This window comes from Oreochromis niloticus, linkage group LG3, assembly GCF_001858045.2.
Source record: "Oreochromis niloticus isolate F11D_XX linkage group LG3, O_niloticus_UMD_NMBU, whole genome shotgun sequence".
Classification (NCBI taxonomy): domain Eukaryota; kingdom Metazoa; phylum Chordata; class Actinopteri; order Cichliformes; family Cichlidae; genus Oreochromis; species Oreochromis niloticus.
The window spans coordinates 45,277,404-45,346,015 of NC_031967.2; the positions used below are offsets into that span (position 1 = coordinate 45,277,404).

General features: G+C 39.6%; 4 long non-coding RNA genes across 4 annotated transcripts in view; 2 read left to right on the forward strand and 2 right to left on the reverse strand.

The window, feature by feature from the left end:
• Nucleotides 1–6,508: 6,508 nt before the first annotated feature.
• LOC109199694 (uncharacterized) lies at nucleotides 6,509–11,285 on the reverse strand. Its single transcript, XR_002060006.1, has 2 exons — nucleotides 11,255–11,285; nucleotides 6,509–7,129 (listed from the first exon to the last, which is right to left on the reverse strand). It is a non-coding gene; the product is annotated as an uncharacterized LOC109199694 (long non-coding RNA).
• A 36,968-nt stretch (nucleotides 11,286–48,253) lies between these two features.
• On the reverse strand, nucleotides 48,254–58,022 carry LOC102076530 (uncharacterized). The gene is made up of 4 exons (XR_003215619.1): nucleotides 57,942–58,022; nucleotides 57,782–57,830; nucleotides 49,560–49,832; nucleotides 48,254–48,417 (listed from the first exon to the last, which is right to left on the reverse strand). It is a non-coding gene; the product is annotated as an uncharacterized LOC102076530 (long non-coding RNA).
• Nucleotides 58,023–66,706: 8,684 nt separating this feature from the next.
• LOC112843353 (uncharacterized) lies at nucleotides 66,707–67,409 on the forward strand. Its single transcript, XR_003215660.1, has 3 exons — nucleotides 66,707–66,823; nucleotides 66,912–66,965; nucleotides 67,170–67,409. It is a non-coding gene; the product is annotated as an uncharacterized LOC112843353 (long non-coding RNA).
• A 563-nt stretch (nucleotides 67,410–67,972) lies between these two features.
• Nucleotides 67,973–68,612, forward strand: part of LOC112843339 (uncharacterized) — a 2,813-nt gene continuing 2,173 nt past the window's right edge. Inside the window, exons 1-2 of the long non-coding RNA XR_003215639.1 lie at nucleotides 67,973–68,213; nucleotides 68,310–68,438. This is a non-coding gene — a long non-coding RNA (uncharacterized LOC112843339). The remainder of the gene's footprint in view (nucleotides 68,214–68,309; nucleotides 68,439–68,612) is intronic.

The following is a 68,612-nucleotide window of genomic DNA, read 5'->3' on the forward strand; positions in this document are numbered from 1 at the left end:
AGGAGGAAGGAGGACGGTGAGGCAGGGAGAGTTGTGGTCCTCACTGAGGCCCGTTTACGTGAACACTGCCGAAAAGGAGACGATGATGACGAAGATGATGATGATGATGATGATGTGAAGTTGAGAGTTGTTTCCTACAGCCGTTCGGGGTCCCTCCAGACCCCAGTGTTTGCCATCGTAACTTACGAATGTGCATTGGGGATGCGAAATACCCTATCGTGGGTACACTTTGACCCCTTAGTAATCGCGGAGTAGAGAGCACCCCCAGTCCTCACTTAGGTCCGTTTATGCGAACACTGCCGAGAGGGAGACGATGATGATGATGATGATGATGTGAAGTTGAGAGTTGTTTTCTCCGACGTTTCGGGGTCCCTCCAGACCCCACTGTTTGCCATCGTAACTTACGAATATGCATTGGGGTTGAGAAATACCCCATCGCGATTACTAAGGGGTCACAGTGTACCCACGTAGTAGAGAGCACCCCCAGTCCTCGCGTAGGCCGGTTTACGCGTAACCCGGGGCCCAGCAGCTAAGCGCTTGCCTGCGAGGAGAAGGAGAACGGAACAGAAGGAGGTAGGAGGACTAGGAGGCAGGGAGAATTTGAGTTCCCCGCTTTGGCCGGTTTACGCGTAACTCGGGGCCCATCCAGCTAAGTGCTCGCAGGAGCAGGAGAACAGAGCAGAAGGAGGTAGGAGGACAAGGATGCAGGGGGAGTCCGAGGTCCTTGCTTTGGCAGGTTTACTCGAACACTGCTAAGAAGGAGAAGATGATGATGATGATGATGATGATGATGATGATGATAATGATGTGAAGTTTAGGGTTCTTTCCTCCGGCGCTTGGGGGTCCCTAACTTGGGGCCCATCCACCTAAGTGCTCACCTGCGAGAAGCAGGAGAACGGAGCAGAAGGAGGTAGCAGGACAAGGAGGCAGAGATAGTCCGAGGTCCTCACGGAAGCCGGTTTACGTGAACACTGCCATCTGACAGCGAGGCGAAGGTGAACAGAGGAGAAGGAGGAAAGAGGACAGGGAGTCAGAGACAGTCCAAGGTCCTCACTTAGGCCGGTTTATGTGTAACCCGGGGCCGATCCGGCAAGGTGCTCGCCTTCGAGGAGCAGGGGAACGGAGCAGAAGGAGGAAGGAGGACTAGGAGGCAGGGAGAGTCCGATGTCCTCACTTAGGCCGGTTTACGTGTAACCTGGGCCCGTCCGGCTAAGCCCTCGCCTGCGAGGAGCAGGAGAACTGAGGAGCAGGAGGTAGGAGGACTAGGATGCAGGGGGCATCCGAGGTCCTCATAGAGGCCGGTTTACGCGAACACTGCCCTCTGCAAAGCTAAGCGTCTGACAGCGAGGCGCAGGAGAATCGAGGAGAAGGAGGAAGGAGGATTAGGAGGCAGGGGGAGTCCAAGGTCCTTACTTAGGCCGGTTTACGCGAACACTGCCAAGAAGGAGACGACGATGATGATGATGATGATGATGATCTGAAGTTGAGAGTTGTTTCCTCCGACGTTTAGGGGTCCCTCCAGACCCCAGTGTTTGTCATCGTTACTTACGAATGTGCATTGGGGTTGCGAAATACCCCATCGCCATTACTAAGTTGTCACAGAGTACCCACAGAACACAGAGCGCCCGAGGTCCCGACTTAGGCCTGTTTACGCATAACTCGGGGCCCATCTGCCTAAGCGCTCACCTGCGAGGAGCAAGAGAACGGAGCAGAACGAGGTAGCAGGACAAGGAGGCAGAGATAGTCGGAGGTCCTCACGGAATCCAGTTTACGCGAACACTGCCCTCTGCAAAGCTAAGCGTCCGACAGCGAGGCGCAGGAGAATCGAGGAGAAGGCGGAAAGAGGACAGGGAGGCAGAGAGAGTCTGAGGTCCTCGCCAAGGCCGGTTTATGCGTAACCCGAGGCCCATCCGGCAAGGTGCTCGCCTTCGAAGAGCAGGAGAACGGAGCAGAAGGAAGAAGGAGGACTAGGAGGCAGGGAGAGTCTGAGGTCCTTACTTTGGCCGGTTTACACGAACACTGCCCTCTGTAAAGTTGAGCGTTCGCAAGGGCAGGGCAGAAGGATAAAAGAGAAGGAGACGATGATGATGATGATGATGATGATGTGAAGTTGAGAGTTTGTTCGGGGTCCCTCCAGACCCCAGTGTTTGCCATCGTAACTTACGAATGTGGATCGGGGTGGCAAAATACCCCATCGCGATTCCTAAGGGGTCACAGACTACCCACGGAACACAGAGGACCTGTGGTCCTCACTTAGGCCAGTTTACACGTAATCCAGGGCCCATTCAGCTAAGCACTCGCCTGCGAGAAGCAGGAGAATGGAGCAGAAGGAGGTAGGAGGACAAGGATGCAGGGGGAGTCCAAGGTCCCCGCGTAGGCCGATTTACGCGTAACCCGGTGCCCATCCAGCTAAGTGCTCGCCTTCGAGGAGCAGGAGAACAGAGCAGAAGGAGGTAGAAGGACAAAGATGCAGGGGCAGTCTGAGGTCCTCATGGAGGGCGGTTTATGCGAACACTGCCCTCTGCAAAGCAAAGCGTCTGACAGCGAGGCTCAGGAGAACCGAGGAGAAGGAGAAAGGAGGATGCTGAGGCAGGGAAAGTCCGAGGTCCTCACTTACACCGGTTTACGCGTAACCTGGGGCCCATACGGCTGAGCGTTCTCCTGCGAGGAGCAGGAGAATGGCGCAGAAAGAGGAAGGAGGACGAGGAGGCAGGGAGGTCCTCGCTTAGGCCCATTATCGCGAACACTGCCGAGAAGGAGACGATAATGATGATGATGATGATGATGATGTGAAGTTGAGAGCTGTTTCCTCCGGCTGTTTGGGGTCCCTCCAGTCCCCAGTGTTTGCTATCGTAACTTACGAATGTGCATTGGGGTTGCGAAATACCCCATCGTGGGTACACTTTGACGCTTTAGTAATCGCAGAGTAGAGAGCACCGCCGGTCCTCAAGAAGGCCAGTTTACGCGTAACCCGAGGCCCATAAGGCTAAGCACTCACCTGCGAGGAGCAGGAGAATGGAGCAGAAGGAGGAAGGAGGACTAGGAGGTAGGCAGAGTCCGAGGTCCTCACTTAGGCCCGTTTACGCGAACACTGCCGAGAAGGACACGATGATGATGTTGATGTGAAGTTGAGATTTGTTTCCTCCGGCCTTTCGGGGTCCCTCCAGACCCAAGTGTTTGCCATTGTAACTTAGGAATGTGCATTGGGGTTGCTAAATACCCCATCGCAATTACTAAGGGGTCACACAGTACCCACGGAACACAGAGCGCCCGAGGTCCCCACTTAGGCCTGTTTACGAGTAACTTAGCCCATCTGGCTAAGCACTCACCTGCAAGGCGCATGAGAACGTAACAGAAGGAGGAAGGAGGACTAGCAGGCAGGGAGAGTCCCAGGTCCTCACTTAGGCCGGTTTACGCGTAACCCCGGGCCCATCCGGCAAAGTGCTTGCCTTCGAGGAGCAGGAGAACGGAACAGAAGGAGGTAGGAGGACTAGGAGGCAGGGAGAGTCTGAGGTCCTCACTTTGGCCAGTTTACGTGAACACTGCCCTCTGTAAAGTTGAGCGTTCGCAAGGGCCGGGCAGAAAGACCAAGGACAAGGAGACGATGATGATGATGACGATGATGATGTTGATGATGATTATGTGAAGTTGAGAGTTGGTTGGGGGTCCCTCCAGACCCCAGTGTTTGCCATCGTAACTTACGAATGTGGATTGGGGTGGCGAAATACCCCATCGCGATTCCTAAGGGGTCACAGACTACCCACGGAACACAGAGGACCCGTGGTCCTCACTTAGGCCGGTTTACGCGTAATCTGGGGCCCATTCAGCTAAGCGCTTGCCTGCGAGGAGCAGGAGAACAGAGCAGAAGGAGGTAGGAGGACTAGGAGGCAGGGAGAGTCCGAGGTCCTCACTTTGGCTGGTTTAAGCGAACACTGCCAAGAAGGAGATGATGATGATGATGATGGTGTGAAGTTGAGAGTTGTTTCCTCCGGCAGTTCACACAGAGTACCCACGGAGCACCCGAGGTCCCCACTTAGGCCGGTTTACGCGTAACCCGGGGCGGATCCGGCTAAGCGCTCGCCTGCGGGGAGCAGGAGAATGGGGGAGAAGGAGGAAGGAGGTCGAGGAGGAACGGAGAGTCCGAGGTCCTCACTGAGGCCGGTTTACGCGAACGCTCTCGAGAAGGAGACGATGATGATGATGATGATGATGATGATGTGAAGTTGAGAGTTGTTGCCGAGGCGCTTGGGGGTCCCTCCAGACCCCAAGGTTTGCCATCGTAACTTACCCGATCGATGGAGGGTTACAGCCGATTAGGTACCTTTGTCCGACGCTGTGACGAGACCCGCTATAGCTGGGGGTCCGCCTGACCCCATCCGCCCCACCCCGAGCCTCAGCCCTGTTTCGCGACGAGATCTGGATCCACGCTGCCGGGGTCTGCGTGACCCCCCCCCTTTTGTTTTTTTTTTTGGTCCAGGCCGCACAAGGGTTAAAGCTTTCATCAAAAGTGTACGTCTGTCTGTCTTTCTTTTTCTGATTTTCTGATTTTCTCTGTGGTAGTTTTTCTTGGACCAATAATCGTCTCCTAATCTTTCTCCTTTCCTCTTTATTATGCTTCAACAGTTTATGTGAGAGTTCCTCTGTTGTCTTAGTTAAACAGGAGGCAGTGTTTAAATCATTCTGAGGAACAGATTCTTTTGTTACCTGAGTGTTTCTTACAGAAGATGCAGAGGTTTCTATTTCTAAATAATCAGAAGGACGATTGTTCAGCTCAGCAGCTGGCTCATTTGAATAATCCACTCTGGATGACATCACTTCAGTGGCTAAAGTGTCGGTCACAGTTTTCTGTGTCTGCTCAGTGGATTTTGGGGTTTCAAATTCAGGTTCATTTAAAGCTGGTGCTGGAACAGTTGTAGCTGTTTGTCTGTTTTCATCAGCATCTCTTTGGTCAGCTGCGTTTTCACTGTGAAACTCGACAGGCTGTAGCTCATAAGTGCAGGATGGCACGATGCTAAACATTCGGTACAAGCGTTTGATCCTGTCAATCATGTCGTTAAGACGTGTGAATTTTAACATAACTGCAGTTCCACCACTTACAGCTAGCGACAATGGCATTCCTGTAGACTTACGTGGGTGAGGGTCAAAATATGCGTATTCACCTGAAGTCAGCCTGCAAACTGCAATGACCGTTCCTCCCATGACTAGCAAAGCGTAGTGAACCTCTGAAGCCAAACACTGTAGTCCCTGTTCAAGGCTCGGAAGATGATCTGTACCATCAAATGTGCCATAACGAGCAAACTGAGACATATCCACCTGATACTCGTGTCTGCGGCTGGTGACCACTGTGGGAAGCTCATCACAGGCTAGAAACACGCTGTTCACAAACCTCTTTCTGGCATCTGAATACACGGCATGGCCTTTATCCAACACACGGTTTAGATCTGCTCTGGTAATGAATTCATCCTCGTGTAAGAATGACAGGAAAACCAAACTGTTAGCCATGCATTGCTGATTCCTGTACTTTCCATACTTAGCAGAGGCCTGGCTTCGGGATGCACAGATGCTACTCACTCGTGGACGACTTTCACTGTTTGTAATCTGTACATGAGATGGTCCTGGAGCTTCTCCATCATGCTGCGTTTGCAGAGTTACCTGGGGTTCAGTCTGGATTACCTGCTGTACTTTAGCATTTGACACAGATGATGAGCAAACACCTCTCTTTACCACATCTGCATAAGACACTGCAGCTGTCTGAGCACTGTTCTGCACTTCTGGACTGGGAATAGTTGTAACAGACACCTTTACCTGCTCACTGCTCTGAGAAACATTTACCTGTTCTTTCTCCTTTTGCCATCTAAGCTTCTGGGACTGCGACCTTTGACCTTTTCTTGGCATTTTGTTGAAGTATAAACTGGACCTTATATGTATTTATACACAAATGTAAACAAAAGTCAACCTGTAAACACTGAAAAACTAATGACTTTAATGACTATTAAATCAGAAATTTATCAGAATTGATGTAAAAGGCTGACTTAAATACAAACTCAATATAAAAGTTATTTAAAGTTCTTTGAAAACACTTTGGTCTGTTTTATTGTAACTTTTTCAAAAACTGTATATTATTACTTATATTTTTTTAACCAGACTGGATAACAAATAGGTCTATACTTCTGTAATGTAATATGCAGAATAAATCTCAACAATCAATCAACAGGCTATAATAAAACTCTTAGCTTTTAAGTAGACTTTGTGTAAATCTTTCAGATATCTAAAATTTAAAGCAAATATGAGCTGTGATGGTGTGGTGATCAGATGACAGGCGATGGGGATTCTTCAGCTGGATGTTCTGCAGCAGTCAGGAAACAGGAAGTCTGGGTTCTCAGGGCAGCCTCTAGATGACAATTGTAACTGAACACTTACACTGAGTGACAAAAAAGGGTTTGTCCTTAAATAATAATAGTATAAACTTGTAGTCAAATGTTATAGCCAATGAAACAGACTTGAAAAATGTATTTGAATCAAATTTAATATTTATGTGAATATAGCACTCTGAATATATTACAGAATAGTCAGATTATCTTATTACAAATAAACCTTATAAAAGGTGTATATTTTATACAATGTATCAAAGTAATTGCACCAGTAAGCCAAACTATCAGTGTTTATTCCAAAGTGTAATGCCAAGTTAAAACTACAAATGTAGGGCTGTATAAGTAGTTTCTACTATAAGTTCTACTGTACTGCAATTCTACTACTGTATATTCAACTTTCTAATTGTTATTTTCCAGCAAAATGAATGGAGAGAGTTTAATGACAGGAAAGAAGGAGCAGTGAGAGCAGAGATCTCTCAGAATTCTGAATACAGATTGACAAAGTTCTGGTAACTTCAATTGCCAAAAACAGGGATCAGGTAAAACTTGGATTTCTCAAAACTTGGATTTCTCAAAACGAGATAGAGTGCTTGGGATAGACTGATACAAGATAGAATGGCTGTCAAATTAGATAGAGCAGTTGGGATAGAGTGATACAAGATAGAATGGCTGTCAAATTAGATAGAGTTGGGAGAGTGATAGGATAGACAGAATTGCTTGATAATGATAGAGGGAGAGGGTTTTCTGCAGCAGGTCACCTGTAAGACACAAAAGGACTGGAATTAGTCATATTTGCAATATGCTTGGATTTACCATATTCTTCAGACTATATGGCGCACCTAAAATCCTGTCATTTTCTCAAAAATATACAATGTGCCTAGTGTATCGATTCTGGTTATGCTTACTGACCTCAAACTGGATTTCTGTGGTACACAGCGCTCAAAATTCTGTCAAATATTTTAGTAAGACTTTGGTAAGCTACAAAGCTGCGCTGCTTGATGTATTGTCAGAGCATTATGGCTACCATAGTCAGGACCCTCGCAGAGTAATTTGTACGGTGCTTCAACATAACATTATGGTGTGTGTACAAGGACCTGGCACATGTTAAGAGACATGCTTATGAAGCAGATTTCAAATTGATCAACCCATGAAGAGTTTGATGGATTTGTGGATGAGGAATGAACTGAAAAAGTGAGTGTATTGTTCTGTATTTTATGTGTTACAACTGAACAGTGTTGAGAGTTGTTGTGAATGACTTGAATAAAGTTTGACTTATCTGACTGTTTGTTTGGCTTAATGTGCCTTAAAAACAGACTTGTTTATTGACATTATGCCTTATAATCTCAAAAATACAGTAAATGTAGGGCTTTAAATACTAAAGAGTTCTACAGTAAATTATTGGACTGAACAGAATGACAATGTTTAACAAATGATGGTGGAATTGTTATAGGACATTTTTGCGTTCTATTAAAACAATAAACTAAGTCTATAAAGTCAAACCAAGACGTGCTGCTACAGTAACTTACTGTAAATATTATATGGTCCAAATAAACCCGCACACTGAGGTTACAGCAGACAGTTTCAGGCCTCCTGCTTTAAACACTTTATATCCATTAAACTCAAAATTATTTATTGACTGGCCAAAAAGAACACAAAACCTTTCTCACATTTCCTAAAAACATCTTGATGATCAGCAAGAGCTGTGCGGACTCACTGTACTAAACTGAATCTTCTAAAGTGAGAGAAATATCTCAGAAAAACACCAGCATTAAAGTCAAATATGGTGCTGTTACTGTGATGGTCCAGAGTTCCTTTAATACTTCAGGACCTACATCAACTCATCAGGTCCTGAGCTTAATCACACTTGGGATTTGCAACAGGAAATTGATCTGAAGCACACAAGCAAGTCCAACTGACTAATCAGAATCTCGACTTTAATGAAATTGAGATCCTTGAAATGATTTCAAAACACTATTTTTGACCTTAATTAAGGCAACTCAGAAATTAAAGTGGACCAAAATCCCCCAGTGATGTAAGTCAGTCATTACTATTTACTATAAATGCTTGATGGTAGTTGTTGCTATCAGGGCTTTCACAGCTGGGTATTAGAGAACAGATAGCTCTGGTTTGGTTTTCTCTGCTTCATACATGAAATCATCACTTTAAAACTGCTTGTATTTGTATTTATCCAGGTCATCCTTGTTAGAAGATTTGAAACATGTGACAAAAAAGCATAAACAAAATAAATCTGCAAGGAAGAAAGACTTTTCCCAGCACTGTACCTCAGACAAAACCTTTACTTACCAGACTTGAGACAGTCTAGACAAAGGAACCAAAACATCAGATCACTGTTTAACGATTCAGACTGTTGAGCCTCTTCACACACAATCCAATTTACTGTGACATTAAATAACTAGTCAAATCCTCAATTTCTTCAAGCCTTTATGAACCCACTGTAGTCTAAAGAGGGCACAATTTAATTGCAGAGTCTCAGATGGCTTTAACATGTTTAATAAAAACATTTGTACTACACAATTGCAAAGAATAGGCACCAATATTTGTTGGCACAAATGCAGGATATACCAAATATTTCGTACACAGAAGCTTTGTGGCTCCAACATTTTCTATCACAAGTCAGTTCTAATAATATGTGAAGAACGACAACTTTTAATCTCATTTCAGATTAAAAATGTTGAATACAAATTAATTATTTAAATCAGAAGCAACAGAAAACCACAACAACAACAGTGGCACACCATTTTTTTTTAATGAAAATTTCTTAAAAATATTACAATAAAAAGTCATTCCATTGTACTTGTTGCTAACAATATTTATGTGTTATGCAGTTTATCCCTTTTTGGCAACATTTATATTTAATTTTAAAACCTTGGCTTTAATATACCTACTCACAACTGTACTTCTCTTACATTTTATTATTGCTTAAGTGTTTAAGCTATCACTTACAGTCACTCAGGCAAAATACTTCTAGTGTTTCGACTTCATGCTAATTCATAAGTGGAATGAAAGAGACAATAAAAATCGATAGCTGTGGTGCTCTTATGTGTTTAAGGTACCACCTATACTCACCTAAAGCACTTTCATAGTTTTGCTTGATACTTAAATCCACAAACATGAGGAGAAATCGAACAACTGCATAAAGATATCTCTGACATTTAACTATGTTTGGACTTGATAAGCCATCAAAAATTAAAATCAGAGAAAAATGGGCTATTAAACTTCATTGACATTTTCAGGGGCAGTCAGTGGTCCTGTGTGGGGGCTTTGCTGCTACAGATTCTAAATCCTAACTATCTGTTTTTGCTCATGAGTGAATGGCAAGATGACACAAATAGCCAAACTACTATAAGTAAATTACTAAACATTACCATTACTGTCTACTTACCAGCAAAGGCAAAACCAAAGATCTGTTCACTCTGTGTAACAAAAGACAAAGAACAAAAATAAAGGATCAGACAACTCCAATCAGCATTAGAGTCAATACTGCATCACTCTGTGTAGTCCAAAAGATTCCGGAAACTTCTTTGTTAAACACAGCTGGAATACAAACAACAACTCTCCTCTGTTTTCTTTTTCCCGCACCCTAATAAAGATTATCATCTTCATAAAGGTAATATGTAGTTTTATCCATTTGCAATAAGCCACACAAGTTTCTTAGTCATGTAATGCTCCAAAATTTAGGTTCGATTACTTAAGAGAGTAGATATCGTAACCAATGATTTGCAACACCTAGCACTGCACACTTTATCAAATGGTGATGTCACAATTTAAAAGTAGGCAACAATAACAAATGATAGCTTGTATGGAATGTTTGTAGGGGTTAACATTTGAGGTGGCCTGAATTCAAATTCTATTAACACAATAAAAACAAACAGAGTCTATAAACTTACACCAAGATGTGCTGCTACAATAACCTACTGTAAATACCATATAGTCCAACAAAACCAACACACTGGGGTTAGAGCAGACAGTTTCAGGCCACCTACTTAAAATTCATGCCACATCACATGTTCCTTAATCCCCAAAGTTCTCAAATCCTTGTTTCTGTGTGTACTTACCTGGGACAACAGTACATCATAATATCTGGGTACACAGAAACAGGGATTTGAGATCCGTTAACATAAAAGTAAACAATACTTTACTCAGTATGACTTTTGGCAAAATGAGAAATTTGGAGATGGATGGTTCCTACAAAACAGTTTCTACATATTTCAGTCACATTTGGGGTATGTTTAATACACAGCCATAAGCACTCCACTAAATCTAGGATGTACTTTTAATGGCCGATTTAAAGGCCTAATTAAAAATGTAGTATGATGATAATTTCTTTGTAGATCATTTAATCATAAAATACAGAAATGAGTGCTGTATCTGTGCTTTAGATTTTTTCCAGTCATCAACAAAATCTTTAATTAAAAGACTAATTAATGTAATTAATGTAATACATCAGCAAAATTTGACAGACAATATAAATCAATACCTGTGCAGCTCTTAAGTGTTTGAGCAACCACTTATACTGACTCTCCTAAAACACTTTCATTGTTTTGTCTGCTACTTAAATCCACAAACATAAGGAGAAAATGAACAACTGTCTAAAGACATCTAACATTTAACTATGTTTGGATTCAATAAGCCATAAGAAATTTAAATCATACATAAATGGGCTATTAAACTTCAGGGACATTTTCAGGGACAGTCAGAGGTCCTGTGTGGGGGCTTTGCTGCTACAGGTCACAAATCCTGTGTTTTTGCCAATCAGTAAATGGAAACATATCACAAACAGTCAAACTACTGTATGTAACTCGTCAAATGTGCTACGCAGTGCCAGGTTCATACTGCTTCAGTTACAATCACTGTTTACTTACCAGCAAAGGCAAAACCAAAGATCTCTTTCACTCTGTGTAACAAATGACAAAGCACAAAAATACAGAATGAGACAACTCAGATCAGCATCACAGTCAATACTGCATCACTCTGTGTAGTCCAAAAGATTCAGTACACTTCTTTGTTTACCACAGCTGGAATATAAACAAAAATTCTTCTCTTTTTTTCTACACCTTATTAAAGATTACTGTCTTCATTAAGGTAAAATGTGGTTTCATCCATTTGTAATAAGCCACACAAGTTTCTCAGTTATGTGATAGCTCTATTAGTTTGGTGCTATTAGATAACACAGTAGTTTTCATAAGCAATGATTTGCTACCTAGCACTGCACAATTTATCAAATTCTGACATCACAATTTCAAAGCATGAACAATCATAAATGAAAGCTTGGATGATATATTTGTAGGCTTCAACATTTGAGTTGGTCTGCATTCAAATTCTGCTTCCTAAAAATATTATCACCTGCACACAGTATCATTTAGTATCATTTAATATGCTGTTGTTTTAAATATCTACATATCATATTAATAATATTAATGGCGCACTGCTGCATTTTATTTATTTGAAGGTGGCCTTTTTTACATTTCATTAATCTTTCACAAAGTGAGAAGTTAAAACCTACACCTGCAGTTCTGTTTATTTAAAAAAAAAAAACCTGCACAAACAAGTGTTTGTTAAACAGTTCTTAAAAATTTACTAAAAAACTAAAATTAATTGTTAAGAGATGTTACTATTCTTATATTATGCGTTTTATCCTCACTCTCTCTCCCTTCTGTTAATTAACCCACAACACAGACACACCCGCACAGGCACGTGACTCTTTTTCTCCCGGTGTTCTGGGAATCCATCCTACCTGGGAAACCATCCTACCGTTGTTTCTGCGCATGCACACAACACGAAATTCAGTGGCAAACCATCCTACCTTTGTGAATGTCACCTACAAGCATACTTAAACAGCTAAATTTTAGTGGCAAATAGTCTTACTTTTGTTAATCTGAGCTAGAAGCATACTTTCATAGCTCCATTTAAGTGGCCTTCAGTCAGAGGCGGTAAAATGGCTCCTTTGAAGTTGCCGACCCTGCTGCTTCAGCAGCTAATCAGTGATTCTAAAATGGTGGCTCATTACCTTACAACCTAAAGAATGAGGCCGTTTTAACTGACTGATTTGTGAAGAGGAGAAAGACAGCTTCCCTAAGAGACTCAGAAACACCGAATGAACCAAATAAAACAACACAATAACTGTATTATACAATCAAATGAACCATATTCATTTTACACTGGGCCTATAGGACCGCTAGGCGTTAGCGCTTAGGTTGTTAGGGCTAGCTTACCAAATACTTGTTTAAATACTAAAATTACAACGTTTCACTAAAAAAAAAAGCAGCCATTGTGTTACTTTAATATGACTTATACTTTGACTGGCTTACAAGTCACAAACAACAACTCGGTAAATCACTCAAACAGCTTATAGACATTTAATTTCAGAGAAGAGAAGCAGAGCAGCATACCGGCAGGGATCGAGCAGAGAGTGGGCGGAGATGCAGGAGTGAGCCAGCGAAGTAAAAAAAAAGAGGCATTCACGGGTAGTGGGAAATTACAGTATTACACAAAATTGGCATTGAAAACGTGAAAGATATATATGTAAATTTAAATATTATTATACTAGATTTCTTTGCATCAGAAAACAACCAGCAGAAATTTAATTCTATAAGTTGAATAAATATTTCAAACAGGATTATTTGAATTGGAAATAATGGTTAAAAGTCATAAATAAATATAAGGTCATTATGTTAAAATGTAGTGTATTATGATAAATTTATTTAACTGCCTGGAGTAATAAGAACCGTCTTCTCCTGAACAACAACACCAAGGGGCTGGTGTTGGTGTTCACACCTAAGCATCCTCACAGGACAGTAGGAGCTGCAGAGGCTCACCTCACTGCACTGCAGGAAACAGAGGTTCAGGAGGTCCTTTAACCCCACTGCCATGAGACTTTTTAACAGTGACTCCTGACATGTTCATTGCACATTTATTTATTTTATTCTAATACGTATTGGTTGTAATCATATGAATTCTGACCTAAATGGACTTGCACCCACTTCTTCACCCCTGCTGCAGTGAGGTAAAGGTGTGGCTGTCTAAACAAGACTCTTCAGTGAGGGTTTTAAAGACAACCATCTAAACCAGGGGTCAGCAACATTTAAGACCCAAAGAGCCATTTGGACCCGGTTTGCACGGAAAAGAAAACACTGGGAGCCACAAATACTTTTTGACATCTAAAATGAAGATAACACTTCACACATTGTTTTTTACCTTTATGCTTTGTATAAACAACTATAGTGTGTTGCGTATGAAATCCATGAAATGCTACAAAGTAAATGAAATTTTATTCATTCAAATTGGGACACGCGCGCGCACACACACAGACACATAACCCATGTTCAGAAAACAATGTGTACAAACATGGATGCAAGCATAAACACTGACATACAAACATACACACACACGGGCACACAGAGACAAACAGAGCATGAAGTCAAGTTGAATCCAGTAATGGAATGCTGGTCACCAATGAATAAAAATTGAGACACACACACGTGCGCGCGCACACACACACACACACACACACACACACACACACACACAGGTGCTTCTGTAAAGTTATTAGAAGTTCAAAAACTTTTTCGCATACTGACATCGGCTTATTCAGGTTTTTTCAGCTTTATATTTTCAGCTGTATCTATGAGAGTCAAAAAGCCTGGATGTGCTCAGATTGAATCCACCAATCAGAGCTGCCACTTCTGTCTGCTTCATCAGGCTATGGAGTTGTTCCTATAAATGCAGCTGCATCACTCGGGCTTTCTGTAATGTATTTCAGACATGGAGCATTAACATAACATCTTAGCAAAAAAAATGTGACTTAAGAGAAAGATAAACACATAGCAGAAATACTATGATTTGGTCAAAATACTATAATTAAGAAGAAACACTAGATTTAGTAGAAATACCATGATTTAGCAGAAATATTATAATCAAGCAGAAATACTATATTGAGCACAAATCCAATAAAAAGCAGAAATGCTATGATTTGGTAGAAATACTATAATTAAGCAGAAACCCTAGATTTCGCACAAATCGTATAAAATAGCAGAAATAGTATGATTTTGTAGAAATACTATAATTAAGCAGAAATACTATATTTAGCACAAATCTATAAAAAGCAGAAATACTATGATTGCGCACAATAGTAATAACTTAAGTAAAAAATATTGTAAAAGCAAAATGGACAGCTGAAAGAATGGTGAACATGGTTAGGTTCCATCAAGTGTACTTGTTCAACTGTGAGAAATTCACAGAAATTAAAAAAAAAAAAATAATAATAAAAACAGCCAGGAGATACAAACAATTAAAAATATTGACACATATGGAAACACAAGTGCACAGAGGGACACACACACAGGATCCAAGCCAGTCAACCAGTGTGAATATATTCAATATATATTTGAATCCTACAATGAGATGCTGCCAAATAAGGGTCTCTCTCTCTCTCTCTCTCTCACACACACACACACACACACACACACCAGCAGCAGCAGCCAAACAGCCTGGAGCTGCTCAATTTGAATCCACCAATCAGAGAGGCTGTGTGCTTTTTCCCGCCAAAACAGGTGCACCTTTTTTTACACACACGCAGCACAGAGAGAGACAGGAATTTTGCAATGTTATGATTTGGCACAAAATCCATGATTTGGCAAAAATACTATGATTTAGCAGAAATACTATGATTGAACAGAAGTACTAAGATGTAGTAAAAGTACTTTGATTTAACAGAAATACAATTATGGAGGAGTAATACTTTAAAATGGGAGAAATATTGATACACACACACATACACAGAGCCTAAAGGGAACAGTATTTCTGCCATGGAGCGTTAACAAGAATCTGAGGTCCATATTAGAAAAGCTGCTAAAATCATAAAACTTTGCAGAATTGTAATAAATGATCAATATGAATTACTGGTCTGTGATAGTGTATTAATTTGTAGGGGAAAAAAAACATGTTGACCAAGGTGGACTTGAACCCACGACCTTTGGGTTGCAGACCTGTGTCATTACCAACTTCGCCACTGGGAAAGAGAGCGAGTACCTGGAAAACAGGGCAGTGTTGCCAATTTAGCGACTTTGTCGCTATATTTAGCGAGTTTTCAGACCCCCTAGCGACTTTTATTCTAAAAAAAGTCGCTAAAAAAAGACGTGAAAGCGCGTATCGCTTTTACTCTCAACAAGCAGCGGGTGCTGTAACGCAGTCAGTTCTTCTTTTACTCTTTTACTCTTATGCTGTTTTGTGGATCACAAGGTTTAAAACTACTTATAAACACACACACACAAAGTAACTCCACCAGAGTGCCTATTTCGGGTCACTTTTGCCGGTCCAGGCCCGGGTAAAGGAGCAGGGTTGGAATTGTGACATTAAAAAAAACAATAATTGCTAAAAGAAATTTAATTTATAGTTCTAAATAAACTCTAAATGCATTTAGGACGTTTTTTACTGGCTTTATGTCTCTTCCACGATGTTATTTCTCTCTCCAACAACATAGGTTACAATTATATTAGCATGACCAATTATGCAAATTAGGTGATGACCTCATTTAGCGACTTCTAGCGACTTTTAGGACAACCAATAGCGATTTTCCTTACTGAAGAGTTGGCAACACTGAAACAGGGTGATGACCAGTCAGAATTAGATCACGGTGAGAGGCGAAGAATGCCGTTTTTTGGAGTTACAAAACGTTGTGTAACTCAAAAGCTAGGTGGACTAGAAGCATAATTCTTGTACTGGGTGAATCAGCAGACTTTGGTGTACTTTGACTGCGATTTTCATTGCTCTTTGTACATCCGTCGCTGAGATATGACGAGAGAAGAAAGGGCAGACCTCAGATATGATTGGCTGCCTGGGGACCTGGCAGAAATATATAGTGATAGTATGATTAAGCATAAATACTACATTTAGCAGAAATACTGTATTAAGCACAAATCCTATAAAAAGCAAAAATACTATATTAAGCACAAATCCTATAAAAAGCAGAAATACTATATTAAGCAATATAAATATCCTATAAAAATCCTATAAAAAGCAAAAATACTGTACTATGATTTGGTAGAAAAACTATAATTAATCAGAAATACTATATTTGGCAGAAATACTATATTTAGCACAAATCTTATAAAATAGCAGAAATAGTATGATTCAGCACAATAGTAATAACTTAAACAGAAAAATTGGAAAAGCAAAATGGACAGCTGAAAAAATGCTGATCCTTCAAATGTACTTGTTCAATGAAAAAAAAACTCAGCAAAAAAAAGTATAACAGTCACACAATCACAAATATGGACACATATGGAAACACATGCACAGAGAGACACACACAGGATCAAATTCAGTCAACCAGTCTAAATATATTGAATTTAAATCATACAATAACATGCTCCCGTAAAAAGGCTCTCTCTCCCTCTCTCTCTCTCTCTGTCACACACACACACACACACACACACACACACACACACACACACACAGGGAGAGAGGAGCAAGCAACTTTCTAGGTCAGTCAAGCAGCCTGGGAGCTGCTAAATTTGAATCCACCAATCAGAGAGGCTGTGTACTTTTTCCCGCCAAAACAGGTGCAGCCGTTTTTACACACACTCAGCACAGAGAGAGACAGGATTTCTGCAGTGTATTTCTCATAGTGAGGATTCCCCTCAAACAAATGACCATAATTTCCTAACCGTAGGGGCTAGAATGGCCATTCTTACACCGTTTTGTTCAGAAGAGATGGAGGAATCTTCAAGTGTTGACAATTTATCATTAAAATATGAATTATTAAAGATATTTGACTTGTAATGCACCATAACTGAGTAGAGGCAAAGCAAAAACTGCCTTGACCTGCCCTCAAACAACGCTTTCTAACTCTAAATCTATTTGGAGTATCGATATCATTCTTTCACCGTAAGAGACAGCAGGCTTTGGTGAACAGTCATGGAAATTTTCAAGTCTCTGTGGAAATCCAAAAAAAAGATATGACAAGAGAAAAAAGTGGTTCATTTCCAGAGTTTGAAATCTGAAGAAATCTGAGCGAAGGACGAATTTCCTACCCTCAAACAAGTCTAACTCATTTCAGAACGGTAATAGGTGAGAAAAAAATTCTTGAATTGTGAGCATCAGGAGTGTCTGAAGATATACGGGGACAAGCCTCATGTTTTAACTTCGCTTCGTTAAGGAGATATGACGATTCGAATATGCCTCTCATTACAGAAATCAAGCGATGATTTTGAACAAACTCTCCATTGACTTTCTATGGAGAGTTTTCCGACTTTGTGTTAGTCTGAGGAGATTTGCCAAAATTCTATAAATCTCACAACAATGATGGTGACATTTTCTGGAAGCCAGCAAAAATACCTACGTTTTGATGTATAATTTGTGGAAGTTGAGTGAAAATTGAGCAAGTAGCAAGAAGTTGTTCGGACATGAAGAGAAGACTGCGAAACCTACAGTGGCACACTGGAAGCCAAGTGCATAGCAACCATAACAACACATGTATTTTCTGAAAAATCACAATTTTGCAACTCAAAACTTTAAGAGGGATAAGATGAAAATGGTAACAGATATGAAAAAGCTGAATCACATATGAATGGCCCAATAATTTGTGAACATTTTAAAGTTTGAATGGAGTTTCTATGTGAAAGTATGAAAAAGTAGTTAAGTTTCAAAAACGAGCAAGTTTTAGCAGAATTGCGGAAGTTTCCCATTCATTTCAATGGGACAAATTAAAGGAAAAAAGCTTAATATTTTAAAAAGTATAATAGCAGAAAATACCAAGTCTAGGTCAGAAAATTGCCAAAGGTACAGTGGCTCACTTAGAACCAACTGCATAGCAACCATAACAACGCATGTATTTTCTGAAAAATCACAATTTTGCAACTCAAAACTTAAAGAGGGATAGGATGAAAATGGTAACAGATATGAAAAAGCTGAATCAGACAGGAATAGGCCAATAATTTTAGAACATTTTAAAGTTTGAATGGTTGTTCTAGGTGAAAGTATGAGGAAGTAGTTAAGTTTCAAAAACAAGCAAGTTTTAGCAGAATTGCGGAAGTTTCCCATTCATTTCAATGGGACAAATTAAAGGAAAAAAGTGTAATATTTTAAAAAGTATAATAGCAAAAAATACCAAAAGTCATAGCACCCATCTCCAGAAATAGCAGAATATTTTAAAATTTGAACGGTGAAAATAGCACAAAAATTGTGGAAGTAGTTAAAGTCCAAAAAACGTACGGAAGCAACTTGAAGAATAAAGTATAAAGAATAAAGAGAAACAGGAACTCAATAGTTTGGATGTCAAAAGCATCCACACAATAAAGAGAAACAGGAACTCAATAGTGTGGATGCCTTAAAGCATCCACACAATAATAATAATAATACTAAAGATTAGAAGAACAATACTGTGAATGCTTTTCAAGCATTCACACTAACTAGAAAGTGCATTTTCTGAAGAAACTGCAGTGTGAATGCTTGAATCTGAATGTATGCACTGAAATGAATTAATTGCTGAATTTTAAGTTAAAAATGTTGAATGAGATGAAAAATACAGAAATTTTCACCTGAAAACAAAAGTGCTGAACTGCTAAAAGCTGACAACCACACAGAAGAAGTTGGAAAAGAGCTGAAAAATGTTTAAAATGTAAATTAGAAAAAGATGAGTAATGAGAAAAGAAAATTTAGAGTCAGAAAACATCTGAATGAATATTAAAAGTTCATATTCTTTGAATCACTGAATGACTAAAATGTGATCCCTCCACTTGAATCCACACAGTTTACAAAGTTTAAATGTGTGAGCTTTGAAAGACACGGTGTTGGAAAGAGAACAATGATGGCGACGTTTTGAGGGTAAAATGAGGGCTGTAGAGCAAACACTGTGGACACAGCAGCAGTTGAAAGAGAAGTGTTTAAGATGAATCTTGGCAGAGTGAGGGACAGAGCTCGTTAGGCAGGCAGGTGTGAGCCTGGTTGCTATAGTGACTGCACCCAATGGCTCCATACACACGTACACAGACATGCACCTCACTTTTGCTGCTTAAAATGAACAGAAAAGTAAGCCCGAAACAAATCCTTCCCAAATGAAAAGTACAAGTCGTATTGACAAAATTCTTTCACCGTGAGTGACAGCAATGTCTAGTCTACTGAATTCTCAGTTTTCATGCCTGTGGAGTTTATTATATGGACGTGGTGACAGTGGAAAGACACCATGCTCTTCTGATTTTCAAGCGAACCTTCTGAGCCATTTTAACATTGGGGTCTATGGAAGAGTTGGAGGGAGGAGGCTGTGCATTGGTGACATTTATGAAAGAACCATAACACCTAGGACAATAGTAAACACATTGGATGAAAGAGGACAGCGATGGCTACGTTTTGAGGGTAAAATCATACCTGTAGAGCAAACGCTGCGGACACAGCAGCAGTTTTAAAAAAGATTTTAAGATTAATGTTTTTGCTCCTCTCACTCTAGCAGTTGAGCTGTCTCACTCTAGCCCCAACATTCCGTCCCATACACACCCATTATAAACTCTGAAACGGGTGAAAAAACATCATGAAACTTAAACTGGAACTGAAGAAAAAGTATAATAGATATTGAAAAGATAAATACAAGTTGAATAGTTGAATGTCTTGTCTTCGTTTTAAAGTTTGAATGGTGGCTCTATGTCAACGTATGTGGAAGTAGATACAGTTTGAAAATGAGGAAGTTGAATGAGGATTTGAAGGGTCTCCCCATTGAAATACATGCGAAATTTTTGTTGAAAAAAGTTGAATAAAATTAAAAATATAAATGTTAAAAATGAGAAAAGTAGAAGCAGTCATGTCCAAAAGAAGAGGAATCTAACGGTGTTTGAATGGTTTTTCTAAGTTGAACGGTTTTGAAGGAGTAGCAGTACAAAAAACGTACGGAATAGATAAAATATAACTAGAAAGTGCATTTTCTGAAGAAACTGCAGTGTGAATGCTTGAATCTGAATGTATGCATTGAAATGAATTAATTGCTGAATTTTAAGTTAAAAATGTTGAATGAGATGAAAAATACAGAAATTTTCACCTGAAAAAGAAAGTGCTGAACGGCTAAAAGCTGACATCCACACAGAAGAAGTTGGAAAAGAGCTGAAAATGTTTAAAATGTAAATTAGAAAAAGATGAGTAATGACTAAAGAAAATTTAGAGTCAGAAAACATCTGAATGAATATTAAAAGTTCATATTCTTTGAATCACTGAATGACTAAAATGTGATCCCTCCACTTGGATCCACACCGTTTAAAAAGTTTAAAAATCTGAGGTTTGAAAGACAAAGTGTTGGACAGAGAATAACACTGGCTACGTTTTGAGGGTAAAATGATGGCTGTAGAGCAAATACTGTGGACACAGCAGCAGTTGAAAGAAAAGTGTTTAAGATGAATCTTGGAACAGTGAGACAGAGCTCGTTAGGCAGGCAGGTGTGAGCCTGGTTGCTATAGTGACTGCACCCAATGGCTCCATACACACGCTCACAGACATGCACCTCACTTTTGCTGCTTAAAATGAACAGAAAAGTCAGCCCCAAACAAATCGCTCCCAAATGAAAAGTACAGGTCGTATTGACAAAATTTTTTCACCGTGAGCGTCAGCAATGTCTAGTCTACTGAATTCTCAGTTTTCATGCCTGTGGAGTTTATTATATGGACGTGGTGACAGTGGAAAGACACCATGCTCTTCTGATTTTCAAAAGAACTTTCTGAGCCATTTTAACATTGGAGTCTATGGAAGAGTTGGAGGGAGGAGGCTCTGCATTGGTGACATTTATGAAAGAACCATAACACCAAGTACAATAGTAAACACATTGGATGAAGGAGGACAGCGATGGCTACGTTTTGAGGGTAAAATCATGTTTGTAGAGCAAACGCTGTGGACACAGCAGCAGTTTTGAAAAAGATTTTAAGATTAATTTTTTTGCTCCTCTCACTCTAGCAGTTGAGCTGTCTCACTCTAGCCCCAACATTCCGTCCCATACACACCCATTATAAACTCTGAAACGGGTGAAAAAACATCATGAAACTTAAACTGGAACTGAAGAAAAAGTATAATAGATATTGAAAAGATAAATACAAGTTGAATAGTTGAATGTCTTGTCTTCGTTTTAAAGTTTGAATGGTGGCTCTATGTCAACGTATGTGGAAGTAGATACAGTTTAAAAATGAGTAAGTTGAATGAGGATTTGAATTGTCTCCCCATTGAAATACATGGGAAATTTTTTTTGGAAAAAGTTGAATAATTTTAAAAATATAAATGTTATAAATGAGAAAAGTAGAAGCAGTCATGTCCAAAAGAAGAGGAATCTAATGGTGTTTGAATGGTTTTTCTAAGTTGAACGGTTTTGAAGGAGTTAGATGCCAAAAAACGTACGGAAGATGATATAATAACTAGAAAGTGCATTTTCTGAAGAAACTGCAGTGTGAATGCTTGAATCTGAATGTATGCACTGAAATGAATTAATTTCTGAATTTTAAGTTAAAAATGTTGAATGAGATGAAAAATACAGAAATTTTCACCTGAAAACAAAAGTGCTGAACTGCTAAAAGCTAACATCCACACAGAAGAAGTTGGAAAAGAGCTGAAAATGTTTAATATGTAAATTAGAAAAAGATGAGTAATGAGAAAAGAAAATTTAGAGTCAGAAAACATCTGAATGAATATTAAAAGTTCATATTGTTTGAATCACTGAATGACTAAAATGTGATCCCTCCACTTGGATCCAAACAGTTTAAAAACTTTACATCTCTGAGCTTTGAAAGACACGGTGTTGGAAAGAGAAGAACGATGGCGACGTTTTGAGGGTAAAATGATGGCTGTAGAGCAAACACTGTGGACACAGCAGCAGTTGAAAGAGAAGTGTTTAAGATGAATCTTGGCACAGTGAGAGACAGAGCTCGTTAGGCAGGCAGGTGTGAGCCTGGTTGCTATAGTGACTGCACCCAATGGCTCCGTACACACGCTCACAGACATGCACCTCACTTTTGCTGCTTAAAATGAACAGAAAAGTCAGCCCGAAACAAATCGTTCCCAAATGAAAAGTATAGGTCGTATTGACAAAATTCTTTCACCGTGAGCGACAGCAATGTCTAGTCTACTGAATTCTCAGTTTTCATGCTTGTGGAGTTTATTATATGGACGTGGTGACAGTGGAAAGACACCATGCTCTTCTGGTTTTCAAACGAATCTTCTGAGCCATTTTAACATTAGAGTCTATGGAAGAGTTGGAGGGAGGAGGCTGTGCTTTGGTGACATTTATGAAAGAACCATAACACCTAGTACAATAGTAAACACATTGGGTGAAAGAGGAGAGCGATGGCTACGTTTTGAGGGTAAAATCATACCTGTAGAGCAAACGCCGCGGACACAGCAGCAGTTTTAAAAAAGATTTTAAGATTAATTTTTTTGCTCCTCTCACTCTAGCAGTTGAGCTGTCTCACTCTAGCCCCAACATTCCGTCCCATACACACCCATTATAAACTCTGAAACAGGTGAAAAAACATCATGAAACTTAAACTGGAACTGAAGAAAAAGTATAATAGATATTGAAAAAATAAATACAAGTTGAATAGTTGAATGTCCTGGCTTCGTTTTAAAGTTTGAATGGTGGCTCTACGTCAATGTATGTGGAAGTAGATACAGTTTAAAGAGGAGTAAGTTTAATGAAAATTTGAAGAATCTCCCCATTGAAATACATGGGAAATTTTTGTTGAAAAAAGTTGAATAATTTTAAAAATATAAATGTTAAAAATAAGAAAAATACAAGCAGTCATGTCCTAAAGAAGAGGAATCTAACGGTGTTTGAATGGTTTTTCTAAGTTGAACGGTTTTGAAGGAGATAGATGCCAAAAAACGTACGGAAGATGATATAATAATAAAGATTAGAAGAACAATACTGTGAATGCTTTTACAAGCATTCACACTAACTAGAAAGTGCATTTTCTGAAGAAACTGCAGTGTGAATGCTTGAATCCGAATGTATGCACTGAAATGAAATAATTGCTGAATTTAAGTTAAAAATGTTGAATGAGATGAAAAAAAAAAAGAATTTTTAACCTGAAAACAAAAGTGCCGAACTGGGAAAAGCTGACGTTCACGCAGAAGAAGTTGGAAAATAGCTGAAAATGCTTTAAATGTAAATGAGAAAAACCTAAGTAATGAGAAAAGAAAATTTAGAGTCAGAAAACATCTGAATGAATATTAAAAGTTCATAATCTTTGAATCACTGAATGACTGAAATGTGATACCTCCACTTGGATCCCCACAGTTTAAAAAGTTTATATTTCTGAGCTTTGAAAGACATGCTGTTGGAAAGAGAACATCGATGTCTTCATTTTGAGGGTAAAATGATGGCTGTAGAGCAAACACTGTGGACACAGCAGCAGTTGAAAGAGTGTCTAAGATGAATCTTGGCACAGTGAGAGACAGAGCTCATTAGGCAGGCAGGTGTGAGCCTGGTTGCTATAGTGACTGCACCCAGTGGCTCCATACACACGCACACAGACATGCACCTCACTTTTGCTGCTTAAAATGAACAGAAAAGTCAGGCCGAAACAAATCCTTCCCAAATCAAAAGTACAAGTCGTATTGACAAAATTCTTTCAAAGTGAGCACCACCAATGTCCAGTCTACCAAATTCTCAGTTTTCATGCCTGTGGGGTTTATTATATGGACGTGGTGACAGTGTAAAGACAGCCTGCTCTTCTGATTTTCAAACGAACTTTCTGAGCCATTTTAACATTGAAGTCTATGGAGGAGTTGGAGGTTGGAGGCTGCGCATTGGTGACATTTATGACAGAAACTGCAGTGTGAATGCTTGAATCTGAATGTATGCACTGAAATGAATTAATTACTGAATATTAAGCTAAAAATGTTGAATGAGCTGGAAAATACAGAGTTTTTAACCTCAAAACAAAAGTGCTGAACTGCTAAAAGCTGATGCTCACACAGAAGAAGTTGTAAAATAGCTGAAAAGTTTTTAAATTTAAATCAGAAAAATCTAAGTAATGAGAAAATACATTTTAGAGTCAGAAAACATCTGAATGAATTTTAAAAGTTCATATTCTTCTCATCACTTAAAGAGTGGAATTATGTATTATAAATCTCTAATTCATAAAAGAATAGTAAAAATAAATGTAAAAACAAATTTGTTGAATTGAACTGAAAAGATGAACAAATAGTCTGTAGAAAATACAAACTTTAATATACAGCATAATGTTTTTCAGACATATATGTCTGAAATATATATGTGACACATATATATACATGTGTATATCATGTTTAATGGTATTAGATACATCAATTTGGTTTGTATGTCATAGAAAATAACATAAAAATCTTAAGTCATATTTTACAGATTCTTTCTGAAAAGGACTTAAATTAATTCAACAAGCTGTTTCTATCGGTCTACTTAATCTACTGATCTGTCTACACATCTTTTTATTACTCAAGTATTCAGAGCCATCATATCGCAGCATGCCACACGCTCCCCAGAAAAGACAGTAAAACAAAGCCAGCAATTATTCTTCGGTTTGTGAGTCGCAAAACAAAGATTGAGTTACTGAAACAGGGTAAGAAGCTAAAAGGGACCGGTGTGTATTTAAATGAACATTTAACGAAAAAGACTGCTGAAATTGCAAGACAGGCACGCAGCCTGAGAAAACAAAATAAGATACAAGCGACATGGACGAGGAACTGCAAAGTAATGATAAGACTAAATGGCAATCCAGAAGAAGCGAAAGTTGTGATGATAAGAGAACTCAAAGACTTAGAGCAATATAAATAATCAGGAATCTGCTATGGAATCTATTGGAAAAGTGACGACTGGATAATGAACAATGGGTATGGAAAGTGTTTCTGGCCTTATGGCTCAAAAAACAATGGGAAAAACAACAACAAAAACACATAAATGACAAGTTTGGACACAGATTATAGGTTTCCATTCAGAGATATTGAAGAGGAAGACTTTGATTATGAGAAGGACTGTCAAGGAGGTTATTTTGCCACACACGCTGAGAAGATGAACTTCAAAACGTTTAACTATGCAGAGCACAACATGCATGACCCTGAAACTAACATTGATCCAGATAATTACTTCTACAATAACAATAATAGTACTTGTGAGTACTATACAGATGACCAATTTAATATGAATATTAAAATGGCAAATGCATTGTCGGTCATACATTTCAATAGTAGAAGCCTGTATAAAAATTTTCTAAATTACGGAATGTTTAAGTAAGTTAAAAAAGTTTAATATAATTGCAATATCAGAAACATGGCTCGATAATGAGAAAGTTAGTGAAATGGGACTGGAAGGATACGAATTATTTACAATGAACAGGGTGAATAAAAAAGGAGGCGGTGTTGCTTTATATGTAGATAAAGTTTTGAAATGTAGTCTGATTGAATGTATGTCAAGCACCATAGATGACGTAATGGAATGTGTTACTATTGAAATCCATGTTGAAAAAGCTAGCAATATAATTATAAGTTGCATCTATAGGACACCAGGATCATGCCTTGAGACATTCAATGAAAAACTTGCTGCTATGTTTAGCAACCTAAATGATAAAAAAGTGCAAATAATTTGTGGTGATTTTAATATAGATTTGCTAAACCCAAACGGACATCAGAAAACAACAGATTTCATCAATACAATGTATAGTAACTGCCTTTTCCCTGTAATTATAAAACCAAGTAGAATAACAATTGATACAGCTACACTGATAGATAATATATTCACAAATAAAATTGACCATGAAATAGTAGGTGGACTTCTTATAACTGATATAAGCGATCATCTTCCTGTTTTTGCAATTTTTCAAAATTATTTTGGGATTAAAACTAAAAAAAAGAATCAAACATTTGATATGATACGACATAGAACAACAAGAGCCATTGCTGCCCTCCAGGTGGACTTAAAGGAACACAACTGGAATGAGGTTTTTGCAAATGAAGATTCAAGTAGTGCATATGATGCATTCCTATCAACTGTAATTTCACTATATGAAAAACATTGTCCTTTAATGAAAATCACTAGAAAGCATCACAGATCAAATAAGCCATGGATCACAAAGGGGATAGAAGATGCATGTAAAATGAAAAATAATCTATATAAGAGATTCATAAAACTGAGGACAAAAGATGCTGAAATAAAGTACAAGTTATATAAAAATAGATTAGTAAATATTATAAGAACAAGTAAGAAAGAATATTACCACACATTATTGGAGCAAAATAGAAGTAACACACAAGAAACATGGAGGATATTAAATAACATAATCAAAAAGGGCTCAAAAAATAAGAATTATCCAGACTATTTTAAAAAAGATAAAGATATTGTGCTTGATAAAACTAAAGACATTGTAAATGAATTTAATGATTTCTTTGTAAATGTTGGCTTTAATTTAGCAAAAGAAATTCCAGAGTCAAGAAATAATAACGACCTAAATAAACATATTACTCAGAATGTGTCCTCCATGTTTATTGGTGCTGTAACTCATAGAGAAATAATTAACATTGTGAAGACATTTAAAAATAAAAAGTCCACTGACTGTTTTGGTATTGACATGATGTTAGTTAAAAGTATTATAGAATATATAGTGCAACCTTTCGCATACATTTGTAATCTGTCCTTTCGAACTGGTGTGTTTCCCTCACAAATGAAAATAGCAAAAGTTATTCCAATCCATAAAAATGGAGAGAGATGTCAGTTTACCAATTACAGGCCAATATCACTACTCCCACAGTTCTCAAAAATTTTAGAAAAGTTATTTGTTAATAGACTTGATAAATATATAGAGAAGCATAATCTCCTAAGTGATAACCAATATGGCTTTAGAATGAAAAGGTCCACTTCGATGGCAGTGATGGAACTTGTAGAAGGGATATCTAATTCAATAGATAATAAGGAATATACTGTTGGTGTTTTTATAGACTTACAAAAGGCGTTTGATACAATTGACCATTCTATATTAATGAATAAACTAGAGAGATATGGCATAAGAGGGATAGCATATAAGTGGATGAAAAGTTACCTGGATGACAGATATCAATATGTTGAAATCAATAATGTAAAATCTAATCAGTTGAAGGTATCTTGTGGTGTTCCTCAGGGCTCTGTGCTGGGCCCTAAATTATTCATATTATATATAAATGACATATGTAGTGTTTCCAAACTGTTAAAATGTGTATTGTTTGCTGATGATACCACTCTGTATTGCTCAGGTAAAGACCTAGAACAGCTTCTGACTACAGCGGAAAAGGAGTTAAATATATTAAAAAACTGGTTTGATGTAAATAAGTTATCGTTAAATATAAAGAAAACAAAATTGATTATTTTTGGCACTAGACAAATGAAAAATGTATCTAAAATCAGGGTTAATGGAATTGAAATTGAAAGAGTGTACGAAAATAAATTTCTTGGAGTGATAATTGATGATAAGCTTAGCTGGAAGTCTCATATAAATCATGTGACAACAAAAATGTCAAAGGCCATTGCTATTCTCCACAAAACAAAGCATGTCCTGAACAAAAAATCATTATACACACTTTATTGTTCTCTGTTGCTTCCATATATGACTTATTGTCTGGAGATATGGGGTAATGCATATAAAACAAATACTCTTCCTATTTTCAAGTTACAAAAAAGAGCTATAAGAATTATAAATCAATCAAACTATATAGAACCAACTAACATTTTGTTTATTAATCTGAATACCCTAAAATTTTATGATTTAGTCGAATATAAAATGGCACAGATAATGTATAAAGCACAAAATAACTTGCTTTGCCGCAGTATTCAGAAGCTGTTTAAAGTCAGAGAGAGTCAATATGACTTAAGGGGAACAGATGTCTTTAAAACAAACAAGATAAGGACAAACATAAAGCAAAGATGTGTTTCTGTTAGAGGAGTTAACCTGTGGAATAGTTATGACAGTGATTTAAAAAGGTGTAGTTCATTTTCCTTGTTTAAAAACATGTTTAAAAATAGAGTATTAGAAAAATATATTAATCAAGAATGAAAAAGAGCAAAAATAATAATTCTGAAACTCTTGATTGTTTTGCTTTGATGTAATTATCTAAGGTGGAAATTTATTTATTTTTTTTTGTTTGTTTGTTTGTTTGTTTTTGCTTTGCTTTGTTTTATTCTTTGCTTCGAGCCCTGTGTACAGGAGCTGCATGCAAAAGATTTTTTGTTAAAAGGGTTGGCATAATAAGCAAATGCTTCAGCCAATACCTTTTGATTAGCCTTGTCTCATGATTTTTTTGCTTTTTGGTAATCTTTATTTTGTATTCTGTATACTAATCAATAAAATCAGTCAATCAATATTAACTTTACTTAATCTCCATGCCCTTCATGTGTGTGAGCAACACTGTTAGCCTTGTTAAACACACCCAGGGTAAGATATAAACCATCACCATCTGAGCATAAAAACAGATCAAAAAGAACGACAAAACAATTTCTGCCTCAATTTTACCATATCTCAATTATCAAAAACCCCAAACGTCATCGAGTAATCCTAAAACCCATTTCAAATTAAACCTTAAATCCTGTAACTCCCCCTTTTGTGACACATCTTATGTGTTACAAACTCAAAATCCTTCACTCGAGCTTAGGAAATTAAAAGAAAAAGGTTAGTCATATCATATTAAGTATACATGGTCCGGCCCTTCAAACCTGTGTTTAAGGAATGAAATCAAATTAATCATCATGTCAAATCTTTTCTTGGCTCCATCCACAGCCTGCATTCCTTGGAACTTCCTAGAAACAAAAACCTGTGTGTTAACCAGAACTTCACATTTCATACTCAGTTTTTCCCCACTTATGATCCAACCTGTGTTATAAGAAAGGAAACTTAAAACAGAACAGTTATCAGTCATGTGTCTAACCTTAGTCCAGTCTTTATCTCAGTGTCCAGTCGGTCCAACCTATGGTCTGCCTCGTCCGTCCAGTCACCATCCATTTACACACATTCACTCACATGCATTAACATCAGGTCTTGCAGATAGTGCGGACTCCCTCGCAAATAATCAGAGTCTTCACTCTCAGCAACATGCGCTCATTCATTTGTTTTTTTTGTTTTTTTTAGGAAAATAGTTCTTTCTGCTTTTGGACTGGATTGGCTCGCGGCAATCCTTTTAGACAGAGACTTAGCCTTCTCCTCTGCCCATTGTAATCTGGAAAAGGTCACCTTATCTTTGTTGTCCTGAGACTTTTGTCAGCGCTGTTATTCACTCTTTTTGCAGGCCTGCTTAGAACAAAAATGAGAAGAAGAGAGCTGATTATTAGCTCATCAAAACACAAAACAAAATCACCTGACAGGTTTTTCTAAGTGCACTGTTACAAAAATGATGGACCCCCTTAGACATGTGCATGTTTGATAAAACTCGCTCTATTAAAATAAGAAAACAACACAAATCTAACCGATAGAAGTAACCCATCACTACAACAACAACCTCAACAATCTTAAACACAGAACATTTTGCCACAAGTTCTTCAGGGTCCTGACACTCTCAGGTCAACTAACATCACCTCACCTGCTCAATACACAGAAAATCTCGTTAAACACCACACAACTTGCACACCATCATCACTAAATTCTAAATTTTCTCTTCTGAAAACTTACTACACAGTTTTGGACAACATGATAAACAGACTCCTATGCTAAACCTGCTATCTGATCTTCATGAGCTCTTTTGTATTCTAAGGTTAACGCATTTTCTATTTGTGTGTGTGATTGTGTATATGTTTCTTTTCGTGGTTTTTTCAGACTCCCTCACAAGGTTCCACTTAAACAGTCAGTTTTTCTCTTTCCCAAATTTGATCTCCCTCCTTAAATAACAACATTCCTTGTCCTCAGCCAGAAGTTAGAGCTTGATTTTCAAGTTCAGGGAACAATTCACCCTGAAAGACAGTGAGTGTCTCCCCTCTTTGGCTCATCACTCGTCATTGTTAATGACATTTCCCCCTCTGCCCCAGCGGCTTTACCCTTGAAGTCCCGTCTCCTCCAGTGAGTCCAAGCTCACTTAGGGACCTAGGTTCAAGCAATCGTGACTGCGCCTTGCCTTAGGTTGTCCCAGGGTTTCGAGGTGGGATCTTACCCGTCATGGGCTGTCCAGCCTTCCATGCTCGCCTGATACGGGGGCCAAGTGGGCACGGGTGCTATGAGGGGAGGGGACACACTGACTCTGGAAATCAAAGGAGTGTAAGCTGCTTTCTTCATTTCATCAGTATATTAAGCTATCTCACTTCTTGATTATTCCCAACATTTCACCTGTAACAATTTGTGTACGTGTGTTTTCTATTCATTAATATAATTGTTAGTTCATGTATTTATTTTCTCAGTCTTTCTTTTTCTAAAACATGTAATTAATATATTTTATTACTTTTTCTTAAGACATTCAGTCTCTAATTGCTCTGTTTTCATGTTGCAACGTCTTTCACCAGGTATAATCAGACTTCCTGTTTCAAGCACACACTCTCCAGTTTGGCTACGCACACACTTCTCTCAGACTTCCTCTTTCTCCCACACTCTGCTATGTACCTACGTAGTATTATTATTACTTATTCATTATTTTGTACAAATCACACAGAATCATTCAAATCAAGTACTCACAACATTCACACACTTAGAAGCACTCAAAATACGCTTTCCTAAGAGTATTTTATCAAACATGCTTGCTTAGAATCAGAAAGAGGAAATAGACAACACTCAGTGCGTCTGTCCTCTTAAAAAAGAAGAGAAATAAACACATATGGGACAATTCTCCCCATCTTAGACAAAATGTGACCTTAAATGTCCGTTTCCAAGTCATGTTCTTCTCTACACACGATTCTTGGCCTCCAGGGCATAAAACTTTGAGCATAATCTTTTACTTTACCAGAACTAGTACTTTTACCAGAACCCTCATACTAAGACTAAGACAGCTATATGTGCACTTCTTTCTTTGACAAAGTTGTATTTTGTATTTTCTTACTCAGCTGTATATAGTATTGGTATTCTATTTTATTCTATTCTACTTTATTTTATTGCATTCCAGTGTTTTTTAATTTCTGCTGCATAACTTTGCACTTTTGCTTTAACAAAACAAATTTCCCACCTATGGGACTAATAAAGGTCATCTTTATCTTTAACTAGCCCTAATCTAAATCCTGTCTCATTCACTGCTGAAATTCTAATTCAATGCACACATGTGTTGCAGTTTAAAATTAAAAGAGGAAGTAACTCACACCCAAGAACTGTGTGGGTGTTAATGTCTGTGTCCCTTTAAATGAAAAAAGGTGAACACATATGGTGAGTTTTCCTCAATTTACACAAAATATGACATTAAATATCCTTTTCTAATTCCTGTTCTTCTTTAAACACCATGAATGACCTCCAGGTCATAACCTTTGGACTTATAACTCTGATATAAGTCCACACAGCGCACCAAGCACAGAGAAAATTCAACCTCAGTGCTTCAGAATTCTCCTCAAAATTCAGAAACTGTTTCTATCATTTATCTGCCCAAGAACTTCATCATATGGACCTCGCCGGGTCCAGTAATCTTCAGCACATGTATCTCACTGCCGCCATTGAAGATTTAAAAACAGTTTCTTGTCTCAGTTTACCCAGCATTCACTTATCAGATGGACTGCAGCCGATCCATACATCTCAACACAATTGTGTTGTACACATTTACACAACTTATTCTTCACCTACTAATATTTTCAGAATTACTTCAACATGGTAAACATTGATTTTCCTTTAAAATAAACTTACCATTAGAACTCAAAATCACAGCTGACTCGATTCTCTGAAATCCTGAGTCAGTTAAACACCTTGCTCAACTCACGGTGTTCTTTTCTCGGACCCCTTCGTCCGAGCTCACTCTTTTTTACCCCGGCATCTCCCCCAGATTGTTACGAGATCTTCATAGACCCAAAAGTAAGCATATTATTTCCCTAATCAAAAGTGAAGCCGTTCCTCACACAGTAATTCTTCATCCAACAGCCTTTGTGTTTTGAAACTAAAAAGAGGAAGGAACAGCGCCCAATTTTAAACTGTGCATGTTGTCACTGAACAACACACACACACAGACCCAGGGCAATTCTTCCTGGATCATTTATCAACGTTCGAACAAACACAGTCCGCACTGATTATTCTTCTGGACCTCAGCGGATCCACCAAAATTCATGTAAGTATATCAACCATTCACCGATTTATTTCTTTTCCTCAGACCACCAGATCTGTTACTTCAGCACAATAAACACTGATTTTCCTTCAAAACCAGATTACCAAGAGCCACAAAACCATTTCTGACTCGATTTTCTGAACTTCTGTGTCACTTAAACATCCTGACAGCACCAGGTGTTTCTGTCGGACTTCCTCGTCCGAAATTAATCCTTTTACTTGCAAATGAGCGTCTCCCAAAATGATCCTCTTGATCATTAGCTATTCACCGAGCCCACAACTCTCGGCAGCGCCACCTGACATATGCCCACGCCGGAGCTCCTCTTTGAAGTCTCAAAGAGGTACAGGATTCTCCAATCCCGTGAGTTTGACACTTATTAAACCATAAACTGACCAATAACTCTTATATTCTTCTTTATTCTTAAACATGCATTGGTCTCTTTTTCTCTTTTACCATGAAATACCATATAACCTTTTAACTCAGTACTGTCTGTTTCTCAAAGTTTCATTATCCTTGCTTCAAAGCTTCTCATTACTTCCAAGTTACTCATTCATTACTTCGACGTTTTACTTTATTCTCGAGAATTCAGTTTTACCCCTACTGCGCCAATAGTTAAGATCATCTACTCAGCGAACAGATAATTTAGAATTCAGCCAATTTGCACAAATTTGCTTATTGAACAGGTTTGTGCGTACCTTTTAATCTTTTTAGACCGGTCCTCTGTTCGCCTCATATCAGATCCAACCTTCGGCCACATTAGTTCTCTCTGATCTAATCTAGAAACTTCACGGTCTGCCGTACACAGAATCTCTTTTCCCTTTTCTTTGACAAGAGATACTCAAAAATTCTGCAAATTCTCTCCACTCAGGAGGAGGCTCACAGCTTTATTTCTTACTCTGTTTCTGGTTGGATTAAAATAACTCTTATATTAAACTCACCCTGTCCAGTGATACAGTATTTCAAAATCACCAAAGGCACGCTCACAAAACAGGAAAATGCTTCTTTACGTCACTGTTTACAACTGTGACTCGTTCACTGAACCCCGGATCTCAACAACGCTGCACGTCTTTCGTGCGACCTCAGCAGGTCCACGGACTTTGGGGGAATATCAACAGAAACACAGCTTTTTCACAGACCACGGCTGGTCCACAAATGCACAGGTAATACTTCTTAATCTCATAGCTCACAGTATCTATTATCAGAGTTACTTCAACACAACAGACCTTAGTTTCACTTTACTGCTCGGCTGGCTTTACTGCAAAACCTCAAGCTTACGGCTGGCCTGAGTTTCTCTTAAATCATATATCAACTTCCTCGGACTCTTGCATCCGGTATTTTACTCTTTTTCTCACAATTAAGTGTCTCCCTAACAATGATCCTCTGCGATCACCAGGGCTATATCTGAGGCCACAAAATCTCAGCGGGGCCCCTCCCCTAGTTTAATACCCAGGAAACGTCTTTCCCAGGGGTGGAGTTCTTCAGCTCCGTGACTTTTAAACACTTATAATCTCTTTATTCCTTAATCACAACTCAATCTCTAGTTACTTTTAGCTCAGTACTGCTTTTTCCGAGCGACCGTGAATGCAACACTACTCTTAAGTTTCACTTTCGTTGCAACAAAGTTTTCGTTTCAAACAAAACTCAAAACAGAGATCAAAGGATGACCACTTGACTACATATTTTAGAATTATGTCCCAATACAGCACAATTTCAGTTTAAGAGGTTTGTGCCTTACCTTTTTGCGGGCCCAATAGTCAAGCCATCACCGTGACGTCTGCCGTTCGATCACCTGATCTGGCCTCGACCTCCGCCTCAACAACAAACACCTGTACCTCTTTCTACTGGTCTTCAGATTGCCCGCATCCTCCACCAAAATGAAGCGAGATCGATCAACTGCAGACCAGACAACAAACGACGGAGGCCCAGAAAAGTGCAATCAAACGATGAGTTTATTGACAACGGAGAACAACCATCAGCATATGGCTTATTTGCTCTGACAAAAATACACTGGGTTCTGGTTTTATAGCATAGAGGATCACACCCCCACATACACGTCAATACAGGTCAAAAATACATTATGTACAGTCATTGTTTACAGACAAGGGTACATCTTGTACATCTCTAATAACTATAAACAGACATATAACTTCTCTTTTTGATAACACCTTCCTTTTAAGGTAATAACTTCAAGCTTCAGGGCTCTAAGGGCTAATAATGGACCCTCATCCTCAATCACTAAGTAGACTGAATTGGCGCAGGTCTCAAATAAGAAGCAGAAGACACTTGGGCCTTCGCTCAGGCCTGCTACTAGATTTATGTGTATTGTAAGCATGCATGCAATTAACCTGCTATGTTCTCATCTTCCCTCAACATGTATCACCTGGACACTCTCACCAGTGAAGCTTAAAACCCTCTTGGATAGAACATCAACTCTAAACAAGCACAGATATGCAATGTGTATAAACTGATCATAACTACACCTATAAATAGAAAGGTCAATGTGATGACAAACATATTCAATGCAATATGAACCCTGTAAACAATATTACTGATAAAATAATACTGTAGAACATGTTATTAATGCATTTATCATAAGGCAGAGTATATGGCAGCAATAAAAGAATCTCTAAATCCCAACACTGGTAAGCCTAAAGATGAGTGTACCGTGACTACAGGGAGTGCAGAATTATTAGGCAAATGAGTATTTTGTCCACATCATCCTCTTCATGCATGTTGTCTTACTCCAAGCTGTATAGGCTCGAAAGCCTACTACCAATTAAGCATATTAGGTGATGTGCATCTCTGTAATGAGAAGGGGTGTGGTCTAATGACATCAACACCCTATATCAGGTGTGCATAATTATTAGGCAACTTCCTTTCCTTTGGCAAAATGGGTCAAAAGAAGGACTTGACAGGCTCAGAAAAGTCAAAAATAGTGAGATATCTTGCAGAGGGATGCAGCAGTCTTAAAATTGCAAAGCTTCTGAAGCGTGATCATCGAACAATCAAGCGTTTCATTCAAAATAGTCAACAGGGTCGCAAGAAGCGTGTGGAAAAACCAAGGCGCAAAATAACTGCCCATGAACTGAGAAAAGTCAAGCGTGCAGCTGCCAAGATGCCACTTGCCACCAGTTTGGCCATATTTCAGAGCTGCAACATCACTGGAGTGCCCAAAAGCACAAGGTGTGCAATACTCAGAGACATGGCCAAGGTAAGAAAGGCTGAAAGACGACCACCACTGAACAAGACACACAAGCTGAAACGTCAAGACTGGGCCAAGAAATATCTCAAGACTGATTTTTCTGAGGTTTTATGGACTGATGAAATGAGAGTGAGTCTTGATGGGCCAGATGGATGGGCCCGTGGCTGGATTGGTAAAGGGCAGAGAGCTCCAGTCCGACTCAGACGCCAGCAAGGTGGAGGTGGAGTACTGGTTTGGGCTGGTATCATCAAAGATGAGCTTGTGGGGCCTTTTCGGGTTGAGGATGGAGTCAAGCTCAACTCCCAGTCCTACTGCCAGTTTCTGGAAGACACCTTCTTCAAGCAGTGGTACAGGAAGAAGTCTGCATCCTTCAAGAAAAACATGATTTTCATGCAGGACAATGCTCCATCACACGCGTCCAAGTACTCCACAGCGTGGCTGGCAAGAAAGGGTATAAAAGAAGAAAAACTAATGACATGGCCTCCTTGTTCACCTGATCTGAACCCCATTGAGAACCTGTGGTCCATCATCAAATGTGAGATTTACAAGGAGGGAAAACAGTACACCTCTCTGAACAGTGTCTGGGAGGCTGTGGTTGCTGCTGCACGCAATGTTGATGGTAAACAGATCAAAACACTGACAGAATCCATGGATGGGAGACTTTTGAGTGTCCTTGCAAAGAAAGGTGGCTATATTGGTCGCTGATTTGTTTTTGTTTTGTTTTTGAATGTCAGAAATGTATATTTGTGACTGTGGAGATGTTATATTGGTTTCACTGGTAAAAATAAATAATTGAAATGGGTATATATTTGTTTTTTGCTAAGTTGCCTAATAATTATGCACAGTAATAGTCACCTGCACACACAGATATCCCCCTAAAATAGCTAAAACTAAAAACAAACTAAAAACTACTTCCAAAAACATTCAGCTTTGATATTAATGAGTTTTTTGGGTTCATTGAGAACATGGTTGTTGTTCAATAATAAAATTATCCCTCAAAAATACAACTTGCCTAATAATTCTGCACTCCCTGTATCTTACGTGACACAGGCAGCTCACAGTCCCTCATACTGGCAAGTGCACTTGCCTTTCATTAAAAGAATGCCAGTGGGACTGACATTATTGTGAGAGGCGTTGGAATGATCTATGTGCCCCCCCCATTGAATTTGGGTGGGGAGTGACCTAGTAAGAGGTATTTTTCCTGTGGCTGTGTGTCCTTGCTTCCAGATTTCATAATGGGCAATGACATAGTAGACGGGAAGGTTTATCCTACCCCAGAGGTCACAAAGACTAGGAGACCCGGATGCAGCGGAGGAGAGTAGACGTGCATTCGTGAGCTCTCGGTGGCAGGCCCAGGAATCTATCCTGATTTACCCTCACATAATTCTGGACCATATGCAAGAGGCAAAGTTACTAAGGAAACTTCTGTATGGCAAGTTATAATTTTCGACACACAAAACGAAAGAAAATGGATAAAACTTCAGAGCACCTGCACGCAGTAGCAACAAGAAATATGGCAGATGGGGAGGAGGAATTGCCAATTAGCCAACTTCTCAACGCTATCAAGGAAACTAAAGAGGACCTCACAAACCACACTGACAAAAAAATGTCCGACATACAAACAACCCTAACGAAAATTGAATCCTCTCTCAATGCACTTTCGGAGCAGGTTGAGGAGATGGAGGCTCGAGTGAGCGCAAACGAAGACGACATTAAAGATGCACGTAACCGTTTCGACAAAATGGAGAAATTGACAACGCATCTCAAAGACAAAATTGACGACTTGGAGAACCGCAGCAGGAGGTCCAACCTTAGGATACTGAACATCCCTGAGCAAGCAGAACCCTGTGATGCTGTTGGATTTTTGGAGAAAACTATACCACAAATCCTGGGGAATGATAACTTCACCTCACACATCACACTTGAAAGAGCGCACCGCGTCGGGAAGAAGTCGGACAGACTGCGGCCCCTCATCGCTAAGTTCCTGAAATTCAGAGACAAAGAGAAAGTCCTCCGACTGGCCAGAAATAGGGGAGAGATGACATATGAGAATAAGAAGATATCTTTCTTTCCAGATTACAGCACAAACCTGCAACGCAGAAGAGATGAGTTCCGTGACTTGAAACAGAGGCTGTGAGAGAAGGAGATTGAATATGCACTGATGTACCCAGCTCAGCTTCGCATCAGGTACCAGGGATCCATCAAAGTTTTCTCCACTCCTGCCAAAGCACAACGTTATCTGAACGATCTGCCAAGTGAGTAGACTAAAGCAGTCTAATGGTTCAAGGTTCTTTATTTGTCACATGCATAGTTATACAAGTATAACACACAGTGAATTGTAGCCTGACATGCTCCTCGACATGTGCAAAAAATGTGGTTTCAACAAACAAGTAATTCACACGTATACTCTCAGATGAGAAGGCCTTCATTTTTAACTTTGGGTGTGGGAGTGACATGAAGGAAGAAAAGACTATAATATCAAGCAGTGACATAGAAACTCACCACCCTCAACGTCTTGATGCATTCTCAATCATCCAGGAAAGTAAATCTCCAAAAGTTTAATCTGTTCATCTGGACGTAGCGTTTTGTGGGAGAAACGTTTCGTCACTCATCCAAGTGACTTCTTCAGTCTCAGCTGACTGCAGGTTTCCCCAATCTTATAAACAGTACATTTGCATAATGACTGAAACCAGCCCACTGAAGGAACAATGGGCTGTGAGGTCAGTTCCTTAATCATAATTATGCAAATTCTCATGACCATTGATCAACAATCACTGACCAAAACCCACTGTTCAAAGACCACTGATCAATGGCCATGAGTACCATTCACAGAGAGTTGGGGAATGGCTGCAATCACAGCATTGTAAGATGGCGAAAGATGTACCCTTAGGCCCCCTCCTCGATTCAGAGATGATCTTTCCCTTTTCACGTAAATGGCCTCCTTGACTCTGCGCTCAAACCAGCGTTCCTCCCTGTCCAGGATGTGTACATCCTCATCATTGAAAGAGTGTCCACTGGCCTGTAGGTGTAAATAGACTGCAGAGTCCTGGCCTGACGAGGTAGCTCTTCTGTGTTGTGCCATCCGCTTCGCCAGAGGTTGTTTGGTTTCCCCGATGTATAAATCCTGGCAATCCTCCTGGCACTTAACAGCGTACACTGTCACGATCTGAGGAGACAGACTGTGCGGTGATGTGTGTGGTGGACCCAGGTGTGAACACAAGAGAGTAAACCGGAGCAAACTGGAACTGAAAGCGAGCCTTTATTATGGCTGATGACTGGTCTCAAAAGAAACAGACAAGGATGAGGGCAGCACGAGAGCAGTAACTAAACAGAAATCTAAACTGGGAACAAACTATGGTAAGGCTATGGCTGAGGATACAAAAGGCTGGGCATGGAAACACGAAGGGTGGGAACACAGACGACACGACACAGACTGCATGAAACACAGAGACTAAATACACATGAGGGATGATCAGGGGAAGTGGCCACACATGGGAGCACAGCTGACACACATGAACCTAACAACAGGACAGGAGAGGTGAAACTAAATACACTGACATTGAATACAGACTTTCAAAGTAAAACAGGAAACATGGAGATTAGACATGACATGAACTAAACATAACCACGCAGACATGACGCATGAACCAGGGAGACTTAGTACAGGGGGAGATGACATAAACAATAAATAAAATAAATAATAAATTTTTATTTATATAGCACCTTTCAAGACAGAATCACAAAGTGCTGCACATAAAATTACAAGTCATAAAAAGATTTAAAAAGACTAAATAAAACAGGCAAAAAATTAACCAAAAGCAGTTTTAAAAAGGTGAGTTTTGAGTTGTTTTTTAAAAACAGCTACTGAGTCGACAGTTCTTAACCCTTTAAAACCGGTCGGAGCGGGCACGCTCCGTTTTGCGTAACTATTTTTAAATCCCGGTAGCTCTGCAACCACGTAAGCTAGAGCAATAATTTTTTTTGCATATGAAACCGGAGGAGTTGTACTTACATCTTATGCCATTAGCTTGTCCCAGGTCACGGTTTCCTTCCACATATAGCTTTGCAAAAACTGCATAAAAAGCGCTTGCAGCAACAAAAACATAATATTCCAGAAACACGCTTTGCCGATCCGATCAGCTGTTCATAACACTTCCTACGTTGGAAAAGACGTCAGGACGAACTTTCGCATGTCCGCCATTACCTGCCAGAAACCGGAAGTGACGTCATTTTCGCGGAAATGTAGTTTTTTTACTATCAGGGCCTCATGAGCCTATACTGGTGTTTTAAAAAGTTATCTTTGACTTTATGACTTTCTGTGTCGTTTCTGGGATGCTTAGAACTCAAATTGCACTGCTGGAAATAGTTTATTTTGATGCATATGCTGCTTTTTTGCAAATTTGCATTATAATATTTATTTTCGTTTTTTCTGCGCTATATAAGAATTGGTGTATTTCAAAAATAAAACTATGAAGACACTCAAAATAAATTTCCTGTGGTGGGAAACTATTTTGTGCAACTTTTTTGTATTTACAGTTTTGAGGGATAAGCCTCTTAAATTTCTCTAACTAGAAATATATGTTAAAAAAACAAAAACGATTTTCAATTTTTTTGTAGTTTATTGCACTTTTTTGTAATTTATGTAATTACTATGCACTTAATGCATACATATTATTAAAATGTGGGCTATAATGGTTGTATTGATGTATAGCAACTTGAAATGCTCCCAAAATTGGCACTACAGCATGTAAAAATATAATATAAGCTCTGGCGGACTTGGTTCTATGGTAGGTCTTAAAGGGTTTAATGCTTGGGGGAGAGAGTTCCACAGTCTAGGGGCCACAGTGGCAAAAGCTCTATCACCCTTAGTCCTCCTCTTAGTATTTTTTATAGCAAGTAAGCCAGATCAGATGACCTCAAAGACCTGCTAGGGACATAAGGCTGTAGCAGATCAAAGATGTAGGCAGGTGCCAGTCCGTGCACAGCTCTGTAGGTCAAGACCAGGATCTTAAAATCGACTCTAAATTTAACAGGAAGCCAGTGTAACTGACTTCCTGTTCCTGTTTAGTCTTGTTCCCAACTAAGGAACAAGACTAAACTGCAATCTAGAAATAAACTAGGTGAACTAAGCTAAGGCACAAATGAATACAAAAGATACATAAAACTCAAACACTGGGTCGCTCGACCCAGGACCATGACAGTACACTATGTTACTCTGTTTGTGTCGGGGGACCCGATCCTTGGGGTGGACCAATTTTTGGCGTAGCGTGTTTTGGGGTTGTTCCGATACTCCTGACACATATGGGATCACTACAGGTTTTCGCTTGGGCTGACCTCACAGCCCATTGTTCCTTCAGTAGGCTGGTTTCAGTCATTATGCAAATGTACTGTTTATAAGATTGGGGAAACCTGCAGTCAGCTGAGACTGAAGAAGTCACTTGGATGAGTGACGAAACGTTTCTCCCACAAAACGCTACGTCCAGATGAACAGATTCAACTTTTGGAGATCACCACCCTCAAGTATATAGACTAATTAGAGATACGACTTATGATAATCCGGTATTTGGTTACTAATAGAGAAAATCGTTCATTAGTCAGTTAAGATAATGTGTACGAATTCATAAAAGTACAGATCTTGTGTGCATTTATGACCATGACATTATCCCCCCTACTGGGTGAGTGTGATCTCATCTTGATCAACCAGTTTATCTATCTCCTATACAGTTATGTTCTATATCTGACATTGTAAAATTCAGTACTTTGATGTATATATTTTACCAAGAGTGGCTAAAGTTTCAATCTTAGCAGCTGCCTGGGCCACCACTACTGTTCACAGAGTTACCTACCTAATGTGGTTTTGTTACAGGGGTTTTATGAGGCAGGTTTTTACTTTAACGTTTTGGGGTTATGTATGGTCTCTTACCAAAAATCTTATTCACACTTACTCAACTGTTCAGACAGCTCCCTGGTCTAGGCTGTATCTTACTATTATACCCATGTGCAGAGCTTCACCACATCGAAACTCAGGAAAGCAGGAATGTGGTCGCGAATCCCCAGAGTTGAATACCATGACACTTACCCATCCAAGATATTCATATAAAAAACTTAAATTATGAGTCATCTAACTTGTATGTCTTGGAATATTAGAGGGAGAAATTCACCAATTAAGAGGAAAAAATGCTGACATACTTAAAGAAGCAGAGTGTAGATGTTGATTTTATCCAGGAGAGTCACCTCACAGATGCTAAACATTTAAAATTACGTAGAGATTGGGTGGGCAATGTTTTTTACTCGTCATACAGGGAGTGCAGAATTATTAGGCAAGTTGTATTTTTGAGGAATAATTTTATTATTGAACAACAACCATGTTCTCAATGAACCCAAAAAACTCATTAATATCAAAGCTGAATGTTTTTGGAAGTAGTTTTTAGTTTTAGCTATTTTAGGGGGATATCTGTGTGTGCAGGTGACTATTACTGTGCATAATTATTAGGCAACTTAGCAAAAAACAAATATATACCCATTTCAATTATTTATTTTTACCAGTGAAACCAATATAACATCTCCACATTCACAAATATACATTTCTGACATTCAAAAACAAAACAAAAACAAATCAGCGACCAATATAGCCACCTTTCTTTGCAAGGACACTCAAAAGTCTGCCATCCATGGATTCTGTCAGTGTTTTGATCTGTTCACCATCAACATTGCGTGCAGCAGCAACCACAGCCTCCCAGACACTGTTCAGAGAGGTGTACTGTTTTCCCTCCTTGTAAATCTCACATTTGATGATGGACCACAGGTTCTCAATGGGGTTCAGATCAGGTGAACAAGGAGGCCATGTCATTAGTTTTTCTTCTTTTATACCCTTTCTTGCCAGCCACGCTGTGGAGTACTTGGACGCGTGTGATGGAGCATTGTCCTGCATGAAAATCATGTTTTTCTTGAAGGATGCAGACTTCTTCCTGTACCACTGCTTGAAGAAGGTGTCTTCCAGAAACTGGCAGTAGGACTGGGAGTTGAGCTTGACTCCATCCTCAACCCGAAAAGGCCCCACAAGCTCATCTTTGATGATACCAGCCCAAACCAGTACTCCACCTCCACCTTGCTGGCGTCTGAGTCGGACTGGAGCTCTCTGCCCTTTACCAATCCAGCCACGGGCCCATCCATCTGGCCCATCAAGACTCACTCTCATTTCATCAGTCCATAAAACCTTAGAAAAATCAGTCTTGAGATATTTCTTGGCCCAGTCTTGACGTTTCAGCTTGTGTGTCTTGTTCAGTGGTGGTCGTCTTTCAGCCTTTCTTACCTTGGCCATGTCTCTGAGTATTGTACACCTTGTGCTTTTGGGCACTCCAGTGATGTTGCAGCTCTGAAATATGGCCAAACTGGTGGCAAGTGGCATCTTGGCAGCTGCACGCTTGACTTTTCTCAGTTCACGGGCAGTTATTTTGCGCCTTGGTTTTTCCACACGCTTCTTGCGACCCTGTTGACTATTTTGAATGAAACGCTTGATTGTTCGATGATCACGCTTCAGAAGCTTTGCAATTTTAAGACTGCTGCATCCCTCTGCAAGATATCTCACTATTTTTGACTTTTCTGAGCCTGTCAAGTCCTTCTTTTGACCCATTTTGCCAAAGGAAAGGAAGTTGCCTAATAATTATGCACACCTGATATAGGGTGTTGATGTCATTAGACCACACCCCTTCTCATTACAGAGATGCACATCACCTAATATGCTTAATTGGTAGTAGGCTTTCGAGCCTATACAGCTTGGAGTAAGACAACATGCATGAAGAGGATGATGTGGACAAAATACTCATTTGCCTAATAATTCTGCACTCCCTGTATACTTCCAATGCAAGAGGCATCACCCTGCTAATAATAAGTTACCCTGCTAATTAATAAACACCTGAACTTTCAACTAAACTCAGTCGAAAAGGACAAAAATGGCAGATTCTTACTTGTAGAATGTGAAATAAACAGAAATAAAATAACTCTGGTAAATATATATGGGCCCAACTACGACGATCCCTTATTCCTTAACAACTTAATTATGAAATTGGCTACAATTGAGGGTCAGTATATTGTGGGTGGAGACTTTAATTTGGTCCTAAATCCTCCTCTGGATCGGTCTTCACCCAAAACAATTTTATTATTAAAGGCAGCAACAGCACTGAACCAAGGTATGAAGGATATAGGCATAATTGATGTGTGGCGAAACCTTCATCCAGGCCTGGATGAAGGTTTTCCTTTTTTTCACCAGTACATAACACACACTCTAGAATTGATATGTTTCTTGTACCACAAACTATGATGGCGGCGGTGATAGATTGCTCCTGCTTAGTGGCTACTTTTTCGGACCATAATCCCATCAAACTCTCCTGGGATATTAACATGTCACAACCTACAACCCACAGGAGGAGATTTAAAAATTACATGCTAGGAGACCCTGACTTCATTCCATATATGAACACTAATATTGAAATATTCCTAGATGCCAACTCAAATTCCTCTTCGCATGCCAATATCTGGGAAGCTGTTAACGCCTATATGAGAGGTATGGTTATGTCATACGGTGCCAACAAGGTTAAAAAAATTTGAGAGAAGATAACCAAATTGGACTAGATATCACTACTACGAATTTGGAAATAAAACAAGTAAACTACTGGCCTGGCAAATTAAGAAAGAAACATCTGACAAATTTATACAGACAATATTAACGGAAGACAGTAAACTTCTTGACGAATCAGCACCCATAAATGCCGAGTTTAAATGATTCTATGAAAATTTGTATACAACTGAGCAAGGGGTTGACAATACTGCTGCAAAAAGATTTATAGATGGAATAACCCTTCCCAAATTACATAATGAGGACAAAGAACTGCTTGATGCAGATATATCTGAGATGGAGGTACTCCGAGCCCTCAAGTGTTTACAAAATAATAAGACCCCTGGACCAGACGGATTCTCAGTTGGTTATTATAAGGTTTTCTCAAATAAATTACTGACACCACTCACGAATATGGTTAAAGAAGCTTTAGAAAATAATAAGTTACCAGAATCATTGGAAATCGCAACAATCACATTACTCCCAAAACCGGGCAAGGACAAGCAGAGATGTGACTCTTACAGACCCCTCAGCCTCTTAAATGCAGATTATAAAATATTATCCAAAATAATTGCACTTAGATTAGAAGACATTATGTCTAAGATAATACACGCTGACCAAACAGGCTTCATTAAAAATAGGCATGGAGCAGATAATGTGCAACGTTTGCTCCATATATTGAATACTGCTCAAAAAAATCATGACCCCCTGCTAATAATCTCTATGGATGCTAATAAAGCATTTGACAGGATTGAGCCAAACTTTCTATTTCAGACGTTGGAAGCTATGGGCTTTGGAGAGAGGTTCACCCGCTATGTTAGGACACTTTTTAATGCCCCCGGAGCCAATATCATAACAAATGATGTGCTCTCAGGCACTTTCTCTTTAACCAGAGGCTGCAGACAAGGTTGTCCAAGCTCCCCCTTGCTCTTCGCAATTGCGATCGAACCACTAGCCGCTGCTATTCGTACTAGTGCCTCCATATCCGGAATCAAATTTGGTACAAGTGAACATAAACTTTCTCTATACGCAGAAGACCTCCTACTATACATAACGGGCCCACTTAAATCAATTCCCTCCTTAATGAAGTGTCTCAAAGAATATAGCACAGCCTCAGGATACAAGTTAAACTATACCAAAAGTGAGATTATGCCATTAAATATACAAGATAGCCGTATTAGAGCTCATTACAGTGGCGTAATAATGGCTTCACGTATTTGGGCATAAAAATTGGTAAATCCAAGAATCAAATATTCAAATAAAATTATTTCAAATTGTTGGAGCAAACCAAACTTAATATTCCCTCATAGGCAGAATTAATGTTATTAAAATGAACACTTTGCCTAAGTTCATTTACTTATTTCAATGTCTCCCTACAAATGTTCACAAAAGTTTCTTCAAAGAGCTTAATAAAATTATAACTTCTTTCATATGGCAAAAGAAAAATCCAAGAGTCAAACTCAACTCTCTGCAGGCCCCATATTCAAGGGGAGGACTTAATTTACCAAACTTTAGGAATTACTATCTTGCCTCCCGGTACCGATCAATTTGGATCTGGCTACATGCAGAGAGGAGTGAGGTTAGAAGGCTTCCAATAGAACAACATGAGGTGAACCCCATACCATTAAAAGATGTTCCATCTTTAGGTACAAAAAAATGTCTATCCAAGCTTAGAAACAATTTTATAATATTAAACACCTTCAGCGCCTGGCAGGAATCTCACTTGCTTCTGAAAATAATAGTATAAAATAAATAAAATAGTGGAAGGACAGAAATATTTGAACTGTTGCTGACTTATACAATAATGATACAGTTATTGACTTTCAACAACTAAAGGAAAAATTCAAACTTCCAAGACAAAGTTTCTTCAAATTTCTACAAATAAGAGAGTGGGTCAAAGAGAAATCCAAAGGGGCATTCCCAGAGATACCAAAAGAAACCCCTCTTGACACCAATCTTTGCACCAAACCATGGAAGTCAATAAAAGGAATAGCATCTTCTATATATGCTATTATCAATGAAAAGTTACCTGATCACAAAAAAGCGTCCATAAAAAGAAAATGGGAGACAGACCTGTATGAGGTGCCGTAAGGGACATTATTACTGAAACGCTCTCACACACACTACTGAAACGCTCTCACACACACTACTGAAACGCTCTCACACACACTACTGAAATTTTAGCTCTCACACACACTACTGAAACGCTCTCACACACACTACTGAAATTTTAGCTCTCACACACACTACTGAAACGCTCTCACACACACTACTGAAACGCTCTCACACACACTACTGAAACGCTCTCACACACACAACTGAAATTTTACCTCTCACACACACTACTGAAACGCTCTCACACACACTACAGATGCAAAATTTATGAAATAGCCTATTCTACCTAAAGTTAAAGAAACACACTTAAAGTAATAAACAAAATTAATCCTGTGGCAGAATTACTAAAAAAGAGATTTGGTTTTGAGGTGGATCAGTGTTCTTTTTGTACTGATGAAAATGAAACCCTAGAACATCTTTTTTTCTATGCCCTATCACACAATGCATTTGGTGCAACTTAAAAAAATTGGATTTCCCTAAATATTAATGATGTGCCACTATTTGAATTACATCATAAATTTTTTTATATGGATCATCTAGCATTGGGTGTCATCATCATACTTTTGAGTAAATATCATATCCATTGTGCTAAATGGAGGAACGCTAAGCCTTCAAGTGCCAAGATGCCACTTGCCACCAGTTTGGCCATATTTCAGAGCTGCAACATCACTGGAGTGCCCAAAAGCACAAGGTGTGCAATACTCAGAGACATGGCCAAGGTAAGAAAGGCTGAAAGACGACCACCACTGAACAAGACACACAAGCTGAAACGTCAAGACTGGGCCAAGAAATATCTCAAGACTGATTTTTCTAAGGTTTTATGGACTGATGAAATGAGAGTGAGTCTTGATGGGCCAGATGGATGGGCCCGTGGCTGGATTGGTAAAGGGCAGAGAGCTCCAGTCCGACTCAGACGCCAGCAAGGTGGAGGTGGAGTACTGGTTTGGGCTGGTATCATCAAAGATGAGCTTGTGGGGCCTTTTCGGGTTGAGGATGGAGTCAAGCTCAACTCCCAGTCCTACTGCCAGTTTCTGGAAGACACCTTCTTCAAGCAGTGGTACAGGAAGAAGTCTGCATCCTTCAAGAAAAACATGATTTTCATGCAGGACAATGCTCCATCACACGCGTCCAAGTACTCCACAGCGTGGCTGGCAAGAAAGGGTATAAAAGAAGAAAAACTAATGACATGGCCTCCTTGTTCACCTGATCTGAACCCCATTGAGAACCTGTGGTCCATCATCAAATGTGAGATTTACAAGGAGGGAAAACAGTACACCTCTCTGAACAGTGTCTAGGAGGCTGTGGTTGCTGCTGCACGCAATGTTGATGGTGAACAGATCAAAACACTGACAGAATCCATGGATGGCAGACTTTTGAGTGTCCTTGCAAAGAAAGGTGGCTATATTGGTCGCTGATTTGTTTTTGTTTTGTTTTTGAAAGTCAGAAATGTATATTTGTGAATGTGGAGATGTTATATTGGTTTCACTGGTAAAAATAAATAATTGAAATGGGTATATATTTGTTTTTTGCTAAGTTGCCTAATAATTATGCACAGTAATAGTCACCTGCACACACAGATATCCCCCTAAAATAGCTAAAACTAAAAACAAACTAAAAACTACTTCCAAAAACATTCAGCTTTGATATTAATGAGTTTTTTGGGTTCATTGAGAACAAGGTTGTTGTTCAATAATAAAATTATTCCTCAAAAATACAACTTGCCTAATAATTCTGCACTCCCTGTATATGAGTCCAAACAACAGAGCACATGGTTGTGCAATGTTACCCAAATCAGTGAGAGCCTCCACACCCTCAATCAGGACACCAATGTCCTCTGGGTCATCTTCAGGTTCAGCAACCTCCTTCTGAATGACGTACATCCCCATCACAGTTTGCTCCATGCAGCTTTTTGCCTCGCTGTCCGTATCCTACGTGAAAAAATATAAGACAACAAAGTAAAATTTAAGAGATTGTTTAAACAACTGTTTCTATGCTGTTCATAAAATCCAAGTAGTCAAAGTAATAAACAGAAAATTGCACACCACTAAAGTAGTTGTTAGTAATTACTCCAATACATAAATTATAAAACACACCTCTCATGTCAGTAGAATCTTAGTATTCCATAGATAGTAAAGGAAAAACATAAAACAAAAGAGGTGGCATAATTAACCTCTCACCAGCCCCTCTCCCAAAAGAGCCATTGTCCAATTACACATTATAGCAACCGTTACTGTGTCTGACAAACATTAACCTCAAGCAAGATGGTGAAGCGGTGCGCCCACCGATGCCCCAAGAGATTGTGTCTGGAGGAGTTGTGTTCTTTCCGTTCACAAAGCCAAAAACAACGTGAATGGATTAAGTTCAGTGCCGCACCGTACAGTTCACTGTGCCGATATCAAGTCCCGCAAAGCCCCGTCAGGAGCAGGGGCAACCTCCGAGGGGTGCCGGCTGGAGACGGAAGACGGACGGGAGGGAGTGAGGGTTACCCAGCTCGGGGAGAGGCAGCCTCTTCAGCTTGAGTTCTGAGCCGTTGTGACGCAGTCAACCCAACCCGGGGCCCAGCCTACAGTGACGGCTACCGGCGCATCCCGTTATGGCTATCTGTTGCGCTGGTCATATTTAAACATTTGTTTGTTGGACATAGCAAGAGTAACTTAGGGGGACAGGACTTGAGAAAAGGCTAATTCAGCTGCTAAAATAAAACAGGTTAGTACTAAACAGCTCAAAGCTCATAGACATTTCTATTTACAAATACTGATGACCATAGCAATGAAAAAACAAGAGGACTTGTTTTAATCCAAGTACAGATTCAAAAGCAATATTGTCTTGATGCATGTTAAATGTATTGTATGTTTGTGTATCAAGTTTAACTACAGTATGCATAAATTTCTTTCCTTCCAATACCAAATTCCAGAAATTCTTTATTGCAACGCTTAATACTGTTTGGTATTCAAGACATCCTTTCCCCAATACCAGGTGCCTCAAATGCAAATTTTAACGATTTGCATTTGAGGCAACGTCACAATTTGTATGAGAATGTTACAGTCAACATGCTGTCACAATGACTCACCAAGTACTCCTTTATTAACTTCTCATAGTCTTCGTTTAGGTAGATGCAAAAGGACTTCAAGATGCATAAAAGGTATTTTGCTGCCTATGACAACGTCTACTCAATCCTAATACAAACCTTGGAGATGGCAAGCATGAGACCTCTTATTTTCTTTCCCTGTGTCCCTCCTTTGGTCAGAAAAATTTCCATTAAGCGTGGCGCGTATTGGTCAAGCTCGGCAAAGAAAGTAGATAGCAGAGGCTTTGTGGTGATTCGCAGAAACTCCTTGTCAATCTGCAATAGAGAACAAATAAATTGATTAAAAACTCAACTGTATAGTTCACTCACTTCACATCCAAGCTGACTAAAGCTGCTTTTAGAAGACCATGCAGACATCAGTGCTGTCATTGATGATGGCTTCTGAGAAGCTTTTGGTCTATTATAAGATCTCAGCTGTGGCTGCAATAGTGATGGGATTTCCGGCTCTTTTTAGGGAACCGGCTCTTTTGGCTCGGCTCACTAAAAAGAGCCGGCTCCTTAGGCTCCGAACCGGCTCTTCAGGTTGTTTTGTTGCTTTAATTAATTTATTATTAACAACAATATAAAATTATGCACAAAAGGAATTACTAATGTAAAAAAAAGTGGTTTCATTTATATATGTTTATATATATATATAAAAATATATGCGGTGGCCCCTAGAGACAAAGCACATACAAACTCGAAAAAGCACGTACAAACTCCAAAACACATTTCTAGCGTTAACTGAACTTCCAAAACAGAGCTACCTAGATCACTTAAATTACACAATTGAAAGCATATGTGTATTGTTTGTGTATTTATACACAAGCACTCATATATGTTCAAATAATTCAAAAAAATGTTCCTTTACCTGTTATTAACACACACCAAATCCGGTCGTTGGTACTTGCTGGCTTGTGTAGCCACTAGGTAACAAAAGCTCAACACTGGGCCTAGCATCCTGGAGCACTTCTGTTGTCTTTTGTAAGTATTTTGGAGTTTTTACGTGCTTCTGAGTTTTTACGTGCTTCGGGGTTTGTACGTGCTTCGGGGTTTGTACGTGCTTCGGAGTTTTTACGTGTTTTGAAGTTTGCACGTACTTCGTCTCTAGGGGCCACGGTAAATATACTTTTATTTATTCACTCCACATAAAATGTAATAAATAAATCATATAATACAAAAACTATTCACATTTCAACTTTTAACTATTTAAATTTTCAACACAAAACACTGTAAACCACAACACAATTAAATATAAATTAAAATATGAAAACAAAAAGAAGATGCACATTCTCTGTCATATAGGCCTGCATGAATAAACCTTCTGAACCCTTTATCATTTGCAACTGAAAATAGTTGTGGATGATTACTATAACTTTCTAATGTGACGTTGTTGTCCCTGGTTCTCTTTCTCTCTCTCTCCCTCCCTCTCTGTTCCTGTGCTGCTGCGAGTGTAACTACCGCCCCTCCCCCCTCTTCCCAGCGCAAGCACAAGGCTCGCGTGCGGAGTGAAGCGGAAAAAAAGTGAGAGAGAGAGCAAGAGAGAGAAAAAAAACACGGCTCGCGATAAGGAGCCGGCTCGCGTCGTTCACGTCAAGGATCCCGCTCTAAGGCTACGTTCACACTGCAGGTCTTAATGCTCAATTTCGATTTTTTGATCAAATCCGATTTTTTTGTCTGCTTGTTCACACTACAAATAAAATGCGACAGCAAACGCTCTCTAGTGTGAACCCTCAAAGCGGCCTGCATGCGCAAAAGAAGAGGTCACACACAACGCACTCTGTTTATACCCAGAGCAAACAATATTGTTTGACTGATGGCCTTAAACTTCGGACTTCACGTTTCCCAGTTTTTGCTTTAAGTTATTTTGTTATTTACATAATAACGTGAACAACCTAATAATGATCCTTATTGCTGTTTTAGAGGAGCGGTGCTTCAAAGGATAGTTGCAGATTTCTGTCAGAATCTGCAGATTATACAGTACAAATAAAATGTTCACGTTCCTCCAACGTTGTCTTCCCAACAGTTTCAGTAACATCTACACTGGATGGCCAGGAAGTGTTCACGATGTCTTCTCGCGCGCTTCTCCGGTGCTGATAATTGGCGTCTGTCTTGTGTCAGTGACGTAAAAGATGGGTTTAATGCGACCTGACCATTCAAACAGCAGTCACTTTCTAAAACATCGGATATGTATCGGATTCAGTACCACATACGAAAGTGACCCAGATCGGATTTGAAAATATCGGATTTGCGCCGTTCATACTGTCATACCATGATCGGATATGGGTCGCATAGGGTCAAAAAAATCGGATTTGATGCGCTTTCGCCTGCAGTGTGAACGTAGCCTAAGAGCCATTTCGTTCGTGACTGCCCCATCACTAGGCTGCAATATGCTGCCATCAGATGCTTTTCACAAAAGATTAAGCCATGACGGGATAAAGAGGGGTCTAGGGGCGGATAAAGAGGGGTCTAGGGGCGGCGCCCGGGCTGTGACGTGCAGGGTTGCGTATACAGCGTCAGACGGAAGAGACCGGTAAACAGGTCTATAAACATTCAAGCAATAACCTATAATCCTTTCTAATATGACGCACTAAATTAAAATCACTTTAGGTTTAAAAACTTCAATAAATACAGATATTAAGAAACCCTCAGAGGAAAGCAATCCACATGTTTGCGATACTGCTGCGCATATGTTTAACCATCGACTGTGTTTTAGAGATTTCTGCTGCTGCTCAAATTAACCTGTTAGTTACGAGCTGGAAAAAACGTGCAATGAGCTGTCTGTGGCGAGGAGCTGCAGTTAGGAAGGCAAGAGGCAGATGGACGCAGCGCCTGCTTTAAAACACGACAGAGAATCGTCTCTCTTTTCTTTCGGGACCACTCTAAATAATGGTAGCTTAGATTAAACTCCGGGCTGTCTGACAATAAAGTGTGGAGGATTCTACGTTTTAGCACAACACCTGTCCGATTGGTCATACAGTTGTGCCTCTGTTGCATTCACTGAACCCAGGAAAAGTCATAGCACTCAATTAAACTGATCCCTTCTGGGTAAAAAAAAAAACAAATTAAAAAAAAAAAATCGCGGTTTGATAAACGTTTGTGGGTAAAGCTGAGAATGTCCTGGTCAGCCAAGGCCAGCACACATTCCATATGTCATCAGGAGACCTCCCTCTGTAACGCGAAGACTTCATTCAAGTCTAGATTTGAAGCAAAATTGCGGTAATATTACTATGAAGCTTGCAGGCACAGAATGCAGCAATATCTCGTTTCGCCAAGGCATAGTGGCACATTTAGAAGACACACCATTGTGGGAATATTAATCTGATATGCTGCTACGGTGTGTCTTCTAAAAGAGGCTTAAAAAGCAAATGCACAAATGTCCTTTCAATGTAGACCTGTAAAAAAGCAGACCAGAGTACCTGTATAACAGCAGAGGTTTTGGTTTAAGTGTTAACAGAATGCCATCTGAGGCTGTATTTACAACATTTTATGACGAGGTAGGATCCGGATGAATCTTATGTCCTGATACATAAAACCTACTAAATTAAACGGTACTTACTTTTTCACATTACTATTTTCAGGGATACAGGAACCAACAGATAGTACATTTAGTTTTGGACTACAAAACATAAATTACACGCAACATCCAAATGCATTTTAACCACACTTGCCTCTCTGAACAGAGCTGGCCATGTGCTTTTGAAGTCTGCAACCATCGGCTGACCCTGAAGAACTTCTTGCCTTCTGTATGAGAAAGTCTTCTCCGTTTTCGCACTCACAACAGAGTCATTATTTCTTTTAGTCAACTCTGAAAGAATTGCAACTCTCTCTTGTTCCAGACTTTCTGATGTCTCTCCTTTTGGATGCTGTGGACAGTAGTTAACTTCAGCTCTTTTAGGTTTCTTCACATTGAAGGCTGCCTGACAGTTGTCACCAGACTTGTTTTTGATGGAGTTTTTGGTCACCTCAGTTCATCCAAGGCCTCTCAGTTTGGTGTGGAGGTTAGCCATTTTATATTTTAGGCTAATCTTCCACCCATAACAGCCATTGAAAGACCCCTGCTCTCTAAGGCAAGGATGCTTTTTCACAAGAGCTTCTGCAACATCAGTCAGATCAGTGTCTGTTGGGTAGGCTTTGAATTTGTGTATTGGTCATTCCAGAATTTGGGATTTCAGTTTTGGTGAAGGGCTCAATAGAGTTCCCCCTTTGGCGCAGGCAGTATTGGCCTTCTCGAGTTCAAATTCAGCATCATAGCTAAATTGTGGTACAGCGAAGACACTAGGCCAAACCCAGTGCTTTGAGGATGGTGAAGAACCTGAAGATGAAATAGGCTCTGTATCATCTGTGTCAGCAGAGGAGATGGATACAGACTCTGTTGCTTGGCTTTGAGAAGTTCTTGCATCTTCTTCCTGTGGGCTTTGCAAAAATATCACCTTAAGGGTGCCTTTGTCCTTTACTTCTGAGATGTCTGACATATTCATGAACTCATTTCCAAAGTCCTCATCTTGATATTGAAGTCGAATATCTTGCTGCAATCCAAAACTTGTCTTTACTGTGTGGCACAAATCTTCAATTGAGACCGGTGTCCCTGCAGGAAGAATCAACTTCCTGGCATCATCTTCACCCAGGATTATCCGCAGTCTTAGGGGTGACGTCATTTTGAAGATCTGAAAAATGTCAGCAATTCTTTTAGAAAAAGACATCGTTTGGCATATCAACAAGCAACAATTAGGGACCCTTGTGCACTTCTGTGCAACTTTAAAAATGCACGTTTTTTTGTTGTGAAAACAAAGCAGAAATACATTAAAGGTTAAAACACAATTTCTCTGTTTAGACTAGAATGTAAAAAGAGCTTTCTGAGGCTACATCAGCCCAGAGACATAAGAAGCAGTAGAATGAATACTTTAATTCTAACTAAAAAAAAAAAACAGCAAAAGAAGTTATGATGATGCTGCTACAATACTGCAGAGGATGACAGACGCTAGCAGGTAATTACTTAATATATTGAAAAATTCACTGTACTTCAAAAGCAGATTTTTGGACACAATAGGAATATCATCATCATCTATATTCTGATTATCCTTAATATCATCATCATGCAGTAAAGTACAAATGAGAGACGACGCATGCCATGTGTAAACATTATGCACTTTCATAATTATATGAACTGACACCTGTCTTGAGTCTGGTGACAAGGTGAGACAAGGGCACAAATCATTTGGTAAAAGTTGGGTGGCTCAAACAAAGTTGTAGGGAAGGAATTATTTGCTGAAGACTATCTTGTGTTTATGAAAATGTTAAGAGTGAAAACAATATGGTGGAATTAGAAATGCTATAATACTTTAATCAACCAAATCATAACAGGTTTCACTCAGAAAATGTAATTTTCAACACATCTTTATTTTTTTTGTTTGATTTGTTGTGTTTTGAAATAAATATCTTAGTGTTTTCTAATGCATACATAAACAATTCATTTTAAAATAGTTTTATTTTCAACAGCTAAGACCAAATCAAAAGCATCTTACAGTTTCTTACAGTAAGAAAAATAATAAAAATACTTACAAGTATTAATTTTGTTTTCCAAGCAAACTCACAGATCTCTTTAGAGTAACCAGACGCAGTCCTCCAACAGAGTAGGCAGCTAAGGGATATTCATCAACCAGTTCCTCATGTGCAATGACGGCCACCTCCCTCACATGTGACGTGCTCAGTTCAAAAGCCCTAAAGTGCTCCCTATACCAAGGAGATATCTTTCTCACAAAAAAAAATGCAACTTCCCTTCCAAAACACAGAGCTGCAAAATTTCAGCAAACTCAGGCAGACCAAATGACTCTCCATGGATAACAATCATTCCATTGCTGTAGTTCATACCATTGTATGACACATTCTTCGCAATGTGAACATCAGTTTCATCTAGAAGCCTTTGGTTAAAAGCAGCTGCATTGTCACTTTGGAGCACATCAACAGGCACTGATGAAACAGTTACCACCAACTGTTTTTTCTCATCAGACATATGCAAATGGTGAGCAATGACAAGCTGGTGTTTCCTGGCAAGTGTGAGAGGTATGTTTTTAAAACAGCTGGTGTGGCGAGCAACCTGTTTAAAAAAAACTATGCTTCGCCTCAAACCTCATTGTCCACTTATGAACGAGAGGTCCAAAGAGACATATCATGACAGGATAGTGCTCTACAAAATGGTGTTTAGGAAGAATATGGCTGTTTGGAAACAGTTCTTTGTATCTCTGCCGATGCTCTCTGATTTTGAACTCAAGATATGATATTGACTCATCACAGTGAATAGGGGCAACAACAAGTTCCACTATATCCTTGAGATCCAAAAGAACATACCAGGCCTGTTCATCTTCTGGAACAAGGGGACCAATAATAAAAGGAAACAAGCAAAGCAGAGCCCAATTTTCGTGTGCATTCCCCCTTATATGTTTTTTCCTTGAGTAGGTATGTGGTATGATGTGAGGACGATTTGTCTTATCTTCCTATTTGTAGTCAAAACTTTGGATTGAACTGTTAAGTTTTTCTAAGGTGAAATACTTTTTGGAGATCAAAACAGCCAAGCATTCTGCTAGTTCTACAGGTATAATGCCCTCAAATAAATCGTGTACTATATCCGGGGGAAAGCCTGCAATAACATCAAAATGAGAGAGACTTTTAGTCAAAACGTCATGTTTAACCCCACAACAGAGGCTTGAGGTTTCCAATGCAGATTTTAAGTGAGCCAGATGGAGTTCACGTGTTCTACACTCAAAAATGTCTGCAGTCAAAAACTGAATTTCATTTTTCTTAGCGACACAGAATCTACATATGTGTTCCCCAGAAAAATTTTCAACAAAACCTGCAAGCCTGTGAGCAGCTAGGTTATCAGCTATTATGCAATTTACAGTGCCTTTAACTCATTCAACTGAGCAATAAACACACCGTGTTGTTCCAAGATCACAAGATCTTTTAACAGGGGTTCGGACACCTTTTCAAACCCAAATGTCTTTAAATTGTCACTTTTACAAAGAACAGCTAGGTAAATGGAGGAGAGTGCTGAATGAGAGCCTGGAGGCAAATTATCCAAGACCCAATAAACACCACAAAGCTTGTGTTTTTTGCGTGAGGTTCCAAGAGGATTGCAAACCTCAAAATCATCAATGTAAAGTGTAATGGAGATTCTCAACATGTCAATGGCTAAAAAGCTATTGGTTCTAAAGTGCTTGCCATCTCGGAAAGACCTGTAAACACTCAGACCATCAGCCAAATCCTCACTTTTTTCTTGCCCTATATGTTGCTCAATTACTCTATCAAGTATGTGATTATGACTCAATAATTCTTGCAATAACTTTAATAAAGGAATGTACTGAAATGACCTTCGTTGATCAACAGATAAAATGTACTCAACAGGCTCTACGACCCTAAAGTTATGCTTATACTATTGTTTTCTTTTAAATGAAGTTCCAAGAGGACCACACTTAGCTAAAAGTTTTGATACAGGGTTAGAAATGCACACTGTATTGGCAAGCTCCTCAACAACAGCCTGACCAATATGAAGGTTATGGCTCTTGAATACCTCTTCAACAGTTCATTTTGTGATTGAAGTACAAGCAGAACTTAACAAAAAACTCAACTCCTCCACCAAGCCATCTACTGCTGTAGCTGGAATTTGAAATATATGTTCCAATTTAAACAATATCCCAGCTATTTTCTGTTCAACAAGCTCTGTCAAATTTTCAGTGGAATGATTACTTGCTGACACCAACTCAGTTCCAACTTCAGGATTTAAGAAATCGGAGCAACTAGCACCTACACCTTCAGGGTCATCAGAATGTTGTGCTGGGTCAAAACACACCACTAAACCTCCCTTGAAATCTTTAAGTGAATCTGAATGATGCTTCCTCTTTTTGTGTGAATAAAATGTACCAAAGATATTTGTCTTGAAAGAGCAGCCTGTAAATACACAAGTTACTGTCTCACTATTTCGTAAATGTGATCCAATATGTCCAAAATAATCTCTCTCTGTGGTAAGGTCACTGCAGTCACATAACTCACACCTAAAAGTGACTGAACTGACAGCTGTCTGTTTAAAATGAGAAGAATGACATCTGTAAACATGTGTTTTTAGTCCACACCAAGTCTTAAATGTGCATGGACAATTTACATATATACAAAGATAACGCTGGCTGGGTCCATAATGGTGATGTAATCTACAGTGTTTCAATAGTTTGTACCTACTACTCTCCCTGATGGAACAACGCTTGCACTGCCACATACAAGTCACTGAAAGAAAAAAAAAGAAGCAGTTTTAAGGATGGTTTTATTGGCACTTTTTTTTTCTTTTTGATTAAATCATAAAACTATCATAAAAAATGTATGATGGTAAAAACTTACCATGTATTAAAGAGGAGGCACAAACAATCAGAAAAAGGGGACAGCTTTCTTTGTGGTGTTACTATGGTAAAGAAAACAGACAAAATTATTTTATAAAAATTCCACAGTGGATTTTTAGTACTATGTTGCAAATGTATAAAAAAAAAATACAAATACATATAAATACTTCTTGCAATATAAAATTCACAGATAAATATCCAATCTGTTGCCGAATGTAATAGCAGTGTTTCACACCATGCAATAAAGATGCTGGTAGTTGCGGTAAAGGTCCGACAGGCGATTTTCATAACTATCCGCCATTGCCTTTTCCTCTGACCTCGTGTTCATGCTCTTTTCGCCATGCAGTAGCGTTCAAGTCAATTCAAAGGATGCAGCCCCTGAATTTGGACACAGCTAATAGTTAGCAACTCGTGCACGCTAGTTTAACTTGCCTCACCGCGAGAGGCCAAACGCTTAAAAAAAAAAGGAGAGAGAAAGAAAGAAAAAAGAAATGCAAATGATAATAAAAAAAGGGAATAAAGACCATGTCTTGCAATAACCGTCATTTAAAACCAAAGTTACTGCTAACAGAGCTAGGTAAAAGTTCAATGAGACCGCCATACTAGCTTTAGCTAACTTCATTTACTGTGAAAGTGAATTACAAACGTGTTAAATATTGAACTAAACATATTGTGGCGTGTTGGGGGAACAGCTAGTTCTCTCCCATCATGCCTTGGGACATGTGCTACTGTTTAGATGTTCTTGTTTTATTGTTTATGGTTACGTTACTTTTAACTGTTATCTTGAATGTTGTGTTTATACTACGGTACAAAGTCACTGACAGTTATTGTTTTATAGAAAGAATGCAGTACCATAAGTGAGTTCTGTTATGCTGTTATTGACCCTTGAAGGACATTGTAGCACAAGAGTGAGTGTTTAATAAAGAGCTACCCCTACCAGCTTGGGGTTAAATAGCAAGCTCAATCTCTCCCTGTGAGCTTCTTTGTAAAGATTCCTCTGCATGCCACAATATCAATAACTGCTCAAAACACTATAAGAGTAACTGCAGAAACGGGTAACAAGAAAAAATGAAAAGCAATGAAGTGGAAATGCTAATAATGATATAAATATAGCCGGAGCGGATTAGAAATCAGGTATTAGACCGTACCGATTGGCATCGTCTGATACCTGATTTTCACTGTATTTGCTCTGCTCCCGCTGTCTAATTTCCAATGCAGACTTGCATTGGAAAAATGACAACTTACACATTTGGAGTTAAAAACATTATTAAACAATTAACCGACGGAATAACTTCGTTTGACTAAGATATTTTCAGTTATTTATTACTTACCTGTATTGTGGAAGATTCCGCAGAGGGAAACGGCAGTTCACTGAACACATAACTTTCTCCGTGTTCCCGCCTCTTCACTTCTGGGAAGTTTGAGCATGCACACTAGGCATCAGTTTTATAATTGAACTCAAGAACACAAATCTAGTTCATTAAACGTTCTGTTATTTTATGTTAAACCAACAAGTGATAATGATTTAAAAACATAAACTCAATATGTTCATGTTAAATAGACAAATGTCTATTGAATTAATCAAACAACTGCCTTAGTTGACTATTTTGAGTGCATGCTGTGAAATTGCCCAGTGATAGAAGAATTTTGGAGACGGGCCATTGAAATAATCTTAACGGTAATGTGGATCCAAATTGAACTTGACCCAAAACTGTGGATTCTAGGTGACACAGGTTCTATCAACGTGAATTACCATAAGAAATATTTTATTTTACTTGGGAGTACAGCAGTAAAAAAATTTATTCTGCTACATTGGAAATCTGAAAATTCTCCAACACTGAGACACTGGATTAATGAGCTAGTGTCCTACTGTACACCCGTGAAGATATCGTATAGTGTAAAGGGACGTATGAAACCTTTGAAAAAATCTGGCGCCCCTTCTTGGCAGTACTACCATCTCTGAACCTAACGGATCATAGAGGTGACGCAAACCCCCCTGGGTCTGCTTTGATCCCCGGTTGGGCTTTCCTGACTCGACTTCCTGATGTCATGGTCTGCGGTGGGTGGCTGGAATTTCCATAAGGCTCCTGAACCTACCTGGGATCCGCCCTTGGGCAGGGCCACCTCCTCCAGCTCCTGCACACCTGGAGCCAATTGCAGGCAATCAAGCCAGAGGGATTTAAGCCACATGTTGATGTTCATTCACTGCCAGTTCGTCATCAACCCAAGTTGGTAACAGGCCCTTATGCTTCAAGTTCTCGCTGTGATTTATCTTGTTAACAAGACTTTCTTGTGCTGCAGTTGGTGGATTCATCTTGGCTCACGCTCTACCTCCGGACTCAGGATACCAAGCAATCATTTTGAAAATCACTCTGTGCCTCACCTGCCTGCCCTCCTGCCATCACACTCCATCTGAAGACCCCTGATCTCAGGTCAGCCTTGCCACGCTACTCAGCTCCCCTGGATTCTCGTCACTCCCCTCTCAACACTCTGTGTCCCCCACAGGATGGTGGCATTGCACAACCCACAACCCTGAATTGGACAAGTGCGAGAACATGGATGGCATTGAATTTGTGTGTACTGGACATTTTAAACATGTCTTCCACTTTCTTTCCTGCCTGAAATATTTTTAGCATATCATGTATTGTCATCGAGATATAAACTATGCTGTGAAAGAGGATCCTCTACACTCACATGTGAATCTAATGTATTAATATGTATCATTTCTTTAAATTGACTTAGGCAAAATGCTAACAATTAATTCCAGTTCTTTCAAGGCTTCCTGATGCTTGTTTCAATCAGTTAACATGAATATGGTATTAACTTCCTGCTTATTACACAGAAAGTACCACATGTAATTGAGTGGTAATATCAGTGTTATTAGCAGTGTTATTCTCATGCAATATAATATAAATCCCCTCTCAACACTCTGTCCCCTACTGCAATGTGACTGTTCCCTGCCCAGCTCCACTCTGCATCTCAGGCCCCGTTCCCTCGCCCTAGCCACGTTTCCCACATCACGCCATGTCAAACTCTACGTCTTATTGTTTTTTTTGTCCTTGCGACGTTTCTAGCACTTGAGCCTAATAAAATATTGTTAAACCATCTGCTGTGTCTGCTCTGGGTTTCTACGCCTGAGTTAGGTTCAGTACAGACCACTCGGTCCCGTGACAGTACGAACTGGCCAGAAAATGGACTCAGCAGACCCAGTACGTGCAGTAGTCTCCAAGCAGGGAGCCATTTTAGGGGCTCATGAGCGAGCGTTGCAGGCCCTCGACACCCGGTGCCAAGCCATAGGCGAGACTCAGGCTAAGATCTTAGCTTCCCTGCAGGAAATTCAGTCAGCTCTTTCCACTACTCCGTACCCGTCCTCGGTGTCCCCTCCCCCTGTGACAGAACCTCCCCAGTCTTCCCCAGCTCAGGCCACTCCTTCAGGCTCCGTTTTTGAGTTCTTGTTTTTGTCTTTTTTTTTTTGTCCTAATTCTTTCTGTAATTACCAATGTTATTATGTTATTATTATTTATATTAACATTTTCATTATGTCATTACTTTTTGTGTTTGGTTTTCGGATGTCTGAGGTTATCCTGGATACAGGAGTGTGCACCTAGGAGTGCTCCTGTGGTCACAATGGCCTGCCATGTTGTGGTTATAGACGTTTGCTATGTGCCATAGCGGTGAGCTTTTTGTTTGTTTGTTTGTTTGTTTTGTTTGTTTTTCAATTTAAAAATGAAAATCTTATGGAAAAAAAAGACTCCTGACCTAAGGCCTGTGTCGGATGCTTTAAGTTGGCAGCACCCAGATGTATTTCCTGTAGGTGTTCTTACCTTACCTGTTCACACACCCATTGGCAGTAAGAAGCGGTTGACTTGTCAGAGTCAGTGGTTGGCTCTATTTTGGCAAAGGATGTGATGCCCTGCGTGGAGGAGGCGGGTCATGATGCCAAGAAACTGGCTCGAGAGGAAGCTGAGCCTGCTCCTGAACCCGCAGCCCCCTTCTCTTCACGCGGGAGGCCCTTATGATCCCACAGAAAGAGGACCCGTCATTAGCCAAATGTTTTGCCGCCGTGGATGAGAGTGATGGTCCGCTAGGAGACAGGAAGCAGACATTTTTTGTTTGTGATGGGTTTCTGATATGCAGGTGGACCCCAAACCCTGGGGAGGACTGGAGTGTAGTGGTGGATTGTGTTGGTCCGTTGCCAAGAATAATGTGCTTATCCACGCGGTTCCCCAAAGCAATTCCTCTGCGGAGGATCACCATGGGAAACATTACTAATGCGCTAATCAAATTTTTTACCACCTTTGGTCTCCCAAAAACAGTGCAAACAGACCAGGGAACTAACTTCTTATCCCGAGCGTTTAAACAGACTTTAATCTATGTTAAAGATTATATATATATATATTATAGTGAGGAAGGTGTCCAAGACAGATTATGTCCCCAGTACCCTGGAAAGCAGGAGGAAAACTCGCCTGTGCCACATTAACATGTTGAAACCCTACCATGATAGAGAAACCCATGAGATTGTTGCCAACACAGCAACCAGCAGTCCTGTCTCTGGCGCCGTGCTAAGCGTAGAAGCCAGGGCTGATGACGACCTGCATGTGGTTTCTGAGGGACAACAGTGTGGGCGGTTGGCAAATTTGTCTTATTTAGCCAAGGTAACGGCCCACTTGTCTCATCTTTCCCCTTCACAGTGCGAAGATGTGCTTAGCCTACTGCACTCTTACCCTTCTCTCTTTGAGGATGTGCCCTCACGTACTGTTGTGTGTAAACATGATATCAATGTTGGTGACGCAACCCCAATCAAACAGCATGCGTACCGCTGCCCCATGGGAAAGCACGAGGTGATGAAGAATGAAGCCAGTTATTTAGTAGAGAACGGTTTGGCACAACCCAGCCACAGCCCTTGGAGCTCCCCGTGTTTGCTTACGCCCAACTCTGATGGCACCCCCTGTTTCTGCAACAAGGAGTAACTAAACATCTGACACAATGAGCAGGAAAGTGCAGGAGGGACAGGTGAAGAGGCCATGCTGCTAGCGAGTCGGCTACGAGCTTAGCTAAGCTAGCGAAACAGTAAAGACACAGTGAGTGAATACTTGGGCTATAAATTAGGTAGTGAGTACACAGAAAGTGTGCTTCGGATGAAACACGTGACGATTATACTATGAAAGTTAGTTTTTAAATAAATTTCTATGCAGATAAGCTACTCAAATACACCACTGTGTGGAACAAGAACAGGAAGTGATACTCTACCACAGAGAACACTAAGTCCAGGCAACTAACCCCTCTTAACAGACTGTATCATGTCATCTCAATATCAACAAATTAAGTTGTTGAATTTCATGCAGATCCTATATGATTTGATTACGTTCAACATAGAAAACTTAAATTATTTTATTCAAATTTCAAGTTAGAATCTTGTAAATGCAACAACCACCCAATTTCATTTTTTGAGTGTGGAGTGGTAAACCAATATAATCAGAAAAAAGTAAATGGCAACGTATTTTATAAACAAAATTACATCAAAAGGATATTCATTGTAACAAATCGAATCAAAGTATATCATATGTGTAATCAAAAGGATTGATCAACTTGTGATAACAGCCCTGACCTTATTTCAAAAACTGCCTTTTTTTAAAAATGTAATTAATAATATAAATATGGATTTTCTAATAGCTTACCTGCATAAGGTTACATGAAAAAGTCAGCCTATCTCTGCTTACTTCAGAATCAATTAAACCTAAGGAAAAAGTAGACCAGGGAAAAAGTTTCTACTTCCTCTTTTGTAAATTTATTCCGCTTTAACATTAACTTGACCTTAGTGCACCTATCACCTATCTCTTATCAAATTTCAGCCTTGCCAGACTGTCACTACTCCCCGTGTACTCAGTGTTAATTTGGCCAGTAAAAATGAGCAATAATATATTTACTGAGGAGTATAAAATGCAGACTGACAGCAGAGGGCAGAGTGGAACTGATAAAAAGAAAAGGGAGAGGAAAACAGCTGTTACTGAATGTTATACTTCAGAAGACTTAAGATTGGTTTTATTTATCTGAGGTTTACTCACTTTATACACACACACACACACACACACACACACACACACACATATATATATATACCATCATGAACCATCATGGAAGGACAGGCCCCTGCACGGTATGTACCACCGGCAGATAGAGGAGGTGGCTGATATCCAGAAATCCTACCAGTGGCTGGACAAAGCTGGACTGAAAGACAGCACAGAGGCACTAATCATGGCAGCACAAGAACAAGCTCTGAGCACAAGATCCATAGAGGCTGGGGTCTATCACACCAGGCAAGACCCCAGGTGCATGCTGTGTAAAGATGCCCCTGAGACAATCCAGCACATAACAGCAGGGTGCAAGATACTAGCAGGCAGGGCATACATGGAACGCCATAACCAAGTGGCCGGCATAGTATACAGAAACATCTGTGCCGAGTATGGCCTGGAAGTTCCGAGGTCAAAATGGGAGACGCCCCCAAGGGTGGTGGAAAATGACCGAGCTAAGATCCTGTGGGACTTCCAGATACAGACGGACAAAATAGTGGTGGCTAACCAACCGGACATAGTGGTGGTAGACAAACAGAAGAAGACGGCCATAGTGATCGATGTAGCAGTTCCGAATGACAGCAACATCAGGAAGAAGGAACACGAGAAGCTGGAGAAATACCAAGGGCTCAGAGAAGAGCTCGAGAAGATGTGGAGGGTGAAGGTGACGGTGGTCCCCGTGGTAATCGGAGCACTAGGTGTGGCGACTCCCAAGCTAGGCGAGTGGCTCCAGCAGATCCCGGGAACAACATCGGAGATCTCTGTCCAGAAGAGCGCAGTCCTGGGAACAGCTAAGATACTGTGCAGGACCCTCAAGCTCCCAGGCCTCTGGTAGAGGACCCGAGCTTGAAGGATAAACCGCCCGGCGAGATGGGTGTTTTTTCATTGTTTATATATATATATATATATACACAGTGGCTTGCAAAAGTATTCGGCCCCCTTGAACTTTTCCACATTTTGTCACATTACAGCCACAAACATGAATCAATTTTATTGGAAATCCACGTGAAAGACCAATACAAAGTGGTGTACATGTGAGAAGTGGAACGAAAATCATACATGATTCCAAACATTTTTTTACAAATAAATAACTGAAAAGTGGGGTGTGCGTAATTATTCAGCCCCCTGAGTCAATACTTTGTAGAACCACCTTTTGCTGCAATTACAGCTGCCAGTCTTTGAGGGTATGTCTCTACCAGCTTTGCACATCTAGAGACTGAAATTCTTGCCCATTCTTCTTTGCAAAACAGCTCCAGCTCAGTCAGATTAGATGGATAGCGTTTGTGAACAGCAGTTTTCAGATCTTGCCACAGATTCTCGATTGGATTTAGACACCAAACAGGTCAGGGATAAAGTTATTGAGAAATTTAAAGCAGGCTTAGGCTACAAAAAGATTTCCCAAGCCTTGAACATCCCACGGAGCACTGTTCAAGCGATCATTCAGAAATGGAAGGAGTATGGCGCAACTGTAAACCTACCAAGACAAGGCCGTCCACCTAAACTCACAGGCCGAACAAGGAGAGCGCTGATCAGAAATGCAGCCAAGAGGCCCATGGTGACTCTCCCCCACCTGAGCTGTAGATCTCTGCAGCTCGTCCAATCTGTCCATAGGACAACTATTAGTCGTGCACTGCACAAAGTTGGCCTTTATGGAAGAGTGGCAAGAAGAAAGCCATTGTTAACAGAAAACCATAAGAAGTCCCGTTTGCAGTTTGCCACAAGCCATGTGGGGGACACAGCAAACATGTGGAAGAAGGTGCTCTGGTCAGATGAGACCAAAATGGATTTTTTTGGCCAAAATGCAAAACGCTATGTGTGGCGGAAAACTAACACTGCACATCACTCTGAACACACCATCCCCACTGTCAAATATGGTGGTGGCAGCATCATGCTCTGGGGGTGCTTCTCTTCAGCAGGGACAGGGAAGCTGGTCAGAGTTGATGGGAAGATGGATGGAGCCAAATACAGGGCAATCTTGGAAGAAAACCTCTTGGAGTCTGCAAAAGCCTTGAGACTGGGGCGGAGGTTCACCTTCCAGCAGGACAACGACCCTAAACATAAAGCCAGGGCAACAATGGAATGGTTTAAAACAAAACATATCCATGTGTTAGAATGGCCCAGTCAAAGTCCAGATCTAAATCCAATCGAGAATCTGTGGCAAGATCTGAAAACTGCTGTTCACAAACGCTGTCCATCTAATCTGACTGAGCTGGAGCTGTTTTGCAAAGAAGAATGGGCAAGGATTTCAGTCTGTAGATGTGCAAAGCTGGTAGAGACATACCCTAAAAGACTGGCAGCTGTAATTGCAGCAAAAGGTGGTTCTACAAAGTATTGACTCAGGGGGCTGAATAATTATGCACACCCCACTTTTCAGTTATTTATTTGTAAAAAATGTTTGGAATCATGTATGATTTTCGTTCCACTTCTCACGTGTACACCACTTTGTATTGGTCTTTCACGTGGAATTCCAATAAAATTGATTCATGTTTGTGGCTGTAATGTGACAAAATGTGGAAAAGTTCAAGGGGGCCGAATACTTTTGCAAGCCACTGTATATATATATATATATATATATATATATATATATATATATATATATATATATATGTATCATACTTGTGACATTATCATCCTCATAGCAGCCGATGATGTGTCCTACAGTTTCTTGGTACCATCTGCATCAACATGAGACGAAAATTAAACAGGAAGAGGAAGTTCCGACATACATTTTGTCTTTGGTGTATTTCAGTCTGATGCTCTCAGAGTCAGCAGTGAGACATTATGGAGATTACAGCTCTCAGCATTCGACTTTGTAAGTACTGATTCTACCAATCAATCATTCATTACATTTTCAACTATAACATATGTCTGATTTAGAGCATTTTCATTTGTCTTTTCAGTGACTGCTATTTTAGTCCTGATCACCGTACAAACTGACCACAGTAACATTGCTGGTGAGTTAAAATAGTTTGTTCCTGATATAAATGCAAATGTTTGGATTTACTTTAGCACAAGCAGATCCTGCCCAGCATGTAATGATGTCTCAAAATCTAGTGGAATTAGCACTTTTATTTTTTTTAGTAATAGCCACACCTGTTGGAGGATTCTTTTTTTTTAAGAAGACATAATTGCTTCCCTTCTTCACATCTTTGTCTCAGGTGCAGTTTTCCCTCGCTTTTCTCCTAACAGACTTCAATTCTTTGAATACGAGTCTGTTTCTGTACATTGTGAGGAAGATGACAGCATCACTGAATGGAGTGTGAAGTGGAAATCCCATAAAATAACAAATTCTTCCCACACATCAAACACATCAGCATCACCCTGCACAATTTATCCTATCTTTGAAAGACACAGTGGAGAATACTGGTGTGAAAATGAAGAGGGCAAACGAAGTGAGGCTGTTAACATCATAGTCACTGGTATGTTGAGTGATATATATATAAATAATTTATATATATCTATATATAAAAGTGTGAAATTTACCACATAGGTGCATACAGTATGATGCTAAGTACTCATGCATTCAAAAGTATAGTGTCACAACTGGAAGATCTATACAGTTGATGTGTGTATTTAAAAGTAACAAACACATTTTTTTGTGAGTAAACAAATAAATTGTCGTAAAATTGTAGAATTATTTCACATAATTTTATGGCAGATAGGAGTGATTAACAAACTACACAGAACTTCAGGAACATTATCTACATTCAAGAATGCACCAATATTCAATATTTACTTGATGTTTTAATAAGAAATACATAGGTAGGTAAACGGTACAAGGAAAAACATATTCAAAAGCAGAGTCTGCAATACAGTGCTGGGCTACTTTAGTTGTTGTAACACTATTCAGAAAAATACAATGTTGTCATCTTGTGTATTACCAAGGTCAGATGTTTATTAAATCATGTTATGAAGTAATTAATAAAATGCATTTTCATCACACTTCGCAGCTGGATTTGTAATCTTGGAAACCCCGACGCACGGTGTGAAGGAGGGAAGTGAGGTGACCCTTAACTGTACAAACAAGAAAACTCAGTCAGAACACATAACTGACTTCTACAAAGATGGTGTCTCTCTTGGGACCTGGTATCAAAGCAGCATGACCATCAAAAATGTCTCCAAGTCTGATGAAGGACTTTACAAGTGCATCATATCTGAAGCTGGAGAATCACATGAGAGCTGGTTAGCTGTTATAAAACAATGTAAAGATTTTTTTCTTTTGTATTTTTAAGTATATTTGTGTTTTGTTTTTTGTTTTATATGCTTTAGCATGCTCATGTTTAATATCTTCTTTTCAGTACCTTACAAAGAGACTGAGCTTTCACAAAGTCTCTTCCCTAAAACACTCACTTTGCTGTGGACTGTTATCTGAGTTTCACTGGTGGATCTATTGGTGGTGGGCTTGCTCCTGCAAAACAAATATAAAGGTACAGAAACCATCTCTCCACGATCTTAGAGAGATATAAATAGACTGTTAATTCATTTAAATTTGCTAATATGTCAGATATTACTATCATAGTATTTGGCAGATGATTTAATTTTACTACAAAAAATAAAATAAAAAAATAAATATAGGACAATATTATGTTTTTTTTAATGTA